We start from the raw sequence: 55,878 nt of genomic DNA on the forward strand, positions 1-55,878 counted from the left end.
CCTGAATGCAGGCAGCCTGGCCATTGTGAGCCAGCATACGGCTTCTCCTTCATGTCGTCCCGTTCAGGCCTGGCCCATCATTCCCCAGCCTTGTTCAGGATTGCAGCTGAGGAACCATGCAGCCTGAACATGGCGACTCACGCCCTCCTAGAAATGGGGGAGCTAATGGCTTAGTGGTGGTACCTGCATGTGACCCTCTGGCCTCCCAAACATGGATGTAACCATCTGAATCCCAAGTGAAAGTTTACTGTTTACCCAGTGGTGATTTTTCTTTTTCTTTCTTTCTTTTTTTTTTTTTTTTTTTTGAGGCGGAGTCTTACTCTGTCTCCCAGGCTGGAGTGCAGTGGTGCAATCTCGGCTCACTGCAACCTCTGCCTCCTGGGTTCAAGCGATTCTCCTGCCTCAGCCTCCCGAGTAGCTGGAATAACAGGCACCCATCACCACACCCAGCTAATTTTTGTATTTTTAGTAGAGACGGGGTTTCACCATATTGGCCAGGCTGGTCTCAAACTCCTGACCTCATGATCTGCCTGCCTCAGCCTCCCAAAGTGCTGGGATTACAGGTGTGAGCCACTGTGCCCAGCCACCCAGTGGTGATTTTTCTATAAAAGCACGGCACTTAACTCACAAAGCCTAATAGTTCCTACAATCTAGTTACCATAAGAAAAAGGATTCACTACAAGAACAGGGTTTAAGGAAATGCAATTTGTTGCAAGCAAGCAGGCTTCTCACTAAACTCTCTATAGAAACAGTTTCTCCCTCCGCTAACCCTGGTCTTACTGGACCAGAGTCCAAGATCGTGGCAAGCTCTGTCAGGCACTAAGTAACACCTGTGGCCCTCCTTGAGCTCTAGATATAAAATGGATCTATTCATATGATTCCACTTGGGAACTGAAAACAGGTGTGTATGTGAATCCTGCTTCTTCCCCTCCAAACACTCCCCATTCATTTCACATTTTCCCAGCAGGAAACTGATCTTGAGCATTGGATCTGCTTCTGCCCACTGACCAGACAGGCCCAAAGCCAATATTTCTCCACTCCAGCTGGGGCTGCCCTCTGGGAAAGTCCCCTGACGCACAAAGCACCTCTTGAGTTTTAAACTTCTTGTAACTCAGCTGGCTTCTGGTTCTCAAAGCATGAAGGGAGAGAAATACGGTCTGGGAGCCTTTTCCATATATATATCAGGGTGCAGTGGCTCACGCCTGTAATCCCAGCACTTTGGGAGGACAAGGCGGGCGGGCGGATCACAAGGTCAGGAGATCAAGACCATCCTGGCTAACACAGTGAAACCCCGTCTCTACTAAAAATATAAAAAATAGCTGGGTGTGGTGGCGGGCGCCTGTAGTCCCAGCTACTCAGGAGGCTGAGGCAGGAGAATGGCGTGAACCCGGGAGGCAGAGCTTGCAGTGAGCCGAGATCACACCACTGCACTGCAGCCTGGGCGACAGAGCGAGACTCGTCTCAAAAAAAATAAATAAATAAATAAAGAATGAGGGTCTTTGCAGATCTAATTAAAGTAAGGATTAAGATGAGATGAGCCTAGATTACCTACATTAGGATGGGTCCTCCTCTGAAGCCATGCATTTTTGTACAGGTTCATGACATGGCAGGAGCCTGGAGGCCTGAGCCACCGCCCTGTCGATGTCAGCCTGGGACCAGAAGGAGAGACAAATCTTTGCTGTGCTAAGCCGTGGGGATTTCAGGTTTATTTGTTGCTGCATGATAACATACGCTATCCTGACTAAACTAGACCAAGCTTGGCAATATTTTTAACCTCTCTGAGTCTCCCTTTCTTCATTTGCAAAATGTTAATTGTAATATCTATTGTAGTCAAGGCCATTTTCATCGTAGGTAACAGAAACCCATTTATTCTGCTAAAGCAGAAAGGCAATTTGTTGGAAAGCTTCAGGGGACTCTCATGAAACCTAGCACCCACTGCTTTCCTAACCCCGAGGACACACCCTTAGTCCGTCCTGGCATTGTCAGCCAATCCACTGTGTCTCCATGTCTCACACCAAGTTCCCCGGAGAAAAAAACCTGACGTCTTAGCTTGTGTCCAGTTAGCTGCAGCCATAGACCCGGGTCATATAAGACAAACGTGGCCTTGGGTTTTCTTTTTATGGGCGGGGCACACTTCTCTCTAAGATGGGGATCGTGGGCTGAGCAGATACCCTAAAGGGTCTGCCGTGCTGGAAGCAGAAATGCTGAGGTTTCATGAAAGAACGTTTGTTGAGATCACTGGAGACGGGGCATGGAAGGCATTCTAACAGAGTTTTGCTAACAGAGAATATGCTCTCAGCTAGTACTGTAGAGTCACAGCCCAGATCCTAGACTTCCGGTGGGGGCCCCGCCCTATGAACTGCCCTAAGACTGCCTTACTGTTCAGAGACTCTGTTTTCCTTACTACTTCTGCCCAGGCCTGTAAGGGCCTTTCACCAAGCACAGCAAGCCCATAAATAGCTCTGTGATAACCAATGCATCAGTGGCGCTGAAAAAAGCGTGAGCTGGACGCTGCCCCCCCTTCCTCTGGGCCTTCCAGATGCCCCGTGTGTCCACGCTGTTGTGTGCCCTGAAAGAACTTTGGCATTTGCTGAAAGGTCACCAGCTGCAATTTCAGATCATGTAGGTAACTCGAACTTCCAACATTTAAATGTAGCTGAAAGGGGCATGACAGCTGCACAGGTGCCAGCCTGGGCTGGAGGGTGGCAGAAATAGCAGGCCCTCCCTTGGATCCCTCTACGGGGGGAGCTGACTTATACATGGCACTGGCCAATCCCCCTCCCTCCTGATCCCCAAATTATCCAGGCTTCTGCTCATCCTTGACACCCACAGTGCCGGACAACCGGCGCCTCTCCAGAGATCTGCTCATAACACTGGCTTGTTTGTTTCACTTCCAATCTGTTGTGAACAGATATGTTAATAAAACATAATAAGCCGAGCGCAGTGGCTCACGCCTGTAATCCCAGCACTTTGGGAGGCCAAGACAGGCGTATCACCTGAGGTCAGGAGTTTGAGACCAGCCTGCCCAATATCGTGAAACCCCATCTCTACTAAAAATACAAAAGGTAGCCAGGCATGGTGGTGCGTGCCTGTAGTCCCAGCTACTCGGGAGCTGAGATTGGAGAATCACTTGAACCTGGAAGATGGAGGTTGCAGTGAGCCGAGATCGTGCCACGGCACTCCAGTCTGGGCAACACAGCGAGACTCTGTCTCAAAAAACAAAACAAAAAAACAAAAAGCATAATAAAAATAATTACAGGAGTGGCTAATAAGCACCTGCTCAACATCACTAATCATTAGGAAGATGCAACTACTCTAAGCCACAGTGAAATACCACCTCACACCCATTGGGATGGCTACTGTAAAAACAAACAAACAGAAAATAACAAGTGCTGGCAATAAGGTGGAGACCCTGGGACCCTTGTTCACTGCTGGGGAGTGTGAAATGGTGCAGCTGCTGTGGAAAATGATGCAGCAGTTCCTCCAGAAATTAGACAGTTACCATATGATCCTGCAGGTCCACCTCTGGGCACATCCCCGAGAGAATCAAAAGCAGGGCCTTGAACAGATGTTTGCACGCTGTGCTCATGGCAGCATTACTCACACTAGCCCAGAGGTGGAGGCAACCCAAGCGGCCATAGAGGATGAATGGGTGAACAGACTGTGGTGTGTCCATACCAGGGAATGCTGTGGAGCCTCAGAGAGGAGGGAACTCTGACCCATGCCACAGCATGCGGGGATGGTGAGGACATTGTGCTGAGTGAAATAAGCCAGTCGCAGCAGGACAGATACTGTATGGTCTATGAGGGACCCAGTGTAGCCAAATTCATAGAGACGCAGAATGGCAGGTGCCAGGGACTAGGTGTTGGGAGGGGGAATGGGGAGTTCTTGTTTAATGGGTACAGAATTTCAGTTTGCAAAATTTGAAATTGGGATTATGACTATAATTGGGGTCTAGAACTGTTCTATCATGCAAACCCCCATTGCCCTGTCCCCTCCCCACACCCCTACCCCTGGCAGCCATGAGAGCATGAGAGTTATCTGTCCCCACAGGTTTGCATTCTGGAGAATCCCCTACAAATAGAATGAGACTGTAGATACTCGCTGGAGACCACTGTCACTCAGCACAATGCCTCTGAGACTCGCTTAAGTGCCACACGTGACACTAGTGTTTGTGTTGTTAATAGTATTCCATTGTGGCCGGGCGCAGTGGCTCATGCCTGTAATCCCAGCACTTTGGGAGGCCGAGGCGGGTGGATCACGAGGTCAGGAGATTGAGACCATCCTGGCTAATATGGTGAAACCCCGTCTCTACTAAAAATACAAAAACAAAATTAGCCGGGCGTGGTGGCAGGCGCCTGTTGTCCCAGCTACTCAGGAGGCTGAGGAAGGAGAATGGCGTGAACCCGGGAGGCCGAGATCACACCACTGCACCCCAGCCTGGGCAACAGAGCGAGACTCCGCCTCAAAAAAAAATAGTATTCCATTGTATGGCTCTCCCAGTGTGTTTACCCATTCACTGTTAAGGAGATTTTGGGTGTTTGCAGTTTCTAGTTTAACTAGAACTGCTATAAACATCTGTGTGTGGGTTTTTGTGTGAATACACATTTTCAGCATTGTTTTGTGCCATCACAGGGGAAACCTTCTTTTTTTTTGTTTTGAGACGGAGTCTCGCTCTGTCGCCCAGGCTGGAGTGCAGTGGCACTATCTCAGCTCACTGCGAGCTCTGCCTCCTGGGTTCACGCCATTCTCCTGCCTCAGCCTCCCGAGTAGCTGGGACTACAGGTGCCCGCCACCATGCCCGGCTAATTTTTTTCTGTGTTTTTAGTAGAGATGCGTGTTAGCCAGGATGGTCTTGATCTCCTGACCTCGTGATCTGCCTGCTTGGGCCTCCCAAAGTGCTGGGATTACAGGTGTGAGCCACCGTGCCCAGCTGGAGACCTTCTTAATCAGATAACAACATTAGCTTCAAAACGAAACCTGAAAACTAATCAACCAGGCCTCCATCTTCACCCTGCAGTCATTTACTGGACCAGAACTTGGAAGATCCAGCCACTCTGTTTCTGTAGTGATGTCGAAGGAATCATCATTGGTTTCCCCATGTGAAAGGCAAAGCTTATTTGTTAATGGCAACATGACGTGTTAGGATCAAGGAAAGGTCCATTCCGCAGTTTTCACAACTCCCAGAGCTCTTGGGAAAGGAAGAGTTTTCCAAGTTTGATCCTCATGATATCAAAATTAAAATGTTCTTACCCAAAAGATGATAACTCCTGTTATTAGCTTATTATTATTATTAAACTGATACTGAGTGTCAGACGGGGTGAACAGATTAATACAAAGTGGCATCTCTATTTAGATGAGTCTTTCATTAAACAGGAACACACAGAGTAAAATACACTGGAATGGCCCTTTCTCCAGCTTCCAATAGGGAAGTTGGAATGATTATTGTGTTGGCAGTGGAGCACCTTCCAGAAGAAACATAAGCTAGAAATGATACCCAAGTCTTTACCTTACCCTTAGCAACGGACAGAAGTGAAGCCATTGCAGAAGGCTCTCTTGCTAATAACTTTTTTCCCCAGCATATTTCTCAATGTGACAGTATTGTTCTGAATGATGAAGGCAACCACTTTTCATTTGGATTCAGAAACACTTGGAAGCAGTGATAATATGTCTTTTCTTTTCTTCTTCTTCTTTTTTTTTTTTTTGAGATGGAGTCTCACTCTGTTGCCCAGGCTGGAGTGCAATGGTGCGATCTCGGCTCGCTGCAACCTCCGCCTCCCAGGTTCAAGCAATTCTCCTGCCTCAGCCTCCCAAGGAGCTAGGACTACAGGTGCACACCACCACGCCCAGCTAGTTTTTTGTATTTTTAGTAGAGACGGAGTTTCTCCATGTTAGCCAGTATGGTCTTGATCTCCTGACCTCGTGATCCGCCTGCTTTGGCCTCCCAAAGTGCTGGGATTACAGGCGTGAGTCACTGCACCCGGCCGAAAATGTGTGTTTTTAAAACTAAGTGAAGATAATACAGTTAGGGATCATGAAGTCTATTCCCTTTTTTTTTTTTTTTTTTTTTGAGACAGACTCTCAATGTCACCCAGGCTGCAGTGCAGTGGTGCTATCTTGGCTCACGGCAACCTCTGCCTCCCAGGTTCAAGTGATCCTCCCACCTCAGCCTCCTGAGTAGCTGGGACTACAGGTGCACGCCACTACACTGGCTAATTTTTGTATTTTTTATAGAGATGGGGTTTCACCATGTTGGCCAGGCTGGTCTTGAACTCCTGGGCTCAAGTGATCCCCCCGCCTTGGCCTCCCAAAGTGCTGGGATTACAGGTGTGAGCCACTGTGCTCAGCTGGATCTCATTTTTAAATTGAGGCATCTGAGTCACAGAGGGCTTTGATTCACAGCCCAGGCTTCTTTCCTTTGGGTATAGATTTAGCAATACTCTGGTCTGACCCAGGCAGATGTTCTTGTTTTATTATACACAGCGATCTCTCTTGTTAGAACTCGATTCTAAGCTCATGTCTTATTCTATGTTCTAATTGTGTTAACAGGCATATGTGCATTGTCGTGTATGGTGCTCAGTCATCTAGGGAGGAGGAGCATCCTAGAATGGGAGAAAGTATCACATAAGAGAAAGAACACTGACCTCAGGTAGCTCTGGGCTGAGATTCCAGCTAGTAGCTGTGTTATCCCTAGGAAGCCCTAGTTTCCTCATCTGTAAAAATAGCACTACTGGATCAAATAATTGGGTGGATTAATGTGTGCCACACACTGAGATAGAGGTGTCATCTCTCTCCATCTATCCATTCACCTCAGTGTTGAAAGTTGAAATAGATTGAATGAAAATCACAAAAAGGGTATGGGATCCTGTATTTGTTCTATTAAGAGGTAGCATATTTCTTGGTAAGTGAAGATAGACCCCCCCCACACCCCCGCTAAAAGAATTAGAACATTGTCACATAGCAGTTCCTCTTCTGGGGTTGTATCTTACTGAAGCACTTGCCCCAATATAAGGATGTTTGTTGCATTACTATTTGAGGAGCAAACTTACCTAAATTATCTGAATGTCCACAAGCTGGAATGATCCAAGCCTCTGTGTGCTGACTTGGACATCTTCCCATAATATTTGCTTTCTGGAACTAAAAAAATATATAAATAACATATATATATATTTGGGATCTTAAACCTGCATATTAAGATCTACTGGTAGATCTTAGTTTTATCTGAAAGTTTCCACATAAATTGTGAGCACCAATGCCCATCTCAACCATTTGGTTGCCCTCCTCAACCAGTTTGGTTGATCCAATGCCAGCGCCCAGCTCCCAATGCAGGCATCACCACACGACCCTGATCTGGCAGACGCTGTGCACAGGGACGTCTACGGGGGTGGGAGGATGGGTTCCAGGGAAACTGTTCTTTCTTAATAAAAGGGAACTGATGTGGTTGGAGCTGCCCTTGCTCCCCTCTTTGCATCTTCAACGTGGGCCAGATGTTCAGAACTGCAGTGACATTTTGTGCCCCCAGGATGCCAAGCAAGGGGCACAATCCAGCCAACCAAGGATGACAGAGACGAGACAGAGAGGGGTCCCAGTGGAACCAAGAACAGCTGAATGAACACCAGCCACCACCTCCTAGTGCACTCCTGGTCTATGAGGAAATAAACCCCCATGTGTAAATTGCTCTAGTTGTTCTATTTCTTGCAGCTGAACACATTCTAATCGACATAACTGTCAGGGGAAAAGACCTTCAGAGAAATGTGCATGTTCTACTGTTTTGTGAAATGAGATTATGTATGATTGCACAATAGTTGTGAGCACATTGGAAGACTGGAAGGGCGGCTGGGCGTGATGGCTCACGCCTGTAATCCCAGCACTTTGGGAGGCCAAGGCGGGCGGATCACGAGGTCAGTAGATCGAGACCATCCTGGCTAACATGGTGAAACCCCGTCTCTACTAAAAATACAAAAAATTAGCCAAGCGTCGTGGCAGGCGCCTGTAGTCCTAGCTACTCGGGAGGCTGAGGCAGGAGAATAGTGTGAACCTGGAAGGCAGAGCTTGCAGTGAGCCGAGATCACGCCACTGCACTCCAGCCTGGGTGACAGAGCAAGACTCCATCTCAGAAAAAAAAAAAAAAAAAAGACTGGAAGGGCAATAATAGGTAACAAAGTACTGAGCACCTACTATACTAGGTACATCTCATTGCAGCCACTCTATAAGATGGATGCTTCACGGTTATGCTCATTTAAGAGTGAGACAACTGAGGTTCCAAGGGGTTTAATAACTTTCTCAAATCATGCAACCAATAGATAGCTAGCTTGGGACTCAGCGCCAGGTCTGGCTGGCCCTAGAGAAAGTGCTTCCACCACCATATGCACCCCACCAGTGCCTACTGGCTGCACAGACCGCCACCAGCCCTAGTAGCAGTGATGGTGGGATGGGAGGATGGGCTGGTGGTGAGGAGGTTTGTCTTTATCCACTTCTTTAGTGTTTCCTTTTTAATAAGCAATTTTTGTTACAAAAGTGGACATCCAGAGATATTGACAAAATAACACTGGTGCCAGGAACTGTGCTAGGAATATAACAGTTTTCTTCCAGATCTGGATCTCTACTGTGGATATCCACTGGTCATACATGCCTACTGGAAATAAAAAGCATTCTTTCCTAACTTATTCCAAACCCTGGCTAAAGGAATTCTGGGGTTGCCATTATGTTACTATGTGACCTATGTCCCAGATAAGGAACCTGCGAATCTGCCACCTCCGCCCTCGGGAGAGCCAGGCCCTGCAGTCACTATATGTGAAGAATCCTTTGGAGCCTGGAATAAGAGGGTTTTATGCATCATTTTTTAATCAACTGGATTTCTCACCTCCCACCTGTGCCTAAATGGTGGCTTCTTGGTATCTTGAAAGGGGGTGCTCAGCAGGAGAAAGCAGCTCCATGTTTCTGGGCAGCCTGTCCTATTTACAGACTGCTGCGGCTCCCTGGCAGCTGCCACAGTCCCCGAGGCCAGAGGGAGTTCCTTGAGGGCCCCAGCAGTTGTTTGAGTCATGTGTTTGGGGCCCTTTTCCTTAGAGATCCTGGCAGGGCCAGCACAGATTTCTTATCGGCTTCCACACTGCGGAGCTGCAGCCCTCAGAAGTAAGCAAGGTTTCCTGCCAGGAGAAAAGGATTTGAAGCATTCCAGCCAAAATGACGGACAGAAGCCCCTTCGAAACCGACATGCTCACCCTGACCCGCTACGTTATGGAAAAGGGGCGTCAGGCCAAAGGGACTGGGGAGCTCACCCAGCTGCTGAACTCAATGCTGACGGCCATCAAAGCCATCTCCTCGGCTGTGCGCAAGGCTGGCCTGGCCCACCTGTGAGTCCTGGGGAGCAGGCATGGGGCACAGAGCACCCCAGGCCCAGGCAGGGGTGTGGGAGCTTCAGGTGCTTTGGCAAGAAACTGGGTCCAAAGCTTATTGGCCCTGTGTGCCCTAGATGGAAGCTGCATTTCAAGTTCCTATCATGTGTGCTTTGATAAAGGGGCCTTTGACTTGTTTTGAGAAAGGAACGAAAACATGCTATGAAGAAATACACATATAATTTTTCCAGTTATTATAATGATACCAAGTGCAGTGGCTTGTTGCATTAAAATATGTATTGTGTTATCATGACTTGTATTTGCACAGAGAGAGTCTCACTGGAACAAAGAAGTAGAGAGGTGACGTGAAATATCTTTTTATGCCTTTTGCAGACATGAGTGTTTTATTGTAATAAGTTTGCAAATATGTTAGGAGCTGGAAATTATTTACGACATAGGAAGCTTGGTAGAGCCCCTTCCTGCATCTGCTCTCTCATCATCTAAAGGAGTGTTTTGCTGGCTATGTGTTTTATTTCTTCTCTGTGACTCTCTCTTTATCTTCACCTCCACTTGGTGTGCAGGAAGCCGGGAGGTGCTAGTCCTGGGAGGGGAGCGCAGAGGTTTCTTCCACAGGGTTCTCTTTGGTGCTTTATCTGAGCACAGATGAGGCCAGGTTCACATTACACAGCTGATGGTCACAGCCCAGTGTCCAGTTTAAGTCTGTAATAAAAAGAACCCGGTGGCCAGGCACGGTGGCTCCTGCCTGTAATCCTGGCACTTCGGGAGGCCAAGGTGGGTGGATCATGAGGTCAAGAGATCAAGACCATCCTGGCCAACATGTTGAAATCCTGTCTCTACTAAAAATACAAAAATTAGTTGGGTGTGGTGGCGGGCGCCTGTAGTCCCGGCTACTCGGGAGGCTGAGGCAGGAGAATCGCTTGAACCTGGGAGATGGAGGTTGCAGTGAGTCGAGATCGTACCACTGCACTCCAGCCTGGGTGACAGGACGAGATTCCATCTCAAAACATACAAACAAACAAAACCCCAGCTTTCTTTGGGCTTCCCTTGTAGTAATTCCAGGGGAGGTCCTCTCAGGAGCTGAAGGAACACATATTTTGGGGATGAAAGAGACTCAAAATGAGGAGCTAACAAAGTCCAATCATTTAAAATATTTACTCTGAGCAATTAAGTGCTTTTAATACAAAAAGTGATAGCATTAGATTACAAGATGTAATTATCATTTGATCACCACAGACTGTATTTATTTAGGGGTGGTGACCCAGTAGCAGGACCCAGGTTAACGGTGCATTATCCTTGCTTTTTTCCTGTGGGTGGATGCTTCAGCTCTGTTTTTACCTCATTTGGCAATAACAGCCACGCTCTGCATTTAATCGCCTTCCAGAATGTGAGGGCAGGCGGTGCCCTGTTCTGCTCCTGTGGGTGACAGCCCTGCTGAGTGACGGTAGACAGGGACTTTGCCTCTCCCTGTGCGGACCCTGCTATCCTCAATGCGGTTGCCTGAGTCCATCTCAGGGTGATTCATCCACATAAATCGGGCTCCCCCTCTGTGCAGGGCTCTTGGCTAGGCAGTGGCTGCCATGGTAGGGGTCTTGCTTATCTGCTGCAAAACTCTGACTTTATGGCGGTTGAGCAAGGAGACAAAGTGGCCCTAGGAACTGGATAATTGAGGTGCTTATTAATTTGGCATTTCCTACCGTGTGATAATGGGCGTGATTTACTCTTGCTAGGACCTTAGATTCCTTTTGTGAAATGGAGAAGATAGTAGCATCCCTAACTCTTAGGGTTGTTGCAGAGTTAGCGAGCGCATGTGATGACGACTTCAACTGTGCCGGCCCCGTAAGACACGCACAGTGCCTGTCACTACCGCGGTTCCAAGCCCAGACCAGATTTGCCTGTGCCTGAGCCGTCAATGACCACTGGGTGGCAGGCGCAGCCAGTGGAAGCCTCTGGGCAGCTGAGGCAGGGTCCTGGGGCCAACAGGGGCCCCATATCCCAGCTGGGACCCCATATTCTGCCAAGTCAGACAGCAACCTTCCCTGGCCCCTGTGTAACAGACACCCAGGGAGGCAGCAGGGGAAGCCCAGTGGCTAGAAATTCTTTCTGTCTAAGAAGACACTTGGATTATTTTTAAAAAGACCCTGGCATTGTTTCTCAGGAAGGGAAAAGGTGGTGTTCCATCCTGCAGCAGCCAGGCTGTGTGTGGCCTGTCTCACACTCCCACTGAGAGGTGACAGCGTGCTGGCAGTCCTCAGAGCCCTCGCTTGCTCTCAGCACCTCCCCTGCCTGGGCTCCCACTTTGGCGGCATTTGAGGAGCCCTTCAGCCCCCCACTGCACTGTGGGAGCCACTTTCTGGGCTGGCCAAGGCTGGAGCCCACTCCCTCAGCTTTCAGGGAGGTGTGGAGGGAGAGGCGCGAGCGGGAACTGGGGCTGCGTGCGGCGCTTGCGGGCCAGCTGGAGTTCTGGGTGGGCGTGGGCTTGGCGGGCCCCGCACTCGGAGCAGCCAGCCAGCCCTGCTGGCCCCCGGCAATGGGGGACTTAGCACCCGGACCAGTGGCTGCGGAGGGTGTACTGAGTACCACAGCAGTGCTGGCCCACTGGCGCTGCGCTCGATTTCTCGCCGGGCCTTAGCTGCCTTCCCGCGGGGCAGGGCTCGGGACCTGCAGCCCGCCATGCCTGAGCCTCCCATCCACTCCATGGGCTCCTGTGCGGCCCGAGCCTCCCCGACGAGCGCCACCCCCTGCTCCACGGCGCCCAGGCCCATCGACCACCCAAGGGCTGAGGAATGCGAGCGCACGGGGCAGGACTGGCAGGCAGCTCCACCTGCAGCCCCGGTACGGGATCCACTAGGTGAAGCCAGCTGGGCTCCTGAGTCTGGTGGGGACGTGGAGAGTCTTTATATCTAGCTCAGGGATTGTAAATACACCAATCAGCACCGTGTGTTTAGCTCAAGGTTTGTGAGTGCGCCAATCGACACTCTGTATCTAGCTGCTCTGGTGGGGCCTTGGAGAACCTGTGTGTGGAAACGCCGTATCTAACTAATCTGATGGGGACGTGGAGAACCTTTGTATCTAGCTCAGGGATTGTAAACGCACCAATCAGCACCCTGACAAAACAGGCCACTCGGCTCTACCAATCAGCAGGATGTGGGTGGGGCCGGATAAGAGAATAAAAGCAGGCTGCCTGAACCAGCATTAGCAACATGTTTGGGTCTGGTTGCACGCTGTGGAGGCTTTGTTGTTTTGCTCTTGCTACTGCTCACTCTTTGGGTCCACACTGCTTTTATGAGCTGTAACACTCACCGCGAAGATCTGCAGCTTCACTTCTGAGCCCAGCGAGACCAGGAGCCCACTGGGAGGAACGAACAACTCCAGATGCGCCACCTTAAGAGCTGTAACACTCACCGCGAGGGTCCGTGGCTTCATTCTTGAAGTCAGTGAGACCAAGAACCTACCAATTCCGGACACACCACCACCACCCAGGCAGGGGACCGCAAGCCCCTGGCTCCTTTTGGGGAGATATTTCTAGCAAGGGCTCCGTGAATGCAATTTAAAAGTTATGAGAGTCTCCTTTCCCCCTTTTTCTTTCCTCTTCTCCTTATGGTGGGAACAAGAGAGGCTGGAGTGCCCGCCCGGAGCCTCTCCTTGGCTTTCTTATGGCCCTGGGGGATCATTCCTTTAGAGACTGTGTTAGTGAGCTTTAGTGCCAGTCAGAACTCTGGAAGATACTGTCCTACGGGCTAGAGAGCCCCTTTCACCCATCATCTCAGGTGAAGCTGTTGCCGGGAACTCACATCTCCTGGTGAGTTTCCATTCTTTCCAGGAGGAGGAGTGCTGCCCAGTACCTGGAGAGAGGGTGCAGGGGGTCGGCTGAGGGGTGGGGTTAGGCGGATGAGGGGGCATTTGCAAAGCGCAGGGTAGAGGCTGTTTCTCAGTCTGCCCACCACAGGCCTGGGCCCGCTGTTCATTCTCCAGTGGCAAGTGCATTCAGATTCCATATCGAACCAGGGCCTGCGTTTGTGGTCCCCTGAAACTCAGATGCAGTCAACCTAGTTTTGTTGCTGCTGTTGCTTGCTTGCTTTTGTCTTGACAGGAGGCACAGTCTTTGGGGTGAGGCTGGTAGGAGTGTTTTCCAAGACAGCTGACGGCTCACGTCATGGTTCCTCAGACACCAAATGATGTGCTGTGGGTGGGGGTTGGTGTTGTGGGGTGAGGTGGGGGTGCCGTTCAGGGAAGAGGGTGGGAAATGAGTTTGTCCCCAGCTTAAGGTAGATCAGTGGTTCTCAACCCTGGCTACCTGTTAGAACCACCTGAGATTTCCTTCAGCAAATAAATAGCATTCACATCAGTAGGCAAAGGAAATTCCTTTCTTGCCATCCTTTCCTCATAACTCAGTGAGCAGACATGGAGCATGGGCTGTGTGTCTGGGCACTGCAGAAATAGACAGAAGGACGGATCCTGCCCTCTGCAAGCAGGTCATGCAGCAGGAAGCCAGTCCGTGAGTGTGGTGAACACTGAGGAGGGATGATGGGGTGTTTCTGGTGTGTGGGGCCCACTTGAGAGGACCAGGGAGGCGTCCCAGAGAGGAAAAGGAGGAATAGCAGGAAGAAAGCTGGGCAGAGAGCACTGCTGTGGTGGGAACACCATTAGTGAAGGCGAGACGGACCAGAGCCGCTTGCTGGGTGCTGGCCCAGGGACATCTGTTGGAACGTGAGAGGGTGGCGGGGTGGCTGAGCCTTGCTGTAGTGGTGCAGGGTGGACACATGAAGGATACGGCTTCCCTCAGAATGGAAAAAAAAAAAAATCCTGCCATTGTGGAAGCTCACAGACAATAAACAGAACCTAGATGGTGGTCAGGGCAGAGGAGAAAATGCATCGAGTAAGATGTTGGGGACCAGGGAATGCTGCTCCAAACAGACGGCCAGAGAAGGCACCACTGAGAGATGATCCTTGAGCCAAAGCTTGACTGGGGTGGCCGCCACATGGCTCTTGAGGAAGAGTGTCCCAGGTGGGGCAGCAAGGCCACTGGGCAGTCAGTCACAAGGCAGGTGTGTGCCTTGGAGGTTTCAGAGGCTGGGGCTGGCCCTGTGAGGATGAGAGAGATGGGCAGCCATGCCAACCCGGGCGCAGAGATTCCACAGTGGTGCCTGACACCCACTTGTGGGGACTTGGATTTTGCCTCTGGGTAAGACTGGGGGGCGGGCACTTTAGGAGGACCCCTCCTGCTGGTGTGTTGAGAACCCCCTGAAGGGGTGAGGGTGGAAGTGGGGAGACCTTTGCATATGAGCTCTAAAACCCAAAGCCTCTAGATAGAATTATTTTGAGGGTCTCCCTCCATCGCTCAGGCTGCAGTGCAGTGGCGTGATCACAGCTCACTGCAACCTCCACCTCCCCAGGCTTAGATGATCCTTTCATCTCAGCCTCCCAAGTAGCTGGGACTACAGGTGTGTGCCACCACATCCAGCTAATTTTTGTATTTTTTTTGTAAAGACAGGGTCTCACTGTGTTGCCCAGACTGGTCTTGAACTCCTGGGCTCAAGCGACCTACACGCCTCGGCCTCCCACAGTGCTGGGATTACAGGCACGAGGCCCTGGCCCTGACTGGCATAGAATTCTCGTAGTAGCACTCTCTTATACTGCTTGGGATGGCAGTGAAGAAAAAAATGAAATAAGTCTGCCGCCACATTTCCTTCTCAGTTCAAGTAACACCAAGTTACCACAGGGCAATTTTAATTCATTCCAGCAGGGCACTGTGTGAGGACAATCCGCAAAGACGAAATTCCAGGGCTTGGCCGGGCACGGTGGTTCATGCCTGTAATCCCAGCACTTTGGGAGGCTGAGGCGGGTGGATCACCAGGTCAGGAGATCAAGACCATCCTGGCTAACATGGTGAAACCCCGTCTCTACTAAAAATACAGAAAAAAATTAGCCGGGCGTGGTGGCGGGCGCCTGTAGTCCCAGCTACTCGGGAGGCTGAGGCAGGAGAATGGCGTGAGCCCAGGAGGCGGAGCTTGCAGTGAGCAGAGTTCGTGCCACTGCACTCCAGCCTGGGCGACAGAGCAAGACTCCGTTTCAAAAAAGAAAAAAAGGAAAAAAGAAAAAACAAATTCCAGGAGCTGGAGGCCACGGTCCTTTACTTTTGGAGTCCTCAGTTATGGCAATGGGTCTGATTTGATGAGCCCCCCCGTCTGCTCCATCTCCCCGTGCTGAGCCTGGGTTTGTGTTTTAGTGAGACTGAATCCTGGGTCATCTCATTAGAAGGCTAAGAAAATATGACAACGACTCCAAGGTGTAAGGGAGGCAAGGCTGAGAGGCATCCTGCGAGGCATAATCGCCTTCTTCTGCACGTGTGACTTGGAGACTCCAGAGACACAGAACGAGAGGGGACTGCACTGCTGGCGTTTTAGGGTCCCGGGCTCTTTGCTGGAGTTAAGACCCCCTAGTGACTTCCTCATTCAGCCTTTTGTCTTCTCAGGTATGGAATCGCAGGAAGCGTGAACGTGACGGGAGATGAGGTGAAGAAACTGGACGTGCTATCCAATTCTCTGGTGATCAACATGCTCCAATCCTCCTATAGTACCTGCGTCCTGGTCTCAGAAGAGAATAAGGACGCCATCATCACCGCCAAGGAGAAGAGGGTGCGTCATGGGGCTGCGGTAACCGCTCGCCAGTAGATGATGATACCGAGCCGGAAATAAGCCGCCTTGCTTTTCTTTAATTCCCAGGATTCTCCTCTATTTCTTAACATTTGTTTTCTGGAAACAAAGGATTGCATACTTCTCTACTTGGAAATCTTGTGCTGTCTAGAGAAAGAAGACTCCACAGTAGGACAGTGATTCATTCAGGAAATAGTTCAGAGTGATGCAGGAACCGCCTCAGTGGGCGCTTGTTCGTGGCTGTTCACTTAATCAGTAACAGCCAGATTTTTGGGGGCTTAACCTTGTGGAGTCCAGGGAAGAGCTGTACTGTACAGCCTCTCACTGCCCCGCCTTCTCATTCCACCCCCGCCCCCAGCCGGCACTTTGCGAGGGGTTACAGTTTCAGCAGAGATTTCTTTGTGCCTGACAAGCTGTTAGACTGGTCCAGAAACAAAACCACAAGCCTCCTGTGCTCTTGCCTCGTAGGATGGTGAAGTCAGTGAAGGAAGGCATGGCTGGGGAGGGTCTGCATTCACTATGGGTTCACACACAGCTTATTATACAGAGAGGTTTGCCAATGGCCAAAAGTTTCAATCAATGTTCAGCTGCAATATAGTCAATAGACAAGAGGCCATTTCTTTGTGATTAGCTGGAGGAATGGAAAAGAATTTAAAGTAAAGCCAAATTAATTTAACCTCTGCTCTATGCCAGGTACTGCACAAGGCACTTTTGCCCTCGTCTCACATAATTTTAGCTACATCACACCTATTACTTCCAACTTTCAGTTTCAGTTGATATGACTCTTGTTTCTCTCACCAGTCTGATCTACCATTGTCTTCTCCGATTGGCCTGAGCCACATAGCCACATAGGTCTTCATGTCAGTTCCTTTATTTATTTATTTTATTTTTTTTGAGACGGAGTCTTGCTCTACTGCCCGGTTGGACAGGCTGGAGTGCAATGGCGCAATCTCAGCTCACTGTAACCTCTGCCTCCCGGGTTCAAGCAATTCTCCCGCCTCAGCCTCCTGACTAGCTGGGATTACAGGCATGCGCCACCACGCCCCGCTAATTTTTGTGTTTTTAGTAGAGACGGGGTTTCGCCATGTTGGCCAGGCTGGTCTTGAACTCTGACCTCAGGTGATCCACCCACCTCAGGCTCCCAAAGTGTTGGGATTACAGGCGTGAGCCACCATGCCTGGCCCGTGGCAGCTCTTGAATACTCCAAACCTGCTGATCTCTCTGTCAAAAATTCTTTCTAGGATGGGCGCGGTGGCTCACGCCTGCAATCCCGGTGCTTTGGGAGGCTGAGGTGGGAGGATTGCTTGAGCTCAGGAGTTTGAGACCAGCCTAGGCAACATAAAGATACAAAAGATAAAAATTTAGCTCGGCATGGTGGTGTGCACCTGTAGTCTCAGCTACTCGGGAGTCTGAGGTGGGAGGATTGCTTGAGCCCAGGATCTCTAGGCTGCAGCGAGCTCTGACCACACCACTGCACTCCATCCTGGGCAACAGAGTGAGACTCTGTCAAAACAAAACAAAAACAAGAAAACAAAACAATTTTGCTTTCTAGGTCTCTGTGTGTTTCTTCATTCCTTAATTTTAGTCAGGCCTGTCATCCAATGTGACCCCCCTCATGGCTCTCCAGCCCCCAGCCTGCGTGGGTTTTCCTTAGGGCACGTGCCACAGCCTGCTTGTGTGTGTCCTGACCTGTGTGCTCTCTGTTCTCCCACTGGAATGTCAGTGCCATGAAATCCAGCCTTGCTGCCGGGATCGCTGACCCCCCGGAAACAAACCCCAGGGCCTTGAACACTTCCCAGCATATGCTGAAAGCTCAACATGTATCTGCTGAAAGCATGCATGCATGAATGAATGGGCTAAATTGGATTTTTTTTTTTTTTTAAATTGGATTATTATAGAGATGTTGGGGAATTTCCAAGTTTACAAATTATCTAACTTTTCTTTTCTACTCTGGATGAGCAAGGAAAAAAAACAGGAAACAAAGCTCAAATGAAGCTAGGCCACTACTCACTGGAAAGTCAGGGAAAACTAAATCAAGTGGAGGGAGAAATGACCCTCATTTCTCTTGAAGTTGCATTACCTGTGTTTAATTGGCCTGGGGGTTCCGGTCCCCATCACTAAGGGTCTCTCGTGACCTTGCACACAGGGGGCTATAAAAAGGACCTGGGGCTTCCCTTGGTGGCTTGAGCTGCCTGTGACAGCAGAGTGGGTGGGTGTGGGGGACGTTGGTCTCTCAAGACACACCCACTTTATCTTCTGGTCTTCGCATCAGACAGGCGAGATGGATACAAAACCCAGAGGAGTATTTGTGTATAAACTGGCACCTGCCCTCCATAAGTCATGGTGTTTTTTGATAAAGATATGCTGTGGTTCTCAATCTCTTTTCGATGTGGTGTACTCTGCCACGCACAGCCCTGACACAGAGCAATTGTGCTAATGGGAAGATGTGCTGACCAGTTGGTGCTTTCCTCTCTGATTTAGGGGAAATACGTGGTCTGCTTTGACCCACTGGATGGATCTTCCAATATTGACTGCCTGGCCTCCATCGGAACCATCTTTGCCATCTATAGAAAGGTGAGTAGACAGGCTGACATTTTACACCTCCTTCCTGTGGTGGTCTCTGGAAGGTTCCTGGGCTAACAGCTGTGTGTTTGGAGTCCTACCCTCTGTCTTCCCACTAACGAGAAAAGCCACTGTAGGCAAACCACCAACTTTTCTCTGCCTGGGGCTCCTCATTAGAAGAACTGGATTGGTGATTCTTCCTCTGCCTACTTTCTGGCATTCCTGGGAGGGTAACACAGAAGGACAGCTGAGATCTTGTTTTGAAAGTCTGGGTGCAACACAAATGTCAGACATGGCATTAGGTTCCAGGTGGCATTCTGAATCTCTGACATCCTCTCCCCCTCTTGCCTCATCTCTGCTGTCCGCAGCCACAGAAAGTTTTCTGCTAACACTCATTGGATTAGATTGAACTAATCTAACCTGGAAGGTCCACGGTGATCTCCCTATTTGAAATCCGAACCCCTGAGTACACCTGAAAAGTCTTTGTTGCCATGCAATGCTGGGTATTCACAGATCCTGGGGACTGGCATATCTTTTGGGCCATTCTGCCTACCCTGAAATCCTAGCAACAGAGAGCTGGGTGGGTTTGTGACATCCAGCAGGACTAGAAACTTCACAATTCAGAAAACTTGTCCTTCATTCCATATAAAGTATACAATGGCAATAAAATCCATAGCAACCTTGCCAGCTGCGGTGGCTCACGCCTGTAATCCCAGAACTTTGGGAGGCCGAGGCGGGCGGATCACTTGAGGCCAGGAGGTCGATACCAGTCTGGGAAACATGGTGAAACCCCGTCTCTACTAAACATACAAAAATTAGCCAGGGTGATGGTGCACGCCTGTAATTCCAGCTACTCAGGAGGCTGAGGCACGAGAATTGCTTGAACCCAGGAGGTGCAGGTTGCAGTGAGCTGAGATCATGCCACTGCACTCCAGCCTGGGTGACAGAGCAAGACTCGCTCTCAAACAAACAATCCATAGCAACCAAAGAGAACAATAAGCAGAGTGCCAGTTACATTGTATTTGAGAGTCTTCTATGTATTAGGAAGTTGATTAAACTGTGCTCTTACAGAGTCTTGAGATAGGGAATCTATGGCAGAAATATGAGTATTTAAGTCCTGTATAGTGTGGGTTATATTGTGAGAATAATCTGGTAGATATCTAATTCTCAGCCTTAATTCATGCACAAGTGTTGCCTTGGGTTGTAGTTAGGATATCTAAAGCCATATGATTTAAAGACATTGTGGGTTTAAGACATAGTAGCAGTTTGCTTTTCTGTGTCTTGTGGGGCTGAGGGTATGTTTTGGGCATTATTCAGGAAGTATGTACAGCACTTAGTTTTACTTATACTTCATGGTCCCCACTGTCAATTATATCTGGGGTTCCTGTGGGGCTTGACAACAGGTTGGCAAAATATACGTATTTAACAGGCTGGGCATGGTGGCTCATGCCTGTAATCCCAGCATTTTGGGAGGCTGAGGTGGGCGGATCACCTGAGGTCAGGAGTTTGAGACCAGCCTGGCCAACATGGTGAAACTCCATCTCTACTAAAAATACCAAAAATTAGCTGGGCATAGTGGCGGGCGCCTATAATCCCTGCTACTCAGGAGGCTGAGACAGGAGAATTGCTTGAACCCGGGGGCAGAGGTTGCAGTGAGCTGAGATTGTGCCATTGCACTCCAGCCTGCGCAACAAGAGTGAAACTGTGTCTCAAAAAAAAAAAAAAAGGCGGGGGGCTGGGCAGGGTGGCTCATGCCTGTAATCCCAGCAATTTGGGAGGCCGAGGCAGGCGAATCACGAGGTCAGGAGATCGAGACCATCCTGGCTAACATGGTGAAACCCCGCCTCTACTAAAAATACAAAAAAATTAGCCGGGCGTGGTGGTGGGTGCCTGTAGTCCCAGCTACTTGGGAGGCTGAGGCAGGAGAATGGCATGAACCCAGGAGGCAGAGCTTGTAGTGAGCCAAGATCGCGCCACTGCACTCTAGCCTGGGTGACAGAGCGAGACTCCGTCTCAAAAAAAAAAAAAAAAAATTAGCCAAGAGTGGTGGCATTTGACTGTGGTCCCAGCTACTCGGCTGAGACATGAGAATTGCTTGAACCTGGAGGTGGAAGTTATAGTGAGTTGAGATTGCACTGCTGCACTCCAGCCTGGGCAACAGAGCAAGACTCCCTCTCAAAACAAACAAACTATACAAACACACACACACACACATGCACACACATATTTAACAGATTATAGGAGGAGCTATGAATATTTATGAAGATGGTCCTGACATATGTGTATTGAATAAATATGCATGTATGACCCATGTTTATTTTGGGGTGGAATGTATTCCATTTAGGTCCTGTATATCAAAAGATCTTTCTAGGACATAAAGGCACACAGTGTGTGCTTTCTGTAAACTGGCCAGACCTAGCCCATGGTTGGTGGTCTTTTATCAGGAGAGCTACTGAAATTTAGTCTTTCGTCTAACTAAAGCTGTAGTCTTGGCTGGTGGAACAAGAGGCTGGGGGTGAGTTAATCAGCTGATCTTAAGGCCAGCGATTGTTTGGCTGCTAGAGAAAAAGAAAAACCTATGGCAGTTAGGACATGGTTTCCTCTTCAAAATAGGAGTGAGTGACTAACCCTTGCCTGGCGTGGCCTTAGGTCCCGTTTCTAACTGGGTATTTTATTGTGACAAACAGCCTATTTTGTCAATCTTAGGGTTTTCAGTTGTGCCTAATTCCAAAAAGTGGGGGAAGGTATAGGGAGGCATGTCTGATCCCGCTTCCTGCCATGGCCTGAACTCATTTTTCAGTTTATCTGGGGATTTCCTTCGGCCAAGAGGCAGGTCCATTCAGTCTGTTGAGAGGCTTAGGATTTTATTTTAGTTTATATTCTCCCTTCTTTGTCAAGGTATTCCAGGGGCAGTATTGATGGCCAAGCCTTTATTTTGTCCCATGCGGATGCTGGGGTGGTATGGTTACCTTCCCAGGGTCCATCATGTTCCTTGATGGGACCCCTATGGCCCAGGGACTTAGAGTCAAAACAGTGGAAGCCAGTTAAATGTTCCAGGCCAAATGGGAATGGAGGTGGCCAGGCATTCATTAACCTTAAAACCCCTTTTAAGCAATGTAAAAGCCAAAAACCCAAAGCCAAAAGGCAAGCTTCCAAAATTGACCTATCTACAAATCTATACATCGAGCTACTGTGAGCTTGGCTAGTAGCACTTAGCTGCACAAAACACAAGCATTTTGTTCAGCTGTTGAAGCCTCTCTGTGTCCGTCCTGGATTTGGAGGCTCTGAATTAATTTGATCCCATAAGACTGGCCCTTACTATCTCAGATGCTCACTTCTTCCACGATAGTCTTTAGGCCTGGGGGATTGAATAGTTTCAATTCTGGAGGTAAAACAAAATACAAAGAATTAGTAATGTTTTAAAGTATCATAAGCCCAGCCTAGTTCTGAGAATGACAGGAAAGGAGGCTTATAGGTAGTTAAGCATTTTAATTATTTGGTATTAAGGCATAGAATAAATCATATTACTTTAGACAGAGGCAAAATTAATAAATTAATCTTACTGGTTTTGACTACAAGGCTGTCCTTGTGTCTCATTAAAGCAGGTGACTTTGATTGTCACCTTTGCCTGGATCCAGAGACAAGGCTTTGGTTGGCTTGAGTTTGGTATCAGATACTGGCAGGAGCCAATGCCTTCTTTAGATGAAATATGTGCACCCAGGAGTCAAAGCCCTGTAACTTAACTGCACAAGGATTTGTTAATAGTACCTGATAAGGGCCTTTTTTAGGGACTAGAGGTAGTGATACTAGAGACTTTGACCTGTCTGGAACCTGTAAAATGATTTTAAAACCTAGTGGTGATTAATTTTTATAGCTTTGGTAAACCCCAGCAGCAAGTCAGAAACTTAATTTAGGATTCAATTTTGAAAAAGTTAAAGATGTTAAAAGGCTCAAAACAATTGATTAAAACAGAACTGTAGGTCATTGTTAAACAATAGTTGCTCATTTAACCAGAGTGATAATTGAAAGATTTAAAAGGCAATCCAGGCTGGGCATGGTGGCTCACACCTGTAATCCCATCACTTTGGGAGGCTGAGGCAGGTGGATCACTTGAGGCCAGGAGTTCAAGACCAGCCTGGCCAACATGGCTAAACACTGTCTCTGCTAAAAATACAAAAATTAGCTGGGCATGTTGGACCAGCCACTTGAGAAGCTGAGGCATGAGAATCACTTGAACCTAGGAGGCGGTGGTTGCAGTGAGCTGAGATTGTGCCACTGCACTGCAGCCTGAGCAACAGAGCAAGATTCTGTCTCAAACAAACAAACAAACAAATAAATAAAAGGCAATACAGAACGTTATATGGTTGTACAAACTTTAACCCTTTTAGATCTCAACTTTTCTAAGCAATTAAAACCTAATAAAGACAACATAGGAATTATTTTGATAAAATGTAAAATGTTGTTTCTTAAGTGAATTACCAGACAGGGAAAGAAAAACCTGCAGTGTAGCTGCTTCTCCTTAGGGGAAGCCTATTTGGATAACCTGGAAGTCAAACTGGGAGTGTATCAGGGAAATAGATAATTCTCAGTAACTGCATGAGAAGCTTTCTAATCATATTGACAAATTTAGACATATCAAGGAAAGTACAGAATCAAGTAATAATGTAGGAAAATATTGCTTTTCTAGACCTTTAAGATAAAATGTTTTAGTGCCAGGCCATAATAATAAAATTGGAGGAAAAAGATCACAAGAGTTGAGGAAAAAGCTGAATGAGAGAGTTATCCTCTCAGGCCTTCTCAAGGGGAGAAAAAGCTGAAAGCAGCAAGACACAGCAAAGCCAAACTTCTGAGATATGATTCTGAGAAGTTTTTAAGAGAAAGAGGTTATAAAAGTAAAATTTCTTGTTATTAGGAGCAAATAAATACCTTAAGACAGACAACCTTGCTTTAAACATAGGGGGCTATTATAAATAATCCCCTTTTAATTATAGGTAACTTAATCACATGCAAAATTCTTTTATAAATTCTCCACAAACTTTAATACAATTTATACAAACCATTTATGACATGCTTAAACTTTTTGACTTGTCCTGAATTTTGTTTCTTTAGATATCAGTCATTATTTTTAGGACAAGAATTTACCATACAACTTTTTTTTTTTTTTTTTTTTTTTTTTTTTTGAGACAGAGTCTCACTCTGTCGCCCAGGCTGGAGTGCGGTGGCATAATCTCGGCTCACTGCAAGCTCCGCCTACTGGGTTCACACCATTCTCCTGCCTCAGCCTCCTGAGTAGCTGGGACTACAGGCGTCCGGCACCACGCCCGGCTAATTTTGTGTATTTTTAGTAGAGACAGGGTTTCACCGTGTTAGCCAGGACGGTCTCCATCTCCTGACCTTGTTATCTGCCCGCCTTGGCCTCCCAAAATGCTGGGATTACAGGCATGAGCCACCGTGCCTGGCCAAGTTTTTTTTTTAATATATAAAATTATTCTCTCTTTTAAAATAACCTTTTTTTTTTTTTTTTTTTTTGTGACAGAGTCTCTCTCTGTTGCCCAGGCTGGAGTGCAGTGGTGCAAGCTCCGCTCACTGCAAGCTCCGCCTTCCGGGTTCACGCCATTCTCCTGCCTCAGCCTCCCGAGTAGCTGGGACTACAGGTGCCCGCCACCACACCCAGCTAATTTTTTGTATTTTTAGTAGAGACTGGGTTTCACCGTGTTAGCCAGGATGGTCTCGATCTCCTGACCTTGTGATCCGCCTGCCTCAGCCTTCCAAAGTGCTGGGATTACAGGCCTGAGCCACCACGTCCAGCCTATAAAATTATTTTTACAATACGAATACAATTCATAGAATTATATAGTCATTAGAATTTTTATTTCTACTAACTTTAAATTTTAGTGGAAACTTAGTAAGCAAGAAGTCCTGAACGGTTTGTCAGATGTTAGCATTTTATAGATGAAGTCATTTCACAATTTGAGAACCATGTTTTCCCATATTTTATTGTAAATTAGTGCCATAATTTATTATAATTTTTAAAAAATTAGAAGTAAACCAGACATCCAATAAGCATTTATTATTTAATTTAAAATAATTTTAAGATTTTAAATTACAGAAAAAATTCACTTAAAAAACATATTTCATTTATGTGTATTTAATTTTTTAATCTTTAAGTTTATCTAGATTCTTTCTGAAAACAGATATTATACAAAGTTAGTCATTATTTAAAGTTATTTCCCTGTTAACCATTTTAAAAGTCCGAACATTAGGTGAACACCTAAGTAAGAACCTCAAAGTTAAATCCATGGTCATTTTGCCAATAACTCAGAGGATTCAGTTGCTTTCATTGAACTAACAATCCTAACTTAGTCTTATTTGTCAAAAAAATTACACAAAGATTACTCTGTGTTTGGCTGGGTTATAATCTTACAATCTTTGCGCCAAACCCTGACACTTTAAACATTTAGCAGAGACAAATATAAAATTTATTTGCTTAGACACAAATGTATGCTGATGATTCTGAAGGCATTTTTGTTTTTATTTTACTAATAATTTTTGAAGCCAGTTTTATTTATCAAAGATTCATGCGAACTTGGAAAGCATTTGAACTTAATTTATGTGTACTCACTTACTTATAAGCCAATTTGGTAGCATGCTAGACACGACACAGAACATAACTATAACATGTACATTACATAAACATATCTAAACATGTATACATCCATACACAAACAAAGGTCTAAGAGCTTTTATCTGAGAACTCTAATCATGAGATAGCATCACAAACTCACTGACCTATAAAAGCTGGCTTCAAGTTATTTTTCTGACAAAATTGGAAGCTGTCCACGTGGCTAACTTTGTTTGCCCTGATAGGTAATCCAAGGAAAGCTGGCAGCCAAAATTTGGGGTAAAGCAGTCTCTATGGCAGTTTGGGTTTTTTTCTTTTTAAATCTTTTACCCCTTTTTGCTATTCAGTTTCAAATGAGTTTTCAATGTTTATATTCAATTTAGACCATAAATATTTTTTACAATAAAATATGGGAAAACATGGTTCTAAACTCGCACCAGCAGTTTAATAACAGCAGATTTAAAGCAGGCAGAAAAGAGAGGAAGGTAGAGAGCTAAAGAAGATTCTACTTAACTCCACAGTGTAGGTTAACCATTTGAACTCTGAATTTTTCTTGTTGTAATTTGCCCATCAGTTTAAAATGTGCACAGAAATGGGCCAGAATATGTAACCAGTCCCAGAGAAGATGACAAAATCAGAGGCCATGATGTTGGAAACTGTTTTTCTCCTTCAAGGCTGAACCCCTGGATTGGACAGGAAATGAGAAAAAGAAAAGAAAGAGATGTAGAGGACAAAGGTCAAGTTTTACAGGAAGGAAGAGGAAAGAGAAAGGAAGGAGGGGAGGCTTGTGAGCCTTTCAGCCACTGCAAGGCTTGGGGTCAGTACCCTCACCACCCAGGTTTATCTCCTGTCAGAGAGAGCCTCAGTGCCCCAGACCTACATGGTGTGGGATGAACCCCTCCCACCTTTGCAAGTCACCAGTCAAAGTGAAATGTTTCTAGCCAGAGGGAGCTATGGGTGCTTTTGGCCAAGAGGAATAAGGCTGTAGGTGCTCCAAGATTATCAGGAGGATGACTTGGAAGAAGTGGGGGGAGGGAGGGCTGAGTAGAGTCCCAAATCCCTCACCTCAGTTTCCAATGCCCCCCCAACCCCAGCCCTGGAACAGCCTGAACCCAGCAAGGCCCCAAGGGTGCCACAAATACAAACAAATACAAATGCATAAAATGCTCAAATGGTGTCACTAGTGGCCAAGTCTAAATAGAGCAGAGTCCCAGTGACATCCCAAAAGAGGCAGACGGTGGTCAAATGCACTCCGACTAACTCACCAAGTTCCAAAGTTTCAAAGTTCCAAAATTCCAAAGTTTGTCACTTCTCTAAAAGTCACTTTCAGTGCACCAGTGAAATATTGGAGGTAGCAGGCACTGCAGCAGGAAGAGAAAGAGAGGATCCCCAAGACAAAAGCATCTAGGCAGCTGCAGGAGACTCCCTAGCATTCCAGCCAAGGGGTCAGGTAGCCACAAGCAACTAGAGCCCACAGGCAGCCCCACAGGCCCTGTCCAATAGAAACCAGACCATGGGCTTGGGCCCCCAGAGCACACTGTATGGGCCACTAAAATTGTAACTGAATGCAGGTCCACATGCTCACTGCCTGCAGAGTCCAGTTAACAAGAGTGAGGCCTGGTAGATAGAAAGTGACTTTATTAACCACAACTAGTAAAGGGGAAGTGGCCAGATTCCCATCAAAGCAACCACTTTGACTATTTCGGGGGAAGGGAGGGGTTTAAAAGAGGAAAACTTGATTAAGGAGGGCATGCAAGAATTGTGCTGAGTACAGTATCTCTGGGTCTTGTTTTTGTGATTATCTTTGGTGCCAGTCCACCTGGTCCTCAGGCTGACATCATCTCAACAGTGGCCGAGTTGTTAATTAGCTGCATGGAAGTAATCTCTGGAATTTTGCAGCTAGGTCTCCATGCTTGGTCTGTCCGTCTCAAGATTACCTCCTGGAACTTCTAAGAAGGCACATAATAGATACTAGCATGCAGTTAGCTAAATGTGCAGGGAGTATATACGGTGAGAAAGGGAGCTATTTTATAGCTAAGAGAAAAGGCTTCTGCAGTTTGCTTCAAGGTTATATCTTGAAACCCAAGAGAAGGGAAAAATGTTTTAAAATATATTATGAAGCTAAGCTGCCCAGTTATGTTAGGAAGATGGAAATTAAAACCACAGTGAGACACCATTCTCCTCTTCCAGAGTGGCTATATCTAAAAAAACTAAGCATACCAAGTGTTGGCAAAGAAACTGGAATTCTTATACCTCGTTGGTGAGACTATCAAATAGTATAACTACTTTGGAAAACATTTGATAGGATCTACTAACGCTAAACAGATATTTACACACTATGGCCAAGCAATTTCACTCCTGGGACCCACACAGAAGAAAGGAATGCTGTGTCTGCCCAAAGATGGAGAAATTAGTCATAGTAGCCCCAAACCGGAAAAATCCAAATGCATATCAACATGAGAATGGAGAAATAAATTGTATATAGTCATACAACAGAAAACTACATAGCAATGAAAAAGAACAAACTGCTATGTATAACAACATAGGTAAAATTGCAAAGAAGTAAACTTGAAAATCATACAAAAGAACATATGCAGTGTCATTTCATTTATATGATGTTCCAAACCAGATAAAGTTAGATTTGGTGATAAAGGTGAGAATAGAGGTTACCTTTGGCAGGAGGTGATAGTGACTGGAAGAGACTACTAGGCCTGGCTTCACTAGGCTTAAAGTCCACTAGGTTGCTGGAAATGTTATATAAATGGATCTGGATGTTATGTAAAATATTCTATAAATACACATAAGTGTATATTATATTTGTAAAAATTTATCAAGATGTACCATTAAGATTTGTATGCTCTGCTATATGCTTTATACCTCAACAAAAAGGAAAAAAGTCCACATTTCATAATTTCTACCACCAAATACATGGAGCTCTTGCAATTTTCATTAATTTTACCAAAAAGTAGTGGTAGGAAGCACCACTTATCTGATGGGCTCAGATATTTATTGGTGTAGAAAAAAATAAAAAGACGCACTAAATCATTTGCAAACTACTATAAAATTTACTGAGAAAGGTGTCATGGCAATGAAGATTGCTGATATAAACTGGGTTTTTGAAATCTCAGGACCATGTTAGACAAATACAAAAACTGAACCATTCTTTTTTTTCCATGCATAGAAATAAATTACAGATGAGTTGATGAGTTTGGTAGAGAGGTGGGGAATAAAACCAGAAAGAAAAGACAAGAATATTTGTGTCATCCTGTCTTGATGTAGGAGAAATTCAGTCTAAACATAAAGACAAGAGAAGAAAACATATGGAATGTCATGAATAATTTTAATTTTAAAACTGCACTGCAAAAACAGGCACCATAAATAAGAAGGCAATGACAATCGAGGAAAATATTTGTGACATATACAAGACATTAATATCCTTTATATATAAAGAGCTATTAAAATAAACAAGAAGTTGAATATTCTGATAGAAAAATAAGCAAGACATGAAAGAGACAACTTACAAAATAAAAATGGTCAAAATAAACATATAAAAGGTTTTACCTGACTCATAAAAAATAGAAGTTAAAACAAAAGAGATGTCATTTTGTCCACCTGTCAAATTGACAAAGTTGAAAAGACAATGCTATCTTGTGTTTACCAGGCTGAATTAAAATGAACTTTCTTATTATTAGTGGTAAAGGTATAAATTGATGCACTCTTTCTGGAGGACAATTTTTCAATATGTATCAAAAGATTTTTACCCAATTATTTAATTATTGGGAATTTATCTTGGGAAAATGATCAGAGAATTGTGTATTTATGCAGTAGATTGTTAATCTCAGGTTGCCTTGTTTTTCAAAAGGATAAAAAGAGAATATTAGAAACAACTCCACATGCATACATTTGACAACTTAGATGAAACGAACCAATGTCTCAAAAACTACAATACTCTAACTCACCCAATATAAAACAGATACTTTGAATGGCTATCTACAGGGCTCAATACTATTAAGAAACTCATGCCCAAGAAAAGAAATCTCCAGGCTCAGATGGTTTACTGGAAAAACATAACAAATATTCACAGATTATTCAGTCTCTTCCAGAAAAGAGAATAGGAAGGAACACTTCCCAATTCATTTTATGAAACCAGTGTTATCCTGATACAAAAACCAGACAAAGATTGTTCAAAAAAAACCACAGACCAATATTCCTTATCAATAAATGCAAAAACTCTTAACAAAATATTGGCAAATAGAATTCAACGATACATAAAATAAATTATACACCATGGCTGGGTGGGGTTTATTCTGGTGATGGAAGACTGATCCAGTATTCAGAATCAGTCAGTGTAATCCACCATATCAACAGGCTAAAGAAGAAAAATCACACAATCGTATCTATTGATGGAGAAAAAACATTTGAACAAATTCAACACTCATTCATTATTTTAAAAAGAAACTTGCTGAGGTAGGAGGATTGCTTGAGGCCAGGAGTTTAAGACCAGCCTGGGCAACATAGCAAGACCCCCATCTCAAAAAAGACATTAGCTGGAGAGGGGGGTGGTAGTGCATACCCGTAGTCCCAGCTACTCAAGAAGTTGAGATGGGAGGATGACTTAAGCCCAGGAGTTGGAGGCTGCAGTGAGCCATGACCAAGCCACTGCACTCCACTCTGGGCAACAGAGCAAGACCCTGTCTCTGAAAAAAAAGAAAGTCTTAGAAAACAAGAAATAGAGGAGGAGCGTCCCTTAACTCTATCAAGTACATCTACAGCTAGCATTACATTTAATGGTGAAAGAGTGAATGCTTATACTCTAAGATCAGTAACAAAGCAAGGATGTCCTCACTCGCCACTGTTACCCAACATATGTAATCCTGAAAGTTGTAGCCAGCACAATAAGGCAAGGAAGATGATGAAACACATACAGATTGGAAAGCAGGTAATAACACTGTTCTTGCAGATGACATGATGGTCTATGTAGAAAATCCCAAGGAACCTACAAACAGAAAACCAAAACACTTCCTAGAACTAGTGAGTTTAGCAAGGTCACAGGATACAAGATCAAGATACAAAATCAACTAGATTCCTATATATTAGCAATAAACTAATTCATAATTATAATTACATTTTAAAATATGTGCTATTTACAATCACACAAAAAATGGAACAGTATAAATCAAAAAAATGTGTATAGGATTATTATGCTGAAAATCACTACATGTATGCATGTATATATGTGTGTGTGTGTGAATTAAATGCGATATCTGTGGACCGGATTGTGCTAGGTGATGGGTAAACAGACAGGAACAAGACGGAGTTGGTACTTGCCACCAAGTTGCTTACAGTCTAGCTGGGAAGTCAGACACTAAGCCCGTGAATGAAAATGTGTTGGGAGCTTCAGAGAAGCAGCTCTGAGTGCTCATGGCATCAAGCGCTGGAAGACCAGACCATGAGGTCAGAACATGGAGGCAAGAACATTCGGGTTTACAAAGCTTCTACGTACATCACAACGATGCTGTACTCCAATTCTAGGTTTCTGGAGGAGAGACTCACATTGGGCCAGTTTGAATCACAAATCTATGAATCTATCCTTGACCCCATCAAATAAGTGTGCGTGTGTGTGTGTCGTGGGAGATGGGGTAACTCAATACAAATGTAGCAGCTAAGAGTCCCCATTTTGGATAAGGGGGTGAGGAAGAATCATTTTGCACCGGTTGGATGTACCAAGGGTCACAGAAGGACCAGAAGGAGCACCAACATTTAAGGAATCAGAGGAAGAGGTGCTGCGGGGAAGAGAAGCAAGTGAGAAGGAGCATCCACAGAGTCAGAGAGAAAGGCAGAATCAGGGCTTCCTGCTGCTGGGCGAGTTGTGCAGCCGCTCCAGCTGCAGTAGGTTGTTAATCTTAGGTGGTTTTGCTCTCAGAGTTCTCCCTCTGAGCCATGGAGGTGATGGTGCTATCTGCCCCAAAGGGCTGTTGAGTGTGCAGAGTGAGACACTGCACACTCAGCTCAGTGATCTGAGTTGTGAGTATCGTGGCTTGGGAACATGGCTTATGATGAAGAGGGGCTACGGTTTTAGCATCTGGGAGTGCTTTTCTTGTCAGGCTACAGACAAATGCATTTGGAAAACAGGAAGGAAGAAGTCCAAGAATGGCCTTTGCCATGGCTCAGCTAGAACTGTTGGCAACATGGCCACTCGTTTCCTCTAGATAGATTTGCAGCAGCTTAAAATTCAAAGAACCGCGCTTCCTTCAGTGATTGGAGGAGATCTGAAGCCCAGGCCCCTGGCAAAGTGTTCTCTCCAGAGACAACAATAACACATGGCATTTATCCCTCTCTTCCACAGACCTCAGAGGATGAGCCTTCTGAAAAGGATGCCCTGCAGTGTGGCCGCAATATTGTGGCCGCAGGTTATGCACTGTACGGTAGTGCAACCCTGGTGGCTCTCTCCACAGGGCAAGGCGTGGACCTCTTCATGCTTGACCCGGTAGGTACAGAATATGGCATCATCTGTGCCTGGGGACTCCATGGGCCTCTGTGCCTTAATGCCAGTTCTCTGCGGTAATGTCCTGGTTATTCCTAATACTTGTTTTGGGGACCAGGGGTCCTGAGAGCCTAGTTTGGGGAGCCAAAACCATCATCAGAAACCATGAAGGGCCTCTGTCCCAGTGAGGGCACTCGGGGGGAGGAGTGTCCTGCAGAGCCAGTTGCATCAACTCAGGCCCTCTCCTTAAGGAGCTCATTTTCCAAAAATGCACTCAATCTCTTTGGCTTATGAGAATGCCATGATTTAAGAATCACAATGCTGCAAATTTCCAGCAGAAGCATGGGTTCGTTAGAGCAGCACCATCCAGTAGAATGCTCCATGAATTTCACTTTTAAATGCTGGATGGCTTGCCCATCAATTGTGAAATGCTTTGCCAAGTATACTGAGGTCTTGTGAAAACTCAGATAATATCCACCAAAGAACATGTCAAAACCTCTTGTTCACTTAGACAAAAGGTTAAGTATTTAAGTTTTTGATTTACAGCTGTTTATTGAGCATCTACTGTGTCCCAAAGCACCATTCCAGACAGCGGAGATGGAGCATTGATCAAACACACTTGACAGCCCTTGTGGAGTTCACGTGTTAGTGCACATGTGTGGAGAGAGGGGTTTGCAAAATTTCAAAATGACATGGAGTTAACTCACAAAACAGAGTTTACAGTATGGAAACCCAGAAACTTTTCAAATAGAATCTTTTCACCTGTATGCCCATTAGACCAAGACCCATTGCTGTGTCAGTTTGCTAATGCCCCAATTTCCCTTTATGTTCAAAGAAGCTGGCAAACCCTGAGAAATTCTATGGCTTACAAATATTACCCTCAGACAATAAAACACCCTTTCTAAAGTTGTTGTAGAATAACAGCTAAGAGTTAGATAATTCTTCGTAAGTGGTAGGAATGTAAAGTACCTGTCCTATGAAATTTACATCCATTAATGCATTTAAATGTCACAGTGGCCCTATGAGATATGTCCTACAATTATTCCCATTTTCAGATGGGGAAAGTGAGGCGTAGAGAGAGTGAGTAACTTGCGCAAGGTCAAGCTAGTGACTGGTGTCAGGAGTCACGCTCCAGCAGTCTGTGCTTTAATTACTCTACCACACTAAATTTCCAACACAACTGCTCTTGAGTGCAAGCAAAATATCTCCATGAACATTCTGAGCAGTTCTAAAGGTGATGGGAGATGCTTTGACTCAGGGACCCAACTCAAAGATTCCCAGGCACAGACAGAGCCTCTGTTTTCTGCCCTCAGTCATGACAGCAGGGCCCAGTCTGGACATAGGTGGGCACCAGAGCTTGTCAACATGACAGAAGGAAGAGATGAACCATAGCATCTTTCCGGATCTCTATGTATTAGCCTGAAACCCCTTTGGATCACATCTCCCTACTAAAAAGGACATTTGGGCAAAGACCCAGTGCACAAAGCTTAGTGCCTGTTTGACATCCAGCGGAGGTAGCTTGTGGCAGTTGTCACAGATAGAAATGCCATGGAAGGCGGCCAGTAGCTTATGGAGGCAGCATTCCCTGGTGGGTCAAACTGAGCCTGTGAGGTCTGTGGGATTGCAGGGCTGGTGATTTGATTTTGTCAGAACACACATATTGTTCAGGCACAGAGAGACCACCTCCTGTTAACCAACTCTCCATTGTGGGTAAAGCTCAATGTCAAGGCATTCATTTACAAATGGGAGCTGTTGTTTCTTGTGACCAGGATCTGGTGTCTGATAATCATTAACAGAGTGTATGAGAGCCCATATTAAAAATCAGCCATTGTTGGTGACCACACAATCAGAACAAAGGAACACATTTTCCAGGTTAATAAAATCGTGGAAACAATATTCCCAGGGCCTGAGAGTCCCGGCCCCAGCCCCAGGAGTGGATCAACGTAAGGCGTTTTCACCCGCCCTGATGCAGAATGAGTGCCTCTGTTCAGGTGGTGAGTGAGTGCCACTGTTCAGATGACAGTTGTTCATCTCCATCCTCTTTGCTGGAAAGCAACAGCAAAATTGACCCCGGCTCAATTAAGTGAAAGGAGTTACTGCATTGATGGGAAAGCTGAGGACCCTGGCTAGGAACGGGCAGGACTAGAGGACCAGGAAGCAGGAAGCATGGCAGTGGTCTCGCAACATGGCCGGTCTGGCCTGGACACCACCCCCAGTGCTGCACCTCTCACTCAGGTTTCAAATCCTAGGGAGGTATATCTCATTTTCAAGCTAAGGTACATGCCTGACCTTGGCCTACAAGAGGCCCAGATATGAGTCTTCCTAGACTGGCATCCAATTCAAAGCAAGTCAGGGCACTTTTCAGAAGTAGAAATCAGCGCTGGGCTGCTCCAAAGCAACAGACACCCACAGCAAGTTAAAGGTCATGAGTCAAAGACCATCACTCGTGCACCTGTAATAACCCGAAGTTAGATTTAGCAGGCACTGCAGAGGAACCATGGGGTGTTGCATAAGGAGGGAGTTGAGATGGGCTTATAGGACTTGGGGTTTTGCTTGGTGATTCTAAAGAGGATTTGAGGAAGAGAGGGTCAGTCTGGATTGGATATTGTCTGGAAGTGGGTGCAATTAATGACTAGTTACTTAATCATTTTTATCTAGGAGGCAGAGAGATTGAAGTCACTGATATAGAAGCAGTTGTCACTCAGGCAGGAAAGGATTGTTTAGTTGTTTTTGTTATTGAGTCTCCTTGGCACTGACTTGTTTCTGACATGGACAGTGTCACCTCTCGTAGCAACACCTCTGCTATGTGGAGTCATTCTGTGGCCTTGCCTCTTTATATTCCGGGAATACCTCTGATGTTCCTTGGGAACCTTCTGGCCTAACTGCCAACTGTGAGCTGTCATTTTGGAGTTTTTCACTCTCAAAATCTTGGACATTCATCAAAATGGATCTGGTTTCCAGGCTCTGGTTTTCCTCCTAGTGACTTAGACAGACATGAGCATTTAAGGTGGTATCTGCCACAAGCTGATCCCATTTTTAGTGACTGATATCACCAGAACTAGACATAGGGGTATTTGAGAGATGCCCTGCAGGTACTGACCACAGTGGCTACACGGGTTGTGGAGAGGGACTGGGCACACTTTTATTAATATGTCTGAGGATTCCTTTAGATTTTACCAACTTTTTCCTTACGCTGGGTGAACACAGTGTCTGATGAAAGCGGCTTCCTCTTTTCTCCAGGTAAGAGTGGGATACCAGAAACTGAATAGTTTCTATGATTGAATCACTAACATAAACAAAATAACTGTACCACACATTTTTTTTTTTTTTTTTTTTTGAGATGGAGTCTTGCTCTGTCATCCAGGCTGGAGTGCAGTGGCACGATCTCGGCTCACTGCAAGCTCCGCCTCCCGGGTTCACACCATTCTCCTGCCTCAGCCCCCCGAGTAGCTGGGACTACAGGTGCCCACCACCACGCCCGGCCAATTTTTTGTATATTTAGTAAAGACGGGGTTTCACCATGTTAGCCAGGATGGTCTTGATCTCCTGACCTCGTGATCCACCCACCTCGGCCTCCCAAAGTGCTGGGATTACATGTGTAAGCCACTGCGCCCAGCCTGTACCACAAATTAATGGTTAAAATGCATCCCTCATACAACAATGTAACTTCTTCCTCTCACTGTTGATGGCCTATCTTCCTGAAAACATTAATCTGGGGGTGAGAACTTGGGAGATACACACAGTTGGGTTCACCATAAATGAGGAGTCTCACTGACAGTGGAAGATGCAAAGGAAAAGAAAGAAGACTATGGGCTGCTTCCTTAGAATTGTCTTCCTGCTTGCTGTTACTGCTAGAGCTTCCTGTGTGGGCTCCATATGGTCCCTATTCTTCCCACCACTCATGAAAACACCAAAGAGCAGGCTCAGAGTGACCACAGCCAAGCCCCAGCTCTGCCAGCAAGCCCCCATCTTCTCCTGCTCTGATGTGGGGATCGTGCGGTTGGCTTCTGTTTCCTGGCTTCTCTCTTCTTCCTGGCATCTCTCTTCATGTTGCTAGGCTCTTGGTGAATTTGTCCTGGTGGAAAAAGATGTCAAGATTAAGAAGAAAGGAAAGATTTACAGCCTGAATGAGGGCTATGCCAAGTATTTTGATGCAGCCACCACTGAATATGTGCAGAAAAAGAAATTCCCTGAGGTGAGTGAAGAAAGCCAGGTGGGTGGCAGACAGAGTGCTGTCCCCATGGGGTCCTGTTTGGGTGGTGGCTTCAGGGGCTTTGCTGAAAGAGGTTGGTGCCACTGTTTATGGCTGTGGTCAGTATGAAGATGATGGACTCTGCCTTTCTTCATAAGCATTCAGTGTCTTATATAGCTAAAATTTACCTTCTGAAGGTAGTACTTATCTTTACATTTGAGTTTTTCCAGGATAAATTCTTTATAAAGAAGGCAGGGATCACATTTACAAAATTCAGAGCTCAGGCCAGATCCTCTCTGAAGTCATTTGTTTAATCTAAGCTCCAACCTATAGACTCAATCAGTTGCATTTGCTTTTAGAATAAATAATTATATGAGAGGCCTTCAAAAAGTTCATGGAAAAATGAAATTAAAAGAGATTAGAAACATAAAATATAAACTTTATTTCTCAACATAAGCTCTATCAAGTTCAGATGCTTTTGTAAGGCTTCATACCAACCCTTTAATCCATCTGTAACGAACTGAGATACTGGGAATTTAATCTTAAGGCAGTCTTTTTAATGTTATTTGCTGAAGAAAAATGGGTGCCCTGCCAAGACCAGCTTGGTGGGGGAGACCCTAACCCAGCAGAGCTAGAGGAATTAAAGACACACACACAGAAATATAGAGGTGTGAAGTGGGAAATCACAGCCTTCAGAGTTGAGAGCCCCAAACAGATTTACCCACCTATTTATTAACAGCAAGCCAGTCATTAGCATTGTTTCTATAGATATTCAATTAACTAAAAGTATCCCTTATGGGAAAGGAAGGGATGGGCCAAATTAAAGTAATAGGTTGGGCTGGTTAACTGCAGCAGGAGCATGTCCTTAAGGCACAGATCACTCGTGCTATTGTTTGTGGCTTAAGAATGCCTTTAAGCAGTTTTCCGCCCTGGGCGGGCGGGTGTTCCTTGCCCTCATTCCGGTAAACCCACAACCTTCCAGCGTGGGCATTAAGACCATCATGAACATATCACAGTGCTGCAGAGACTTTGTTTATGGCCAGTTTTGGGGCCAGTTTATGGCCAGGTTTTGGGGGGCCTGTTCCCAACAGTGCCCTTTAAAGGTTTTTTAAGATTAGGAAACAAAAAGAAGTCAAAAGGAGCTAAATCAGGATTATAGTGATTTTCCATCAAAACTCTTGCAAAATTGCCATTGTTTGATGAGAAGATTAAGCAGGAGCATTCATGTGGTGGAGAAGAACTCTATGGTGAACTTTCCTGGGCTTTTTCTGCTAAAACTGTGGCTTTCTCAGAACACTCTCAAAATAAGCAGATGTGGGCCAAGGATGTTTCTCCCCAATGTTGTAAAAATGAATGGGTGTAATTAGTCAAGGGCAAATTGTATCCTACACCTTCAGAGGCCCTTGCTCTCCTCCCCCAAGTTACGAGCATCTATAGTTATCCCTCCCTCCTGCCCTTGCTCCCTCCCTCACTCTCACCTATCTATCATCTATCTATCTATCTATCATCTATGTATCTCTTTTCTATCTATCTATCTATCATCTATCTATATCTTTAACTGAGAGATTTCTCGTAGCTTTTCTTTATAGAGCAAAGGTAAGTTAGAGTAGAAACACCTGTCTCTGTTATGTCAAGTCCTTCTGGGCTAAAAAACTAGGAGCTTAGGAATATGGGTTCCATCTCTAGTTCCTGATAGTTCACTGTGTGTCTGCTGAAAGATTCTTTCTGTATTTAAATGTTTTGATTTTATGACTTAATGTTTTCCCCAAATATAAAAATTGTGTTCCTGTGTAACACATCACATAAAGACAACAAAAAATATAAGAAAATGTAAACAAAATTCATGTGTAAGATACTCCACCCTCAAAAACCCCACTGTGAACATCTTTTTTTTTTTTTTTTTTTTTTTTGAGGTGGAGTCTTGCTCTGTCTCCAGGCTGAAGTGGCACGATCTTAGCTCACTGCAACCTCTGCCTCCCTGGTTCAAGCGATTCTCCTGCCTCAGCCTCCCGAGTAGCTGGGATTACAGGCTCCCGCCACCATGCCCAGCTAATATTTTGTATTTTTAGTAGAGATGGGATTTCACCATGTTGGTCAGGCTGGTCTTGAACGCCTGACCACAGGTGATCCACCTGCCTTAGCCTCCCAAAATGTTGGGATTACAGGCGTGAACCACCATGCCAGACCCATTGTTTTATTTTTAATTGACATATAATAATTGTACATATTTATGGGATACATAGTGATGTTTCATTATATATAATATACAGTGATCAGATCAGTATAATTAGGAAATCCATCATCTCACACATTTATTATTTCTTTGTGTTGGGAACATTCAATATCCTCCTTCTAGCTTTTTGAAAATATGTCATATATTATTGTTAAATATATTCATCCTACAGTGGTTCAGAACACTATAACATATTCCTATGATGCAGGTGTAATTTTATTTTCTACACTTTTATTTTAGATTCAGGGGTAGTTGTGCAGGTTTGTTATATAAGTAAACTCCTGTCATGGGGGTTTGCTGTATAGATTGTTTTGTCTCCCAGGTACTAAACCTGGTATCCAATACTTATCTTTTCTGCTCCTCCCCCTCCTCCCTCCCTCCACCCTCAAGTAGGCCCCAGTGTCTGTTGTTTCCCTCTTTGTGTCCATGTGTTCTCATCATTTAGCTCCTACTTATAAGTGAGAACATGTAGCATTTGGTTTCCTATTTCCGTGTTAGTTTACTTAAGATAATTAGGCCTTCAGCTCCACCCATGTTCCTGCAAAAACATGATCTCATTCTTCTTTATGGCTGCATAGTATTCCATTGTGTATATGTAGCATATTTCTTTATCCAGTCTACCACTGATGGGCATTTAGGTTGATTCCATATCTTTGCTATTGTGAATAGTGTTGCAGTGAACATACATGTGCATGTGTCTTTACAATAGAATGATTTCTGTTCCTTTGGGTATATACCCAGTAATGAGATGGCTGTGGTTGGAGAGTGGTTGGTATGAGTTCAGTTCTTTTGCATTTGCTGAGGATTGTTTTATGTCTGATTGTGTGTTCAATTTTACTGTATGTGCTGTGTGTGATGAGAAGAATGTATATTTTTCTGGTTTTGGGTGGAGAGTTCTATAGATGTCTAACAGATCCATTTGGTCTAGTGTTGATTCGAGGTCTTGAGTATCTTCGTTAATTTTCTGCTTCAGTGATTACTGTCAGTGAGGTGTTGAAGTCTGCCACTATTATTGTGGGGGGGGTGTCTAAGTCTCTTTGAAGGTCTCTAAGGACTTGCTTTATGAATCTGGGTGCCCCTGTGTTAGGTACATATTATTTGGGATAGTTAAGTCTTCTTGTTGAATTGAGCCCTTTACCATTATGTAATGTCCTTTTTGTCTTTTTTGAACTTTATTGGTTTAAAGTCTATTTTGTCTGAAATTAGGATTGCAGCCCCTGCTTTTTTCTGCTTTCTATATGTTTGGCTTCCATCCCTTTATTTTGAGCCTATAGGTGGCACTGCATGTGGGATGGGTGACTTCCTTTTTCTTTCTGTTTGTTTAGCGGCTCTTTTAAGATTGCTGCAGGATATTGTCTCATACTTTAAGCAGTCCTGCATTTGGTAAGTCCAGTCACACGATAAGGTTTGAGGAGCTCATAATAAATGAAATGCACAATTATATAATCTTTTCAATTCCTACACTAGTGGGTGGAGGATAGGGGTTCAAGAAGGCAGAGGTCACACCAACTGGACTTGTGACCACGAGCAGGTGCTGGCTAATCCTGAAAGCCACTGGATCTTGTCTCTTCACTTTCTGTCTTCTAGGATGGCAGTGCTCCCTATGGGGCCAGGTATGTGGGCTCCATGGTGGCTGACGTGCACCGCACCCTGGTCTATGGAGGAATCTTCCTGTACCCAGCCAACCAGAAGAGCCCTAAGGGCAAGGTAATTCTCCCTTGTCCACTGGCTGTGCATCCGGTCAGGGAGGTGGGGGAGCTCCCTCCCGTCACGCCTGCTGTTTGGCTACTGCACTGCTTCATGGCATGTCTGTGTGGGGATGGGCAGGGGAGGAAAAATGAACTCTGTTTCCCTTGAGTGAGTCTCCAGGCTGTGGGAGGTTTGAAGAAGAAGGCGACAGGCTGACGTTATGTGACTGGTGATTCTCACTGGTCTTACCCCCTCCAGCCTCACACCCACCGTTCACCATGAACCAGCTGTGTGTCTCACTTTCCACAGGCTGCATCTGACTTTTAGCTTCAGCACCAGCTGATTTGGGATCATGGTCCCTATAGGGAGCCTAATAAAACTTATCAACACACTTCCCAGAACAAATGCATGTAAACGTACACATTACATACACATTACACGTTGAGGGAGTTCACTGATGCCCTGAAGTCTGCCCAAGTATCCCCTAGAGAATTTCCAAACCTCAGAATAAGAACTTCTGCTCAGAACTCAGCCAATATATCTGGAAAGGTAGTTCCTGGAAGGTCTAATTGCAACTTAATGATGCAAAACTTAAAATACTTGTATTATCAAGTGAGAACCTTATGATCCAGCTATCTTGCAGAGAACCTCCCATAAAAATGCATCTGAATTTTAGCCAATCACAGAAATCGTAGGTAAGTAGTCAAATCAAATAAAGGCCTCTGTTTTCTCTGACACACCAACAACCAGCGACACATTTTTCTGTCTCTCAGAGTCACCTTGAGATTTGAATTATTCAAATGCTAAGAATCAAAGCCACGCTGAGAGATCTCACACAGCACATGAAGCCAGAGAGATTTTAATAGGTTGGTGTATCAGGTGTTTCTCTTCATGTGAGTGCTTAGCCCAGGTGTATTCACCCACTGAACTAAGAACACTGATAAGCCTGCAGAAGTGGTGCTGAAGGAAAGCTAAGCACCATGGAGGACTAAGTGAGGCAAGTAGAAGACATGGACAATGGACATTCTTTTTTTTTTTTTTGAGATGGAGTCTTGCTCTGTCGCCCAGGCTGGAGTGCAGTAGCACCATCTCGGCTCACTGCAAGCTCCGCCTCCCAGGTTCACACCATTCTCCTGCCTCAGCCTCAGAGTAGCTGGGACTACAGGCGCCCGCCACCACGCCCGGCTAATTTTTTGTATTTTTAGTAGAGATGGGGTTTCACCATGTAGCCAGGATGGTCTCAATCTCCTGACCTCGTGATCCGCCCGCCTCGGCCTCCCAAAGTGCTGGGATTACAGGCATGAGTCACCGCGCCCGGCGAAGACATGGAAATTCTTAGAACCACTCTGGTCACTTACTCAGTTACATTGGGGAGAACATAAAGATCAGTTATTACTAATTATTCAAATGATCGTAAATGAGTCAGAAAATACCCACATGGGATCACATACTCATGTCCCGTAAGCACATGTCACTCCATAGATAGATCTGCGTTTGCTGCGCATAACCACCACCCATACTGAAAGTTCTGTTGGATCCTAATCTCCGCGTTTCTGCTGTCATGGTCCCTGTGCCGACGTCTCCGTGTGTGTGTGTGTGTCTGTGTGTGCATGTGCACACTCCTATCCTGTGTGTGTCTGCATCCGTATAGCTGTGTAGATTTAATTGCAGAGAAAGTATAGGTCATGGCTGGGTGCGGTGGCTCACGCCTGTAATCCTAGTACTTTGGGAGGCCAAGGCGGGTGGATCACGAGGTCAGAAGATCGAGACCATCCTGGCTAACACAGTGAAACCCCGTCTCTACTAAAAATACAAAAAATAATTAGCCAGGCGTGGTGGCATGTGCCTGTAGTTCCAGCTACTCGGGAGGCTGAGGCAGGAGAATGGCGTGAACCTGGGAGGCGGAGCTTGCAGTGAGCCGAGATCGCGCCACTGCACTCCAGCCTGGGTGACAGAGTGAGATTCCATCTCAAAAAAAAAAAAAAAAAATACAGGTCACATGTCACATGGCCTGCAGGCCAAGGTGCCATGAAGCCCTGGGCATTTTGGTATTAAATTTCCTACAACAGGGGCATCTGAGGTCAGAGCAAAAGTAACTTGGCTCCAAGACAAGCGCATTAGGTACTAATGCTGAGCTTTTTTTGATTAAAGTAGTTGACTCAACACGGTAATTGATTACAATCTGAGACTTTATTATCTGATACCCCAAATCCCCCACATAAAAGGGGAGAAAAATGCTGAGCGCTATAAGCTGTCAAGGTGAGAGTCTCCTTGGCTAGACTGTCCTGGACAGCGTGGCCTCCAGTGTCCCTCCTGTGGGTAATGAGGGACAGAACTATCTGCCCCCAGACAGCCCGCATGCACCACAACTTTTTTACACCCTTCTGGGCACCCACTACTTTAAGAGCCAGAGGTCTAGGGTGAGGGCACCTTACACTGTCTGACCAAAATGGCAGTAAATACCCCCATGGAGTCTTCACCTACTTTCTCTCGAATGCCTGGATCTCCAGCCCAGACCAAAGGCATCGTGTTCCTCTCCTTAATATATATAATATATACAATAGAAAAAATATATAATAACATTATATATAAATATATAACATATTATATGTAAATATATAATATTATATAATATATAATAACATATAAATATATAATAGAAAAATAGAAAAAAATTACCATAATATATGACTCTTTCTCAAAGTAGTTTAAACATATCACCAAAATGGACTGGAAGAAAAGAATGGTAAGGAAAGGCTGCACATAGCTGGGTCAACCATTTCGTAAGGTGATAATGGAGAATGAACTTTTGGGAAGTTACACAGGTTGCACTGATGGGGAGAAAGGAGAAGATGATACTGAGTCATGCACAGCAGCAGGGCCTCGGCCAGAACGACATCCTGAATCTAAGGTGATGGGGGTGTGTGTTGTGAGTCAGGCTGGGGGTGTCATGACATCATCACAGAAATAGACCTAAAAAGTCCATTCAATCCAACCCCATTCATTTCAATTCACCGTGTACTCACAGGACACAGGCAGCCTCCTGCCAGTTCTCACGTGCCTGCAGGAGGGTTAGAGAAGGCCTTCCTTCCTCTGAACAGCAGCCCTGGATCTTGTGCAGAGACTGGCAAGCAGGGCACAGGCTGATTTCAACCCAGTTTCTGCCCTCGGCTGGGACCCCTCGTGCAGGAAACACAGTGGCCTTGCTTGGACACTTTCTTCGTTTTTGAGACAGGCTCTTGCTCTGTCACCTAGACTGGAGGGCAGTAGCACGATCACAGCTCACTGCAGCCTTGAACTCCGGGGCTCAGTTGATCCTCCCACTTCAGCTTCCTGAATAGCTGGGATCACAGGTGTGCGCTACCACACCTGGTTAATTTTTAAATTTTTTGTAGAGATGGGGTCTCACTATTTCAAATGGGGTCTCAAATGCCTGGACTCAAGCGATCCTTTTGCCTCGGCCTCCCAAAATCCTGGGATTACAGGCCGGAGCCAACACTTTCTCTGTGTCGGCACTACTGAGAATACAGATAGTACAGTGACCAGCTAGGATGGACAGCAGCCTACAGAGGAAGCCAGGCATTAAAGAGGCCTCAGTGTGATGAGTGGTACCAGAGGGGAAGTACAGGATGCTATGGGAGTGCAAACGATGGGATTTCACTTAGTCTAAGGGTCAAAAGACAAGACCATTGAAACACTGGCAAACTAGTTAGAAAAGTCAAAGCTTAAGATGTGGAGTTCCTCCACACAATCCCAGCCACTGTGGCTGTCCCCAGAGAGACAAGCCGGCATGGTCAAGGTGACCTTACTGTCCCATCCAAGCTTGACTCTTTACCAGCCTTGAGGTCTCACATATAAAGGCTTCCACCCAGGCCTGCAGCATCAGTTTGCTTCTTGTTGAACCAAGAAATAGATGCCTAGATCTCATATCTCAAAGTCAAGAGGCAGGTCTCTCATAAGCACAAGGATCACAAGATGGGTAGATACATGGCTCAGTCACCTGGCCAGAGGGGCCCCCAAGGCTTCTGGATGAGTGCCATCTGATGCATCTGGCCTGCTGTAGGCTCTAAAGCTCGGGCCCACTCTTGCAAGGTGCATGGTGCGCTCATGCTAGCCAGATGGAAGCGCCGCAGTACAAACTTCTCCCCCAGCTTTAGGGGCATGGCTCGGGACATTTGGCCACTTGCAGAGTTTACTCACCTGCCTCTGTTCCTCCACAGCTCCGGCTCCTGTATGAATGCAATCCCGTGGCCTACATCATTGAGCAGGCAGGAGGCTTGGCGACCACGGGGACCCAGCCTGTACTGGATGTGAAGCCCGAGGCAATTCACCAGCGAGTCCCCCTCATTCTGGGGTCACCAGAGGATGTGCAGGAATATCTCACCTGTGTGCAGAAAAATCAGGCAGGCAGCTAGTGAGTTTGACCCCACATGCCCTCTTCTGTTTGTCTTGTACCTTGTCTAAGGACCCTAAATGAATGATAAACAGAGATGGTAGCTATGAGTATACAAAAGGTAAATCCACTTAATCACATACAGAAGAGCAACAACAAACTGCTTACGACAGGTTTGGAAGCCACAGGCGATTCTATGGTCAATGTGAAGGACTAGAAATAAAAACCCACATGTGGAAAGAGCGACTTTGGCTTGTCTTCTGTCAGAAACAGTGGCAAATATGGTTATAATTCCGTCTGTCAACCCACATAATTGGCGGCTGCATGCTTGTGGGCAAAGAGTACATAGATTAGTTAAGAATTTGTCAGCTGGGTGCGGTGGCTCATGCCTGTAATCCCAGCACTTTGGGAGGCCGAGGCCAGCGGATCACAGGATCAGGAGATCGAGACCATCCTGGCTAACACGGTGAAACCTCATCTCTACTAAAAATACAAAAATTAGCCGGGCGTGGTGGTGGGCGCCTGTAGTCCCAGCTACTCGGGAGGCTGAGGCAGGAGAATGGCGTGAACCCGGGAGGCAGAGCTTGCAGTGAGCCAAGATCGCGCCATTGCACTCCAGCTTGGGTGACAGAGTGAGATTCCATCTAAAAAAATAAAAAATAAAAATTGTCTTGATTGGCTTGAAATTTGAACCTAGTGTCTTATCCTGTAGTGATTACCTCCCTCAAACACATGTAAATTTCCAACTTAATATCTTAGAAGAGTATTTGTGTCTTACTTTGGATAAACTTGAGTTAGAAATCTCATGGCAATTAAATTCTGAAATTTCTGAGCCTATCTTAAGAGTCTATAATTTGGATGACCAATCACAGTTTGAATTGAAAATGGGGTCACTTATTGTTAAAGCCAGAAACAGAGTCAATATTTAGAAATTAACTACTTTTCTAAACCTCTTAACCTTGCATTTTCAGTTTTTGGGGAAATGTTTTAATCTATTCTAGGGACTAACTGGTGTACACTGGTTAAATGACTCGTCACTTGTCCAAATTATGTTAAGACTGGGGAGGGGTTGGCTTATGCATCTGAAATCTCATCTTGTTTTAGGAAGAATTGCTCTGAATATCTATGGACCTGGAGGCTAAGAAAGACATTCATGAAAGATTGACAAATCAAATCAAATCCAGAAGTATTTAAAGCAAAGGTGCATCAGGAGAAAGTCAGGCTTAACCTAGAAATTCAAGAATGATTCAACACGGAAAAATCTATTACAGTAATTCATTAGGTTAGGGGAAGGCAGTGTCAGGGGTGGGACCAGGCAAGGCCCTGGAGGAAGCAAGGCTCTCCTTTCCCACTTTAGCTTGGGCAGGGTGGGGCATACAGCCCACAGACACATTTCAACTTGAGTGTCATTCTGTACACAACATCGTTCCTCAGTCTAGCATGGCTTGGCAGCTTTAGCAGACGCAGCAAAATCTTATTACACTACCAAAAAATTTTCACCTTCTCAAAAAGGAACAAAGATTTTCTTCTTTTCCCAAAATGAAAACTTCATAAAACATAGATGAAAGATATTAAAGCAGACACAAGTAAATGGAAAGATATCCCATGTCCATGCACTAGAAGAATGTTAAAATATCTATATCACCCAATGCGATCTACAGAATCAATGCAATCCGTGTTCAACTACAAGACATTCTTCATTTAAATAGAAAAAGAATCTTAAAATTCACATGGAAGTTCAAAATACCTCAGATAGACAAAAGAATCTGGAATAAAAAGAAAAGCTGGAGGCATCACACTACCTGATTTCAAAATATACTACAAATCTATGGTAAGCATGGTACTATCAAAACAGTATGGTACTATCAATAAAAGGGGCAGGGGAGAGACAGAGAGATGAACGAATGAGACAGACAGACATAGACAAGTGAAACAGAATAGAGAAATCAGAAATAAATTCACGCGTTTACGGTCAACTCATTTTTAACAAAGGCCCCAAGAACACACATTCGGGAAGGACAATCTCTTCAATAAACTGTACCAGGAAAACCCAACACCCACATGTACGAGAATACATCTAGGCCATTACCTTACCATATACAAAAATCTACTCAAAATAAATATTTAAATGCAGGACCTGAAACTATGAAACTACCAGAGAAGAAAACATAGGATAAAATGCTTCATGAAATTGGTTAGGACAAGGAATTTTCAAATAGACATCAACAGCACAAGCAACAAAAGCAAAGATGTAATTACGTTAAACTTAAAGCCTTTTCCAAAGCAGAGGAAGCAATCAGTATAATGAAGACAGAACCCAGAGAATGGAAGAAAGTATTTGCAAACTATGCATCAGGCAAGAGGTTAATACACAAAACATCTAAAGAACTCAAACTACTCAAAAGTGAAAATACAAATAATCTTATTTTTAAAAATCTACCCAAAACCTTTGTCCCCCACCATTTCCCCACCTTCTTTTCCTGACCGCATTTGGCCCTCTCCCTCTCACCACCCTTTCTCTTCCTCCATCTACCCCAAACTTTTTCACCGTTTTCTCCCTACCGTCATTTCGCAAAGCCTTCTCTACTCTCCCGCTCACCACGCTTTTCCCCATCCATCTACCCAAACACTTTCTCCCACCGTATTTTTTTTCCCACCGTATTTTCCCCCTTCTCCCTGGCCACCCTCTTTTTCCCCCTCCCGCTGTCATCACGCCCTTTTGCTCCTTCATATAAGCAAAAACATTTCCTCCCGTCTTTTCCCAAAGCCTTTTCCCCACTGCTGCTCACCACCCTCTTTTCCCCCTTTATCTACCCAAAAACTGTTTTCCTCATCGTCTTTCCCCTGGCTCCTCCTTGCCACTCTCCTTCCCTTCTCCATCTACCCAAAAACATTTCCCCACCATCTTTTCTCAAAGCCTTTTCCCCACTCCTGCTCACCTCCCTCTTTTCCCCATCTACCCCCCAAAATTTCCCCATCTTTTCACAGTCTGCCCCTGCTTCCCACTCGTTCTCTTCTCTCCCCTATCCTGCTTGCCACCCTCCTTTTTGCCTTCCATCTACCCCAAACTATTTTCCCGTCTTTTCCCCAAACTTCTTTCCCTGCTCCCTCTCACCACCCTCTTTTCTCCTCCTCCTTGTCACCCTCTTTCCCTCCTCCATCTACCCAAACACTTTTTACCTACCATCTTTTCTCCACCATCTTTCTTTTCTGCCACTGTTTTTTCGCAAAACCTTGTCTTCCTCCCGCTGGTTACCCTCTTATTCCTTCTCCCACTTGCTATCTTCTTTTGCTCCTCTACCCAAAAACTTCTCTCCCCACTGTCTTTTCACAAAACCTTCTCTCCCTACTGCTCGCCCGTTTCCCCCCCCACCACTCTTTCCTCTTCCCAATTGCCACCCTCTTTTCCCCCTTCATCCACCCATAAACTTTCTACCCACCGTCTTTCTGCAAAACCTTCCTTCCCTCCCTCTCTGCACCCTGTTTTTCCACCTCCATCTACCCAAAAACTTTTTTCCCCACCATCTTTTCCCCATCATCTTTTTGCAACGCCTTCTCCTCCTCGCTATCCTTTTTTCCCTTTGGCACTAACCACACTCTTTACCCACCTCTATCTATCCCAAAACTATCTTCTTCTTCCTACCCCTCCAGCTGCGCTGCAATGTCCACCGCCACCACCAACCGCAGCGAGGCGAGCCGCGCCATGGTGCCACGGCTCAAGCCTCCAACATACGACCTGTGACTCCTTTTCCTGGTCTTCTAAGCCGGGCACTGAGCAGCTCAATAGAAACATACGGAAACCTAAAAAAAAAAAAAACAAAAAAACGTAACTCTGCTTCAGCATTATTTATATCCTGAGGTTATGCGCATGCCGGTTCCTAGACTGCATGTTCTGATTGGATGAGAGCAAGTCTTAAGACAACCAATCACAGCATGAAAATAAAGTCCAATCAGAGTAGGCCTAGAGGTTTTTCTCTCATCCGATCAGAACACGTAGTCCGGGGTCTCCTAACCTCAGTATATAAAGCATGCTGAGGCAGCGGCGCGTCATTTCTGGCACTTATGTGTGGGTGTGGGGAGCTACTACGTACCCGGCTTAAAGAACTGGAAGGCTCAGTCACTTTTCGCCCCCTGGAGCCTGGAGCCTGGGGCACTCCCTCCCTGTTGGTGGTGGTGGTGACGGAGCGGTAGGAGGGAGGCTAGCGGCGAGAGCTTCTCCTGCCGGGCTGGAAGACAGAAGAGGCACCGCCGCATGCTGGAGGCTGGAGCCGGAGCTTGCGCCTCCGCGGCTCGCCTCGCTGTGGTTGGTGGTGACATCAGAGACCGCAGCTCGGCCACAGTGGTAGAAATGTGGTAGGGTAGGTGAGTTATCCAGGGCTGCACTGCCCTCTTCTGGGGGTAAGGGTTGGATGTCCTATAGGGGCTCACTGCCAAAGGCTACACTGCCTGTGGCATTGGACTGTTTGGGGGCACTCTCTGGGGTTGCATTGCTGGTGGTGGAATGGGGGGCTACACTGCCCGAGGTGGCAGGGGTGGTCGGGAGAGGCAGGTTGTGTACACTAACGTGTACTGCCAGTGGCGGTGGATGGCTTAGGGGCGTTGTCTTCTGCTGCACTGTCTGTGGCAGGGGCGGGTTGGGTGGAATTATCTGGGGCTACAATGCTGGCAGTGGGGGGTGGTTTAAGGGCATGGTCCGGTGCTGCACTGCCTGTGACTGGGGGTGCGCTATCAGGAGCTGCACTGCCCATGGCGGGGTGAGGGTGGGGCGGGTTTGGGGCGCTGTCTAGTGCAGCAATACCTGTGGCTGCGTCAGGTGGGCACTATCGGGTGCTAACACTGCCTGCGGCCGAGGAGTTGGGATGTTTTGGGGGGGTATTGGTTACATTGCCTGCAGCTGTTGGGTGTGCTATCCCAGGGTTACAGGGGGCAGGTTAGGGGTGCTATCGGGGGCTATACTGCCAGTGGGGTTGGTGGGCTGCAGAGGCAGCAGCGGCAGCGACAGCTGTGGCCTCCTTCCTCTTTCTGGTGGCCTCCATGGAAGGATGGAGTTCTCCTCTTCCCGGACTCCAGACTCTAGAGGGTGATCTCTTCGTGCTTATGCAATCTTGAGAACCACAGGGCTCTCACACCCACTGTGGTTCCCTGGCCCACGCCCTCACGCACGCTCTGTGTTGTGGAGACCACCTGGGACTACCGGGCAGGGAATAGAGGGCACCAGGGGGAGGGAGGGGGACAGGGCACTGTGGGTGGAGGCGTCAGGAATGGGAACCAGCACTTGGGTGGAGAGGGCTGGCTGGGTCTGAGTTTCTCCTACACGGGCTCCCCGAAGAGCGCAGTGCCGATGGGCCCAGCAATTCCTGGCCAGCTGGACTTGGCCAGGAGCCGGTTTCAGTGAAGGCACTCACACCCAGCCCAGGCCCCAGTTCCTGGCCAGCTTTTGCCAGAAAGAGAGGCTGGACTTTGGAGGGTGGGTGTGAGTGCCTTTAATGAAACTGGTCCCTGCCGCCCAGTGGCCAGCGTGACAAGGTGAAGCTCTAACACTTCCACTCCCTGCATCCTGTTCTAGGTTTCTCTGGCTTTGCCTGCGCAACTGCTCCCAGCCAGGCTGGAGGAGGAGGAGGAGTCACCTGTGGTATGCTGGAGCCTGTAGATGGCGTGGCTCTGCAGCTTGCCTCATGAGGTTGGTGGCAGCAACAGAGACTGCAGCTTGACCAGAGTGGTAGGAGGGCACCCGTGGGGGCCAAGTGATAGGAGGCTTGTAGGGTGGGCTGGTGCATTGAGGGCAACAGCGGTTGTACTGGCATCGGCGCTAGCGTTGGTAGCAGCGGCAAGTCTGGGGGCTGGGAAGGGGAGTAGGAGCGCTCACGGGCCCATCCTGTCCTGGGGTGGGGACGAACCTTAAGGTGTTATAATGCGGGCCTCGGTGGCAGCGGTGGAGGTGCATGTAGGGTAAGGAGGAGTCTTCCCCCTTGTCCTGCAATCTCTGGAGGGTGCCCTCCTCCTGCTGGCGCCTGAGCCAGGCATGAGTGGCAGCATTGTCTAATTCTTAACAAAATTCAGGGGGTGACTCTTTGTGTATCTTTTCGCTTGTTTTTTGTTGTGATACTCTTGGACTTAACTCAAATTTCATGAATCGAGGAAAGGATAAAAGGTATAATAGGCCTTCTAATTCACGCACCTGTTCTTTTTCCTTTCTTCCAGTCTGTATTTTCTTCTTGTTGTTCCTCTTCATTTTCTTTTGCTGCTGCTGCTTCTATTTGATGTTTCTATTCTTGTTTCTCCTTTTTGTTTTCTTTATGCCAAGCAATGACCTTAAACAACAAGCCCAAACTGAGAGAAAAATAAACTTGTCACTGTGATGTATTTTTAAAATAACTGGTCCCTTACTATGTTTTAGAGATGAGGAAACAAATAAGTTGTATAATTAGTTGAATAGCATGATTTCATTATTGTGTTAACCCACTTAGGCCTAGTGTTCCATTATTGGAACGCTAAGCATGTGGGAGTTACTTATACTGCTCAAGGTCATTGACAAGGTCTGATTTTTCACTCATGCAAAAATTCAAAAAATTGCAACCTCTGGCATAAATGGGCTAATGAGTTGTAAGTAGTTATCCAAGGAATCAAAAAGTGAAGCATCACATAAGATACTGGTAGCAAAAGGCCATTTCATCTCTCAAATATTTGTCTGGAGCTATGTAAGAGTCACTGGGGTAATAAGTTCTAATTTATGAGATTATTAAGTGAACCATATTCCCTTCATTTTATTTCTCTGCAACCATTTTGAAGAGTATCATCATCTGCATGAGCAAACCTGGTTCATCACCACATTTTTGCAAGAGGCAAATGAAGGGGGGGAACCATGTGTATAATCTTGCAAGGCAGAGATTCACTACCAAAAACAAGGCTTTATTAACTTTTGCCTTTAAGAACCTGCAGTGTTGAGCTCTCTTTTAATCATAGTATTACTACCTTTGGTATGAACTCTTTTTTTTTAAAACTGATTACTCTAGAAGTTTATGCATTTTCTTAGCTGCCTTAAAGACAATCTATATTGTATCATTTTTCAAGCCCACAGAAATGTGTAAGGCCTATAATTCTGACACTTTTCAGTTATTTTTAAGGTTATGAGCATGTGAAATACTGTTGATATATGGAAGAATGTGTGTAAATACCACTAGATAGCTTATTTTGAAGAGATAGTATCTAAATTTTTGTCCAGAGTAGATTGGTTGCAGTTTCTTAAGTTTGTTTGTCAATACATTTCCTCAATGTTTTAAACCATATAGAAATTTGAATATGTTTAACCTCATATAGCCCTTTATTTATAGGTTTAATATTTCTAAAGACTAAGGACATCACAGCCTCCTTTAAGATTCAGTAATAATAAAATTTGAGATATGTAGGATTAGAATCCAACAAATTCAGAGGAAAATTGTTAAATTATATAGCTGTAGAGCAGGAATGAAACCCAGATTCTAAGCTCTAAGGGGGCCATGAGCTACCATACAGGTGCATCCATGACTGGGCATAGAGTCGGCAAAATTACAGGATGGTTAAGACAGTGAGCTGTGGAGCCTGACTCTATGTGAACATGAATTTTTAAACCACATGGTGCCTCAGTTTATCCACCTTTACAGTAGGGACAGTAGTAAGTTCTTTTTTTGCTCAGTTGTCTGGATTATTTCCCTAATCTTTCTTGTTGCCACTCTTGATGCCCACATGAGAGAATCTAAGGTAATTTCTGATAGCCTGAGACTGCTGAAGGAAAAACAGAAGGTGCCACAAACCCATTTTAGGAGAAACCTCTGTTTTCCTCATGGAACCCCAAGAACTTTAAGCAGACAGGTCCCTCTCAAAATCTAAGGCTCTCCTCTGTTTTGCCTTGCATTATCTGACCTTTTTGGTTTGAGTGGGCATCAGAAATTAGTAGAGGGAAGAGATCTAAAGAAAGTTGTGGATATGAAGATGTATTTATGGTAAGAAATATTATGAAGGAAAGAAATGTTATGTGAGAGAGGATCTTGTATGGCAGATTCTTGTCCTAAAGTAGAATGACTAATCACAACAGAGGGAAATACAGGACAAGTCACAAAGTTCAATCATGTCCTAGATGGTCTGTGGAAGTTGTGTTAGGGTTCATAAAATGTGAAAGAAAAACTTACAACTGCTAGATCGTGTCCTGTCCAGAAGTGTTGTGTATGTGATGTATATATAAAGGAGCTCTAAGTACTCGGCTTAACAGAAAATGATAGCTCTTAAATATTTTGTCAGAAAAACAGAGGCTCTAATGCCTTTTATTTCACGTGACTTCACTAATCTTTGGAAAATAAAGACGGTGTTAAAATCATTGGTAGAATAAAAATATCTTCAAAATCTATCCATTTGGTCTAATTTAAGTCAGAGGTTAAATTTTAGAAGTGCTTTAATGTCATAAATTGATTCTTTGACTTTGGAAAATTGTTCTGTTTACCTGGCTTGGAGCCGTTAAATTTCTAGGTAAGGCCTGGGAACAGGTGGAGTTAGCCATGTCTCCTAGATATGCTGAAAAGATTCAGACTTATCTACAGTTCTGTCTTGTATCCTAGACTCTGCACCTGTTGGTAATTAAAACTTCCTGCTGCTGCTAATCCCTGGACTCCATTTAAAACCCTTCCATCACATGAATACTATCCCCTGTACTACATTTTTCCACAATTAAATACTTAGAATCATTTTTGCCCACTTGAACCAACCATTAGTGATATATTTAAAAAATAATGTGTCTCAATATATTTAGCAAATGTAGGGAATGACATTTTTACTGTTGTCTTTTACATAGCATTTATGTAGCAATGCTATCAAGTATTTTTAGTCATTTAAATGTTACATAAGAGATGCTTTTGATTCCTTTGTTTCTATGTAAATAAATATAATTATGAGATATTCAATAAATAGTATCGATTACATGTTTAATTTATAGAATATATTTATAAAATTAGGATTATTTTTAAACAGTATATCATACTTGTTGGCTTTATGATAACTTAGAAGTAATATTCTGGATTAACTGTGACTCATGAGAGAGGGAGTTTGTGCAACTATAATCTTTACAAATTTTTTCTAGATTTTCAAGACTTACACTAGAACTGTGAGAACAAGGTAATAAATAAGCATATCTAATAATAGCATCTTTGGTCAACTCTTGGCTAGACCCAGTGATAGTGTAGGAATTAGCATAATTTCTGCCACTAAAGTTAATGGATTTGTTTTGCGAGACCACAGTTTAAACATTGACATACAAAGTTTAAAAGTGTTAGATTAAAAATTTTTTAATGCCTTTGAAATTGTTTTATAGAAAAATAATGATCTGTCCTGGTTTACATTGATAGGTTTTTTTTTTTTTAATAAGAAGCAGACCAAGAGAAAGGGAGAGTAGTGTAAAGTCCAGGTTTTCAAGTTTGAAAAGTAACAATCAGTGTATTACAACAGATGGATTTGATGTCAGGTTACAAATGCGGAAAACATTACATATAATCAACTAGCCAGAGTAATTATACAAGGCAAAAAAATGAAAGGCATCCAAATAGGAAAGGAAGAGGTAAGATTGTCTCTGTTTTCTGACAGTGTAATCTTAACATAGAGAAAATCTTGGACTCCACCCAAAAAAAAGTTAAAGCTTATAAACACATTCAATAAAGTTGAGAGTTACAAAATTTAACATAAAAATATAATTCTTGTTTCTATACACCAGTAACAAACTGCTACCTGAAAAATAATAAAATAATTCCATTTAGTATCAAAACAAAGATATAAGTAAAAGACTAGGGAGTAATTTTTATGAAGGATGTGAAAGATGTGTATACTGAAAATTATAGCACATGGATGAAAGAAATTGAAAGTGACATAAATAGAAAAACACCCTATATTTATGAACTGAAAAAATTAATATTGTCAAAATTTCAATGCTACCCAAAGCAATCTACAGATTAAATGCAACCACTATCAAATTACAATGCCATTCCTCACAGAAATAGAAAAATTAGTCCTAAAATCTGTATGGAACCGCAAAAGATGCTGAAAAACCAAAGCAATCTTGAGCAAAAAGAACAAACCTGGAGGCATCAGACTACCTGATCTTTGATAAAGCAAACAAAACAAAGTGGGGAAAGGACACCCTATTCAACATATGGTCCTGGGATAATTGGCAGGCCACATGCAGAAAAATGAAACGGTTCTTCAAAAGGTTAAATATAGAATTACCACGTGACTCAGTAAATTCACTCCTATGTATACCTCAAAAAGAAATTAAAACAAGGTGCCTACACAAAAAGTAGCATACAGGTATTTATAGCAACAAAAAGTAGGAAACAACAGAAATGTCCATCATTAATGAAATGTGGCCTGTCCATAAAATATTGACAATGAAAAAGAAAGATATTAATACATACTCCGAAAAGGATGAACATTGAAAACATGATAAGTGAAAGTAGTGAGTCACACGTAACTGTATATTATTATGATTCCACTTCCATGAAATGTCCAGAATAGGCAAATCCTTCCAGAATAGGCAAATTCTTAGGAAATACATGGATGGTTGCCTAGTGCTGGGAGGGGTTTAAAGAAAGAGTGGGAAAAATTGCTAATGGGTGTAAGGTTTCTTTTAAGGAGCATAAAAATGTTCTAAAATTATGTCGTGATTGTTTATCCACCCAGTTAATAACACTAAAAAAATTGAATTTTATACTTTACATGAGTGAATTAAATAATACATAAATTATATCTCAATGAACCTGTGGAAAAAAGTTAAAAAATATGTGTATGCACACACAAAAAAAATTCTTTATCTTATTTCCATAGGTTTTTGGGGAACAAGTGGTGTTTGATTATATGAGTAAGTTCTTTAGATGTGATTAGTGAGATTTTGGTGCACCCAACACCTGTGCAGTATACACTATCCAATTCGTAGTCTTTTATTTCTCACCCCTTCCCACCCTTTCTCCCAAGTCCCCAAAGTCCATTGTAGTATTGTAATGCCTTTGCATCCTCGTAGCTTAGCTCCCACTTACAAGTGAGAGCATACGATGTTTGGTTTTCCATTCTTACATTACTTCACTTAGAATAATAGCCTCTGATCCCATCCAGGTTGCTGTGAATGCCATTATTTTTATCCTTTTTATAGCTAAATGGTATATGTGTGTATATATATATATACACACACACCACAATTTCTTAATCCACTCATTGATGAGCATTTGAAATTGTGAATTGTGCTGCTATAAACGTGCATGTGCAAGTATTTTACTCACTGCAAATGAAGTTGAACATCCTTTCATGTGTTTACCCACTGTTTATACTTCCTCTTGTGAGAAATGCCTGTTCATAATCTTTGCCCTTTTTTTATTGGATTGTTGGATTTCTTACTGATTTAGAAGAGTTCTTTATATAAGCTAGATACTAATTTCCTGGTTATATGTTCTGCAATATTTTCTGCCAGTTTATGCATTGCCTTTTTTACTCTCTCCTTGTCTTTTCAAAGAACACAGTTCTTGCTGGGTGTGATGGCTCACTCCTGTAATCCCAGAAATTTTGGAGGCGGAGGTGGGCGGATCACTTGAGGTCAGGAGTTTGAACCAGCCTGGCCAACGTGGCAAAACCCCATCTCTACTAAAAGTACAGAAATTAGCTGGGTGTGGTGGCACATGCCTGTAA

The 55,878-nt window shown here is 45.0% G+C and overlaps 1 protein-coding gene across 1 annotated transcript; it reads left to right on the plus strand.

Annotated features, from left to right (window-relative positions):
• Nucleotides 1–9,086: 9,086 nt before the first annotated feature.
• On the plus strand, nt 9,087–44,430 carry FBP2 (fructose-bisphosphatase 2). The gene is made up of 7 exons (XM_520718.7): nt 9,087–9,356; nt 15,832–15,994; nt 18,494–18,586; nt 31,543–31,683; nt 35,738–35,875; nt 39,693–39,812; nt 44,015–44,430. The coding sequence occupies exons 1-7, from the start codon at nt 9,187–9,189 to the stop codon at nt 44,207–44,209; spliced, it is 1,020 nt and encodes a 339-aa protein (XP_520718.3). The 5' UTR covers nt 9,087–9,186; the 3' UTR covers nt 44,210–44,430.
• Nucleotides 44,431–55,878: the final 11,448 nt, after the last annotated feature.

This window comes from Pan troglodytes, chromosome 11, assembly GCF_028858775.2.
Source record: "Pan troglodytes isolate AG18354 chromosome 11, NHGRI_mPanTro3-v2.0_pri, whole genome shotgun sequence".
Taxonomy (NCBI): Eukaryota; Metazoa; Chordata; class Mammalia; order Primates; family Hominidae; genus Pan; species Pan troglodytes.

Bases quoted from the DNA above. Each gene is read 5' to 3' on its own strand.
- FBP2 (XM_520718.7), top strand. From the start codon at position 9,187: ATGACGGACAGAAGCCCCTTCGAAACCGACATGCTCACCCTGACCCGC. The intron at 18,587-31,542 runs GTGAGTAGACAG...TCTCTTCCACAG, and splicing joins TCTTTGCCATCTATAGAAAG to ACCTCAGAGGATGAGCCTTC. The intron at 35,876-39,692 runs GTGAGTGAAGAA...TCTGTCTTCTAG, and splicing joins AGAAAAAGAAATTCCCTGAG to GATGGCAGTGCTCCCTATGG.